This window comes from Colius striatus, chromosome 4 (genome assembly GCF_028858725.1).
Source record: "Colius striatus isolate bColStr4 chromosome 4, bColStr4.1.hap1, whole genome shotgun sequence".
Taxonomy (NCBI): domain Eukaryota; kingdom Metazoa; phylum Chordata; class Aves; order Coliiformes; family Coliidae; genus Colius; species Colius striatus.
This window is the reverse complement of record NC_084762.1, coordinates 12,552,688-12,624,776: the sequence shown is the minus strand read 5'-3', so window position 1 is coordinate 12,624,776 and position 72,089 is coordinate 12,552,688. Positions and strand designations below refer to the sequence as shown.

General features: G+C 34.7%; 1 protein-coding gene across 1 annotated transcript; it reads left to right on the top strand.

Moving 5' to 3' along the window:
• The first annotated feature begins 30,038 nt into the window (after positions 1-30,038).
• Positions 30,039-64,392, top strand: CDH10 (cadherin 10). Its single transcript, XM_010201041.2, has 6 exons — positions 30,039-30,149; positions 47,545-47,839; positions 54,035-54,154; positions 55,874-56,041; positions 61,162-61,349; positions 64,135-64,392. The coding sequence occupies exons 1-6, from the start codon at positions 30,039-30,041 to the stop codon at positions 64,390-64,392; spliced, it is 1,140 nt and encodes a 379-aa protein (XP_010199343.2).
• The last annotated feature ends 7,697 nt before the right edge of the window (positions 64,393-72,089 follow it).

Genomic DNA, 72,089 nt, shown 5'->3' with positions numbered 1-72,089 from the left:
AGCTATGCAGAACTACCAGCCTGTCCTCATGACTTTCTGCTAAACTCCAGAACAAAACTAGGTAATCACACTAACTGACCCTTGGGTCATATAGTATTAAATTTCAGTTAAATATATAGTTTAAAACAAGAAACCACCAGCACATATAAACATCAAAATATATAAAATCGGTGCCACAAAACAAGGGTTTTTTCAGTGGAGATCAAAAGCTAAATCAGTATTCAAATCAGCAATCTTTAATCAAAACAATCTCACATTAAATAGTAAGTAACAGTGTAGACCTCAATAAATGACTTACTGTGATATACTCAGTCATTTTGCAGTCATATGAAAAAAAAACCCCTTCATTTCTAAGATTAGAGAAGCAAGACATTTCATGATGACATGAAAGATAGTTTAAGATCTGCTTAGGCATATTACATCCAATTTCCTTAAATATGCTACCGCTTCCCACTTCCCAAGGCCAGGTTTTAAATACTATTTTTGTCTCTCATTTCTCTTTGGGATAGTTTATACGGCCTTTTGGCAGAAATCTGTAGTGTCCATAAAAGAGTAGGACATAGAACACTGTCATGAGTACCATTTTCAAGGAAGTGTGACACTTTTTCTAAATTTCATTTTAAATTTAGATGTGCTTTTTCCCTTGAGTAAGAGTATGGTGCTTTTGGTCAAGATATCACTGAAGCTGACATCTTGATTAAAATGGGTGAACAAAGCCTCACACGTATTAGATACCTTTCATTCTCTCCATAAGTTAATACTTGGGAACATTTTACTGACAGCTTATGATTAAGAACCTAAAAGCATATGTTTTATGTGTTACTAGATCGACATTCTTCTGTTAATTACATCTGATGTATAGATACAGATGAATTTTGCTTTGTAACATTATTATTACCTAAAACCTACACTTTTTTCCTTGCTTGTAAAGGTCCTTCATATTTTTCAAGTGGTTTCAAATGAAGTAATAACCTGATACATTAAATTAATCTGAGAAAATCTTTCTTAAGGTGGAGGAGACTGCAGAGGGATCTCATTATTATTTACAAATATATAAATGATGGAAGTCAGGAGGTTAGGGCATCACTTTTCTTTCTGTTGTATCTAGTGACAGGACAAAGGGTGATAGAAAGAAGCTGGAACACAAAAAGTTCCACTTAAACATAAGGAAAAACTATTTTACTGTTTGGGTGACAGAGCCCTGGCACAGGCTGCCCGGGGAGGGTGTGGAGTCTCCTCCTCTGGAGGTCTTCAAAACCCATCTGAACACGTTCCTGTGAGATTTGATCTAGATGGACCTGCTTCTGCAGGGAGATTGGACTAGATGGTCTCTATAAAGGTCCCTTCCAGCCCCTACCATTCTGTGATTCAATGATTATCTAGACTTTAATCATTCTGGAAATGAATCTCTTTTCTAAACTTTAAGCATGTGTTGAATATATGTACAGAAAATGAAAAGAAATTCATACATATTTTCTTTCTGTTCTTGGCTACCAAGGTATCTGAAACCACCTTGAAACACATGTGGTCTTTCTGAAAATAACCTAATTGTCTTAGTTTCCTCCAGCTGTTCATTTAAGGTCACGATCATGAGAATCAGATAACAAAAAATTAAGACAAAGTGTATTGTGTTAATAATCCCATTAAAGTTTTGATGAGCATAAGCAAGAGAATTTAAGAACCTGTAGTGTGAATAAGAAAAGTCACTAGGCTCTAGTAGCTATTCTATATTAAATACTTAAAAGTTTGTGACAAAGGAGAAATAAAGTATTGAAGTTCTGAAATGCAAAGATTTTTTTTTTTTAAGAGTAATAATGTAATTCCAATTCTTTATATCCAGGGGTATAAATTAAACTTGTTGTGCTACTGTTTTAGAACAGAAGTTACAAGGAGCCATGTGCTATGCTAGTATGCTAGTTGGGGTACACTTCTAGCTCTAGCATATTCAGATTCTTCTGTTCACAAAAAAAAGGGCACACAAGTAATTTTATGATAACTCTGCACTAAACTGGACTAGCACTGGAGTACTTTAGAAGCCATTTGACTATTATAGTGGATTAAATCTGGACTTATTGGCACAATAGCGTTAAAAACTGAGGTTTTGTAATAGCATGATGACTGCAAAAATAATTTCAAAAGCATTAAATCCAATTCCATTTAAGTAAACAGACTTTGTATCAATGATTCTATAGTGTAATCAAGCACTGATTTCTCAAGGGTAGTTCATTGGTGCTTTGGAAAATATAAGCTGAATTGAAATAATGTACAGAAAAAAAATGTGAAGGTAGTTTAATATGTTTCTGTGCACTCAGAAATACTGGTAATGAAGATGAGGATAATACTGATTCAAATATAATTCTTATAATAACCTAACATTTTCCAGGACCCTTTCTTACTGAAGGAAACAATTATAGAAACTTTAAGAAACTTGCTGTTGAATTTGTAGTTTTATGTTTTGAGATGCTTTGTTTCTTCCTGCCTCATGGCTGTGAACACTGGTTTTAGTAGCTGTTTTGATGCAGTGTTTTTCATTAGACAAATGAAATGTACTGTGTGAAATAATTGCCAGTGAATAATTATGATTTGAAATCTTTTGTCCCTCACAAGACTTTGGGATTTCAGTTTGATTTTATGCAATTAGTGCACTCTGACCTATTCCTATCATGAATACTATTTGTGAAGGGTGAATTTTTGCTGTGGGAATAGGAAAACATTCCTTTCACAGTATGATATGCTGTAAGTTAGAAGTACAGGTTCTTCTATATTCTCTCATTATGCACCACACAACATTCTTTTAAGAGCTCACTAAATTTGAGCTCAAGGGCTTTTTGTTACAATCAGGACAGAAAACTGAATGAAGTAAATAATTCTTAATAGATAAGTTGTTGGACTTCAATAAATTTTCCTTTAGGAGACGCTATAAATAGTTCATGGTTTTAGAGGTTGTTATTTTTTCTTATCTGTTTATTTTCTATTAATATATTTGCTTATATTCTTATTTCCCTATCCTGAAAAAAAAATGTATAGTTCTAAATGTTCACTACTTGTTCTTTGCAACTTGTAGGAAACTTAAGCTTTAACAACACTTTTTTTTCTTCCATATTAAGTAACTCTACTCAGTTTGCATTTCAGCAGTTTGTCAAAGTAATACAGAATGATGTTCCTAACTTGCTAACCAAATCGAAAGTCAAATATAGATGACATTTCTTGTGAATTCCCTGAAAAGTTTGTTCATTTTTTTAACTCTGATGGGGAACCTTAGGAATACAGCTATTTCCAATCTTTTACTGCCATCTTGTGGCAAGAAGATAATTAGGTAAAACCAGGCGGTTCTAGTCCACAGTTTTTTATACCTACCAGCAGAATATCTTGCTTTAGTGATAGATATGCATTTGCAAATTTTATAGTGACTGTAAAATAGCAAAACAAGTCTTTCATAGCACAAAGTTGTCCTTGATTGTTACATTTTAGATTTGGGTTTTTTTCTCTGTCTTTTCAAGTGCTTTACTATAAATATTGATTTGAGAAATCTCACAAAAATGACTATATTATCCAATAAAAATAGATTTTTAGTCTGTGATGCATTAGATCTCAGAAGAATACTTAACTGTATAACTGGTTTAAGGCAATTGTCAATAGATTTTCATTATATTAGTGCATTAGATCTTGGTAAAATACTTCCATACTTAACTTAGTTCAAGGCAATATTCACTTTAGCATGCTGAAATATTGAACAGAAAGCTAAGGTCTGTGTGAACATCCTTGTTTTTCATTTAATTTTCCTGGCTTTGACTTGGAAATATTTGCATCAACCTGCATCTTAAAAAAGTAATAATGGCACAGAAACACTTTTTATTGTCCTGATAGTTTCACTAGGATTCAGCGTGGTTCTGACTCTGTACTAATGATTGCTATTTTAATAGCCCTTTTTTTAAAAATAATACTTGTAGATATCTACAGACATTACAGATCAATTTTTTACTCAGTTTCGTAAGCAGTTTTCTATATGATAGTCCATATTTTCTTAATTATTTATCTCTGACTTCCAGACATTCTGAAAGTTTCTAGATACAAAATTGTATCTCCTTGTCAATAGCTGGAAAGAAAACCAAGATGTCAGTCCTGCTTTTACTTAAGGTAGTAGTTCTCATTCTTTTAAAAGTAAGGATTATTTAATTCCTTTTTTTTTTTTTCCAAAGTATGTTTATCATAGTCTCACTCCAATAACATTGGAGTCATTGAAGATATTGCCTATATTGTGGTTGTTACAATACTCTTTTATTCAGACAAAGAGTATGAAAGCATAGAAAGGTTAAGATAGCTGGCACTATAGGACTAGAAAAATAGACTGAAATTTTGAGTTTCAGTCCAGTACTACAGCCACAGAAGACAAAAGGACAGTACTTTTAATAGCATATTCTCCTAGCTGAAGGAGGAAATGCTATCAATCAAAATGAGTTTTGAATCAGAACACTGATTAAAGTCTCAACTTTGAAATGGAAGTTGTATTCTAGTTGGGTATTCTTGCAATGTCAGGTGCTTCCATCACCTTCTGTACACGTAGCTGGTACTGCCTCACTGTGTATTAAATGCTTTGTAAATTTAGACAGAAAATAAAAAATATTGCAAAGGATATTAATACCAAATATGTTTTCTAGCAACTATATACTATATATTAAATTATTAGTCACTAGAATGTGATTTTAATAAGCAATTACTAGATGAGGTACAGTTACGTGCTGCACCAGCTCATGACTGTGTTAATTCTGTCAACATCTGAAGCGTTCCTTTTGAATGATTACAGATTGTGTGATTGCTCTGATTAGGGTTAGCTGGGTTAGCTAGAGATAAAACTCTTGTTGGCTATAGGCAAGAATGGAGAGAAGAATCATAACATTACTGCAGATACAGAATTTCAACAATTTTGTACATATATTGCATGATGTGTTTGTTAGATTTTTTTTTTCCTTCTGATCCCAGTAAAATTCTCTTGACAATAAATACACTTGAATGCTTTTCTGTACCTTTGGGTGCCTCTTCTAATATGCTTTGCCGAGAAGATTAAAGTGGTAAGAGAATTAACTAAAGTGGTGTGAATTCCCTTTATAAAGGTAGACAAACTTAAACACATCATAGTCTTTTTCATAGAAAAGTGTGAAGCTTAAGTCATAACACTAAATAATATTTGTATAAATGAAGTTATTATACCTATATTATTTTACAATAATAATTACATTGAAATCCAAAATGGAATTTTTATCTTTTGCAATTCACATAAAATCAGTTTCTACATCATTCTGTGATTTGCTTTCTAGGCTTAATAGAGAAATTGTCTCTAGCTACAATTTCTAGACATGGTCAAGTTTACATCTTTATATTTCTTACATCAAAAAATATAGTCAGTATTTAGTCATTAAACAGTATTTTATCTTACTTCAAAGTAAGCTGTGAATGGTCTATAAAAATTAAATCTTAAAAAGCTTTCTAGAAAATTATTTACTAAAATAGTATCTTCTAAAGTCTTATTCTGGATGAATGCACGCTTGTGTGTGCATGGTACTGTAATTTTCATGTGGTTACGTTTATTGCAAACTAAATACAGAGCATTTTAAAGTATCTTCATGAGGGAAAAGTAGAATTCTCTTATATAGTAACATGGAAGGTTTATTAATTAGGTTTATGGGGTTTCTTTTAAATGTATTTACTTATAGAAGCTGCAGGTTAGGCAAGCAGTATGCTTCAGCTGAAACTTGGAATGAGGCAGGCAACAAACCAAGGACAGATATGGAAAGACAATGCAGAATGCCATGAGTTACCAAGGGACAGTATCCAAACAGAAATGGTTGTGTCCATGCAGTTCAAAAAGCAAAAATGTAACTGTGATAAGTCAATAGATGTAATGGAGGAAGAGACAAAGAGTTTCTTGAGTGATTGATATGTGTATCTGAAGCACTACAGGAAAATAAGTTAATGCTTATTTGAACAGAAAAGCTTTGAAATTTGGAGAGAAAGTGCTGTAAAGGATGTATCTTTTAATTCACATGAGAAGGCAATGCCTTCATAAAATAATGAAGTCATTTGCAAAAGCAACATGATATTCAGTGATAGAAGAAATAATGGCTCGGCCAAGGATCTGAGCAGAAATAACATTGTCTTGAGATTAAGAGAACTTTCAGACAGTATTATGTGGATAAAAGTGATGTAAAATGAATTTAAGAATTAAAAAGACAATGCAGATAGCTAGGAAAGTGTTTTGTAAATATGAAACCATGTAAAGTATCATTGTGTCCATTGAAGTTACAGAAGGAAGAGGAGACACGATCAATTTATTGTTCCTATTTGTGGAGCTTCTGGAAATGAAAATAAAAGTTAACAATTTTGTGATTATAGTCAGGAACGACTGGAAATCTATATAGTACCATTTCAGAATGTTTATTTGAAAGAAGTAGAATTGCTAGAACTGCTTCACCTCAAGTTGTCATATCCTTTGTACGCCATCTCTGCAAATTATACCTATTGAATAGTAGATTTTCCTCCTTCAATCCCAGTGTGCTTAATTTAGTTAGAATTTTAGGTAGGTAAGTAAATATATTATTTATGCTGGAAACTGTTAGATCCTGCATATAAAGGAGAGACTGAAAAGTGTCTGTCACAGAACTTGTCTAGATGATCAAAAGGAAAAAAAATGTTTTTTAAAACTGTTTCTGGAGTTAATCTGTCAGATGAGATGGATTGCTGATCTGTGGAACTTGTATATATGGTGTGTTCTCTTGACTGTCAAAATTATTTATGTCTAGTGTGACTACCAGCTAGTCTAAGCAACATGCACCAAGGCTGTGGCTGTGAAGGAGAAAATTCATCCTGCTGTACAACTGCAGTAATATATAACTGACATGTTTCAAGGCCTAAATGCCCAGGGAAATTCTAAACAAGGTATAAAGGTCGCAAAAGCACAGGATCCCAACAAACTGTGGGTGTTGTCTTTACATAGAAGACATAGGTGTACTATCTTTTCAGATGCCTGCAGGAAGAGTGTGAATGAGTTTGTTGCTATAAATTTGTTGTTTGGAGACTACAGTATTGAGGGCAAACCAGGAAATGTTAAATTCCAGAGAAGTGCTAAAATAAAAGTAGTGACATTGATGTTTCAGGTTATGTACTTTTTGACACTAAGTTAAAAGATCTTTCCTTTACCAAATGAAGTTGGTTGTTTTCTCATGAAGATGGAGTCTAGGTATACATCATCTGTAAATGAAGCACTTTTTTCCTTTCCTATCTTTTACATTGCAGAAATAATTTAAACTTTATTGTACAAATATACAAATAAGACATAAATCATAATTATATTTTATTGGGCTGAGGTGGTAAACTCTATGTGCTTCAGAAACAAAATATTTTCCTGCAGTGGGTTTATATTGATCTCCTTTGAAGCAGTGCAAAAATGTGAAACACTGCCACTGAGACAGCTGTCCCTTTTGAGTATTTTGTCTTTTGTTATCGGACACTCTTTTAAAAAAATTCATAGTTAAAAATTAGAGCAAAAAGTACTACCTTAAATTTGAAGACATTGTTTGACAATAATTTAGGAATAGCCTCACAATGTCTGCTGCAAGAGAGAAAACCTCTAAGAAACTAAAATCTTGTGTCTCTAGAAATGCCTCAATCAATTTCTCCTCAGCCAAAGGAAAAACAGTATCTCCAGATATTGCAGTAGTCTTATGGTAGGCTTAGACCAGGCTGCAGATCTTTTCAACCTTCTCAGACTTTGTGACAACTGACTTCAATGAAAAGAATCGTAACAATGATCAGCTCACCTGCTTTCTCTTAGTTGGTCCACGTTGCTAACCACAAGAACTTTACAGTTGCTGCACTTCGAAAAGATCATACAAGAGTCTTTCTTGTTCCAAATTTGAAAAAAACAAAACCAAAAGTCTTGAAGGATAGTCAATGAGAGTTACTTTAAATTGCCTCTTTCAGTGCATTTTGGTACTTTCTTTGAAAGACATTTTGGTTAACAGCATCAGTCAGGTGCTCTTGTCAATTAAGCCATGCTTGAAATGCATGCGCTTGTTCACGTGTAAGAGCCATGTATTTGAAGAACCAGAAGATGCAGGGCTGCACTGCAGAAGTTCCTCATTGCCAGTGGATTTTTTATCCCTTCTTCCTAAATAGTTGGAAAGAGTTTGCCTGCAGGGACAATTAAAAGCCACCTCCTAGTATGCATTGCAATCTTAGAGGATGTATTAAACTGCAGAAGTTTTAGGGCCATGGTATATTGTTAAACTAAAATACTTTTTTGCATGGAAGAACCCAGCATTTTGCAAATGGCTTAAGTTTCCATTTACCATTGACAAGATTGCATTGTATATATAAATTTCAGAAGATTTAAATTGTTTTTAATGCTGTGCAAGCACATACAGACTCACCTTCTTTGGCCAACTTAGTCCTTAATCAAAGCTGTGTCTTGTTCTGAGACTTTAATTTCCTAACAGACAATAAGAATAAAATGGCTCTGTATTTCTGAGATTAACTGGGTGTTAGTCATCAACCTTATCTATCTTTGTTTCAGTTTGTGCTTAGCAGTACTATATTCAGGCATTTTATTGGTTTCCACCTAGATTTTAATAAAAGGGTAATTTTCATCTCTCATGTTATTGTTAGAAGGCAGTGGTGGGTTTTTTTTTTCATAACCTTTTAACGATGTCCAATAAGTATTTGTCAGGTAGTTGATTTAATTGATTTAAAGACCAAGATGAGCATTCTGCTTTAGTAATGAAATGAAAAGGACAGTTGAAATGGATGAATTATATATAGAATACAGTAATCAGAGCTTGTTCTGGATGAGAAGTGCAAGAAGAACTTAATTGCACTTTTGCTTCAGGTAGCATTAGGCAGAAATTTTCACATCCAAAGCAACATATATCTCATAAGTTATAACATACTTTCTCACAAAAAAAGACTACAGTGTTGTAAGTCAAACACTGCCAAATATTTTACAGTTACTAAGTCTTCAGTGTAAGACTATGACATAAAATTATGAGGGAAATCAAATGACAACTTTTGTTTCTGTGCTTTTTTTTATACACAAGTTTTGTTCCTAAATGTTTGTTGTGTTATCCTTTGTGTTTCTGTTCATAAACTTTCCAAAATGATAAACAATGTTTTCGTAATGTTTCTTACATCTTAATAGTGCCCAACTGTTACTCAGAACTTAATCACTTGTTTTCTTTCTGTGCTGTGCAGGCACTGGTATGTCAGTATTCCTTTTATGTGTCATGTTCATTGCTTAGGACACATTTACGTTCTTTGCTTCTCACTTCACTTTTTCCTGTCAACTGAGGCTGTTTGACTTTCATCTATATGATGTAATGTAGCAATATAAATGTTGAATACTTCAAAATCCCAGTTCTTGTGAACAAAACTGGGGAGCCTGAAGTCCTCTGAGAGAAACTTTATTATGTAGATGAAACATAGATTTATTGATATTTGTTTTTTTAATGATGAATTCTGACTTTGCATGTAAAATTTCTGTTCCAGTGGGTGGCTAAGTACTGTGTCATATCCTTCAAGTACACTTCTCCTGGTCTGTATCACTGGCACACATAAAAATTAGTTAAATTTTGATAGACCTAATTGAGTAGCACTACCCCGAAGAAGCATGCTATGTAAGAGACAGTGTGGCACACTAGCCAGGAGAAACAATGAAAATATCCCCAGACATAAATAGTTATGTGATAAGTACCTTTACTGAAAAAAATAGACTTATCTCTAGGTATCAGTACACTCCTCCAGGTACTTGTTGGATACCCTGTGATACTTTGCATATCTTTACAAATAGGAGATTTTTACTTGGGTTTCTTCAGCCAGCATGGATTTTATGGTATGATTTGAAGCTTTTAAGAATAATCAATCCTATCAACAGCATTCATGTTGTACAGTTCTAGTTCCTGGATAACTTTTGGTATATAAGGGATATTATTTATGAAGATTAATTAATGGTAAAGACAAATCAGGTGTTACTATATATCCTTGAATAGCTATTAATAGTTATGTGAAGTACTGACTGGTTTAGAGTTACAACAGTGTTTGTGTTTAGGCACTGACCTCTTATCTAATTGTGCATAGTCTGGTTGTTTGCAGAACAGCAAAGGATTCAGTATCACGGAGGATCTTTAGGCATTCTTTTTATCCATATAATACATTATAATAAACAAATAACAAAAAATGGAACAAACTATATCCTCTCTACTTAGTCTTAAGTCTGATTAATTCCTAGAAATTTTCTGAGTTACACAGACAGCTGGGTAACATACAAAGATTATTTAGTGAAACACATTGATGTTTGTTTTAAATCCAAACTGAACTGACTGGATCAGTCTGAATACACTGAATCAGTATTCAATCTAGACAAGGAGTACTGCTTTTGCTACTACATACCAACTCAAAGTCTTCCTGGTTACTTGGGACCATCAAATTATACAGTTATGAGTGTATAGATATTGAGAAGGACATTCAATCTCAATTTCATCTTGGAAGTTTGTCCTACTAATTGGACTGCCCTAGATATAATCAATGGGACCTTTTCTTTGCAAAGACACCCGATGGGAATTGATTATCCTCTTTAAAAACCTTCCATCTGCCTTGAAGTACAGTGCCACGATAAATGCTTGTGGAATTATTGAGAAAAAAAAAGTGTTTAAGGGGAAGAGAAAAACCAGGAGGTCTGAGCTACTTAGTGGGAGATAAAATATGTAATCTAGGCTACACATAATGTGTACAGGGATATACCATTCTCTAAAGATGTGCAACTTGACCTATTTAAGTAGGTGTGAAAAGCAAACAAAAACATATTATCGTAGTATGTTGGATCTTCCATCATTAAGACCTGTGTAAACTGTCTAGCTGCTCAAAATTTCTTCCTCTCTGGGAAGTATTTGTATGGAACTCCTTGCATGGAAATGTTGTGACCTGTTAGAGACTGTCGTAGATATAAACTGGGTAGATATAAACTACTTTATAAACTAAGATGAGACTGGAAAAGGCTAGGTGGTGGGGAACAGCTTACAAAAGTTGTGAAATAACTTGCCCTAAATCACAGAAACATAGAATGGTAGGGTTGGAAGGGACTTTTAGAGATCATCTAGTCCAACCCCTCTGCGAAAGCAGGTCAACCTAGATCAGGTCGCATAGGAACATATCCAGGGTTCTCATTGCTTGAAGATTTAGTAATAGAAATTCTCTCACACGCAACCCTGCTCATTGCCTATGTATCATATTAGTATATTTACATTAAAAAACCTTGAAAATATATGCGGGAAAAGGAAAATAACTTCCTAGAACCTCTAAAAGAAGATAGTTTACCCATTTAACAAAATATTTTTATTCATTTATTGTAGATTTTTATTTCTTTAAATGTTTATTTGTTGCCTCTGCTTCGTCCCACCACAATCTCTCTGGCAAAATAAAGTTTTGTATTTGATGATAAATGACACATCATATTACAGATAAGTGTGATTTGAAGTGGCTGAAATATCTAAAAGAATCAAACATTATATTGGAGACAGGTCATCCTTAATAGCAATGTGATTGCAGTTTTCATACTATTTTTCATCTTTCAGACAGCATTTCTTCTGCATACTTGGAATCATTCAGTCTTCCCTTCTTTTAAGACACAGCAGGTGTATAAGCATTATCCATTATGTGTTCATGCCCTGTTTCCAGTGTTGTTAAAAGGTACTTTTGAAAATCCAGCAGACTACAGTGACAACTCTAAAAAAGTAATTGTAGGGTCAGCTACTAGTAAAAAAAATATTGAGTGGGCATTTAGTTTTTCAAATTATGTTTAATCCCTAGAGGACTGTGGAAGCCAACCTGCAAATGCTTCTTTTTTAAATGTTAAACCTAAGTTCACAGACCTTCTTATTATTATTTTTGTTTCCCAAAATAAGGTCAAAAATTGGGTTCTCTTACTTTTTTCAGTTATTGTGTGGAAGTGAAAGTATATAATATATGATAACCTTTTACTATTTATTTCCAGTGTAAATAAAATAAAGTTCAGAGTTGGTCTTCTGGGTATAACACTCACAGGATTAAGGATGTATAGAGGTAGAAAGGGAAGTTAATCTCCAAGACACTCTTAAGAGATGAATTATACTATGTAAATGTGTGCTAGTTCTGTCAGTAGATGTAATTATAATTACAGTTACAAAAAGATTCATTCACTGAGCTGGGTTTTGTGGGGCTTTTTTTTTCCATCTACAAGTAATTTCAACCATTACTTCTTGTTGTGTTCAGTATATAACGTTATCTACTATCTCTTTTACAGAAGTGTTACATATTTGAAAGTTTAACATGTTCTCCCCTTTCAACATGCTTTTCTGTTTATAAGCTAGTGGCATCCATTTATTCTCTTGCTCTAAAATCATCATAACAATTCCCCTTTTACCCTGACATTTCCACACCTCTCTTAAGGTTTGCTGTTCAAGAAGGAATGTATGGATTTAGCTGACCCTTTCTCATTGTTGCCTGAGTAAAAAGGATATGCTTTGTTTTCCATCAAGTTAGTAACTCTTCTTATATATCAGGGGTTTTTTTAGATCCAAATAATACTAAATAATATTCAGTGATCTGTTTGCCTCAGTAGCATTAAGGTGGTTGACATTTACTGATTTTTTTTCCCCCGTCTGTCCATGAAGCATGATAATTATTCAATCATAGAAAGAATTTAGAGTGGAATTGGAGTGGAAAAACATTTTCAAATAAGGGAATGACTAATTTTGTGACTGCTTCAATGAACTCATGCTCTATAATAGTAGTAAATTAATTTTTACTAGTACTTTAAAAATCTGTGATTTACAGTGAACTGTATGTGGTCCTTGAGCATGCCTGAGTCCCATGCTGAGATGGTTTTATTTTATCACATTTGAATGTTCTGATACTTGACTACTGGATTCCTGGGTTTTGTGAAAGAGTCCCATAACTTAACATAAATGGATTGCCCTGCTCATAGCCATACTCCTTGTCCAGTGTCATTCCATCACCTTTGGTAGTAGTTCTCAACACTTCCCACCCAGGAATTGTTCATGGATTTTTCCAAAGTCTCATGACTCTTGGTTGCAAATCCAGCTTACTACACAGATAGCGTAGCTAGCATTGCAAAGGTTGACCATTCTTATCTATATTCTTCAGTTAATCGTCATTCTGACTTTTTTCTGGTTATAATTGAGATTGCAACATCTTACTGACAATATTGTACCTGCCCTAAATTTAGTTTTATAAGCAATGCTGCTGAGAAAAGATACTGCATTCTACAGCCTTATTCTATTTTTCCATTCATTTTTGCATTGGTTATTGAACCAATGTTTTTAATCTTACTCCTGTTGCTAATGCTCTTACAGAGCTATTTCATACTAGATGTCTCTGACCTCTCCTTTTTGCCTCAACTTTGTCCATTTTACCTCTGACTGCTATTCCTTTAGATTCATATTTTGCAAGACAATATATTTTATATTTTTGACATGCTTTCTTTCCTGTATTTTGAACAAAATGGCAGTGACTTAAAGCAATGTTTGTGCTGCGTTTGCTATCCCACTTTTGCACTATCTTTTGATTGTGCCATATAGTTTCTTTGAAATTCCTCTGGTGTCTTTCCTGCATGTAATATTATCACAAACTTCCAGCCCTATGGGATGCTTAACTACCACTCTATTAAGTCTATTATATTATTTTCAACTTCTAAACCAAAAGATTTTAAGGTTTTACTATGTTTATTCATTGTGTTTTTTGTATTAATGTACAAATACTAAAGACTTTTGATAAATTACTAATTCGATGCCTTCATTCTTTCTGACTTCCTGTAATCTGTTCTTTTTATCCTACGTGCCACAAGAATGGTTTGCAAGTGTTTCCACTTTATATAAATTACATATCTATGTTAGCACACCAATATTTCATCTTTCTTTAAAATTCTCTTTAGTAAGCTGATAAATTAATCTTCCTTCCTTGTTTTGCTGGAGACTTTTTGTAAGGACATACAGTGAAAAGATAAGGAAGCTTACTGTAAGAGTGGTGAGACTCTGACACAAGTTCTCCAGAAAGGTTGGAGCTGCCCCATCCCTGGAAGTGTCCAAGGCCAGGCTGGATGGGACTTTGAGGAGCCTAGTCTAGTGGAAGGTGTACCTGCCCATGGCAAGGGATCAGGAACTAGCTTACCTTTAAGGTTCCTTCCAATCCAAAGCATTCTATGGTCTAATAGCTCAATGAAAAATATACCAAAAGCAGTCTAGATGACACTATCAGTCATGAATTTCTTTCCAGAATCATATTCTGTAGGACTGGTGCAACCTTCCAAAGGGGAAGATTCTCTAAAAGAAAATTAATAAAAGGAGCTTGCTAATAAAGACTAAGTGGCTGGTCACTGATGTTGATACTGTGAAGAAAACTTACATACCTTGGCATGGATGAGCATTTATAACAGACCTTCAAACATTTGTGTAAAAAAGAGCTTTTGGGGGATAAAGTTAGCAAATTAACTGAGGCACAGAGGTTTTGAAAAGGCTTCTGTCCAGTTGGAAATGGGAAGGGATGCACATGCAGCACCCGTCAGGAGTGAGGATAGAAATGAGAGCAGCAATGCTTCTGCTGCTGCTGTGATCTAGTTGCCCTGTGACGTGACCCCTTGCTGACCTCATTGTGTATCAGGTAATTTTTGGCATCTTACCTCACAAGCTGACAGGCTCAAAACTTCCAACAGCATGAAAGTTACTTTACATCATGTTCAGTGTATGACCATTTTTTTTAAACACCTGTCTTAATTGTGGGGGTTTTGGTTTGGATTTTGGTTGTGTTTTTTTTTTCCCCCCATTGTCATACAACTGTTTTTCTTAGAGTTGCACTAAGTAATGTTATGAAGTCATTGCAAAATGGAAGATTTTTTCATAGACACGAGAAAAAATTACACTTGAGTTTTTTGATGTTCACTCACATAACAGTTATTAGAGATGGCATATCTATTTTACTTTATAATAGTGTTTAAAGGAAAAAGATGAAATCATTGCTTGACATTTTTTCTAAGTTTTGCTAATGTGTGTATATTTTGTAACACCGTAGTTCTGCACCTCTCATCATTTAGGAAAACCCTGTAGTTTCTTTAAATATGGTAATATACACTTTAAATATATATCACACTTTGAGTGACACTGGTGAACATCTTCTGCAAGTACACTTCAGTCACTAAAGTAGCTGGCTCTTTGTTGCTGAAACTAAGAACAGGTCCTTGACCTTGTTGTAGGGACATAAATATAATACTTTTGTTGACACTGGATTCTTATGCTAGCCTGCCTTTCTCAATTGTTTGGAAGAGGACTAAAAGAAACATTTGAGTTAGAATAAAAATGATAGGAAAAGAAGGGATAGCTTTCAATATACCTTTTGGAATTTAATGCATGGATTTAAGACCTCAAGTAACCTTCCTCCTGTGTTTGTCTAAAGTCCTAACCTTCTTGTAATTGCTTGCTTTACTGTTAAAGATGTAAACAAGAACAGGGAGATTTAAGTGTTCAGCATTTCTTCCTTCCATGCTGACACTACTTTTGGGTCCATGCATTTTTCTTGGCAGCTGCAACAAATACTGTTTGTAGCAGTATGACAGAGATTCAGTATGAAGTAAGCCTTCTAGAAGTGAGAAGCTGGATGAAGTAAAAATATCAAGGCAAACTGGATAAAATAGTAATTCTTTAGCTCCTAGTTAAGTCATGATATGCTTTGGGCAGAAAGGGTTTTGCTTCCCCACCAGTGATTTTGATCACAGATGGTCAACATTTCTTATGTTCACTTTCCAGAAAATCTTTTTGCAGAAGAAATCTGGTTATATTGTATCTGCATGTGTACTCTTGTATCTGCATCTTTGGGAACTTATTCCCTAGCCAATTTTTAGATGATAGTATTAGTAGAATACATAAGACTCAGATTTTCCTGATGACTTTGCTACCCAAGAGTAGTAAGGAGATTCCGTTAAAAACAGTTTGATGACCTTCTCTAGTGTTTCTCCAAGGAAGATTTGAAGGAATCTCTTGGTAAAAATGTGTATGGCACCTGGTTCTTGGTATTCCAAAAGATTACCTTTGTTTAAGATAGCTTTCTATGAGGAAAAAAGAGCAGATGGATATTGTGAGTTAACTCTATTGGGCAGCCAAGCACCACATAGCTGCTCCCTCATTCCCTTTGCAGTGGGATGAGAAACAGAAAGGGAAGAATAAAAGGGAGAAAACTCATAAAGGCAGCTTAATACAGAAAGCAAAAGTTGTGCTACAGGCAAAACAAAATAAGGAATTAATTCACTACTTTACATCAGTAGACAGGTGTTTATTCATTTCAAGGAAAGCGGGGCTTTATCACATGTTAACATTTACTTGGGAAGACAAATGCCATAATTCTCAATGTTCCCCCTTCCTCCTGCTTCTTTCTCAAGCTTTTATTGTTGGAATATACCTCTGTTCTGTTAGTGTAGGCTGTCCTGTCTGTGTTCTTTCCCAGTTTTTTGAGCACCCTCAGCCTACTCACTGGTGAGGGAGCAGGAGAAATAGAAAAAGCTATTATTTTGTATAAGCACACTTCATCAATAGCTAAAACATCCTTGCCTTATCAACACTGTTTTTGTCATATATGCAAAACACAGCACCATACAAGATGCAGTGATGAAAATTAACTCTATCTCAACCAAAAGGAGTACAGTGGCAAAACTGAGGCATTCTAGTTTCTTATTGTTAGGCATAAAGTAGGATTGAGTGGTGAAATTTCTTAGCTTCTTGACATAACTGAGTTAATAATCAAGAATATTACTTGTTTTACAGAAGTATTTTATCTCTGTCCATGATATTAGTTTATAATATCAAGAAATTCAATGCAAAATATCTTAGTTATCTACAACATATATAGATATATATTTCACATATACAGATATATATTTCACATATGCAGATTTGAAGGGGTTTGCATTTAAACATGGGAGATCAATTTCTGTTTGTCCTAAGAATAACACCTTTGTTCAAGGCAGTTTTCTCAGGAAACTGATTGGTATTTACATCATTAAATTTTCAGTTAGGAGGATAGGATGGGATGGAAGTCTGTTTATCACTGAGTATATTTTGAATACATTGTTGACTCTTAGAGAACGTTGAATTAGATAACTATTTTTCTGTAGTCTCCTTGTGGTTACCTATTTTTGATCCTTAAAACAGAGATTTTTCTTCACTTGCTGTACTAGACCTCTTCTAAATTTACAGAAGAATATTCTGTAGAGAAAATTGTGAGACAAACTTCTGAGATAAAAATATTGCATAAGATAGCATCACTCATTCATTAATTATGTTGAAATGTTGCGTATAATGCAGCATAATGTAGGAATAAGCCCACTTGTCATGGGTTTTTGTGGAGTTGATTCTGGTAACAAGAAAAGGCCTGCAATGGTGGCTCCTGTAAGAAATTGCTCAAAGATTTCCCCAGCTCTAAGATCCACTTCTGGAGCTGAGATAATTAATCTCTGTAATCACTTCATAAAAAGAAACTGGAAAAGGAGGTGTGAAAAGGAATGGAGGGAGAGAGAAGTGAACCCCAAGGTCAGTGAGGGAAGAGAGGAGGTGTGCCAGAGCAAAGACTCTCTCTACATCCCATGGTGAGATGGCAGCTGTGTCCCTGCAACCCATGGAGAGTAACAATGGAGCTGAGGTTTGCTGGCAGCTCGTGGAGGAGCCCATGGCGCATGAGGTGGCTGTGCCTGGAGGGGCTGTGCCTCTGTGGGAGATGGCACTGGAGGGGAATGTGACTGGAGTCCTGCTGCCACAGAGGAGACCCACAAGGAGGAGTTTGTGAGGAGCTGCAGCCCTTGGGAAGGGCTCACACCAGAGAGGTTCCTTAAGAACTGTGTCCTTTGGGAGAGACCCTGAGTTGAAATAGGGAAAGAATGTGAGGAGTGGTCTTCCTCTGAGAAGAAGATGCAGCAGAGATGATCTGTGAGAGACTGACTGCATCTCCCATTCCCTGACTGCTGTGTCGCTTAGGAGGGAGAAAGTAGAGGTATCAGGAGCAGATAGTAGCAGATAAAGCTGTTCTTATTTTCTTTCCTAAGTCAAGTAGTCATGTCTTTTGCCCAGAACCATAACTGACAGTGAACCCTCCTTGCTATACAGCAATCCACAAGGCCTCCCTTGGCTATCTTTTCTCATCTTCCTGGGGTTTCCACCATTCTACAGAAGGTGGGAGTGTGTGGGGAGGGGTGAGCAAGAAGCTGCATGCTACTTAGTTGCTGGCTGGGCTTGAAGAACAACACACTGTAAAAACACTTCTGTAAAAATTTCTGTAGAAAAATTGCTGGGTAGTCTGTAAACATCAAAGATCAATACATCATTACACACTGATTATTTGGTTTCAGTTTGAAAAAATACTTGTTTTCTAAAAAAACCTTTAATTTTTTAGCGGTTCATAAACAGTCTCTAATTCTAAGAGGAAACAAAACCCCCAGACTAGATAATATTTGACAGACAAAGAATTCCAATAATTTAAACTTCTTATCTTTCTCTTGTACAGTTATTACTAGTCATATTAAATACAAATCAACAGTTTTCACACTGAAGTATATTTCGCCTCTTGACGTCCTGGTATGACAAAATGATAAAATTTTGGTTTTCATCTATAATAGAAATTAATTCATCTTAGATTCTATTTAAATATATATATATAATTGGAAAATTTTATAAATACTGCCTGTATAATAAAATTTATTTACTTTTGTAAAATGACAGAATTCACAATAGGTCAGGTGTGAATGTGATCCTATTACCAGGATCTGTCAGAAGAGTTATTATTTTTTCTATTTGTGGAAATAGATAATTTTAATTAAAAGTATTTGTTATTTAAGAAAAGAAGGAATTAGATAAACCTATAACATATGAATCCATTTTCACTTAACCATGACAGTTACCTTGCTATTGTAATATGGTATCTTTCAGTCATCTAGTAGCCTGTTTTAGTTGTTTGCTGCTTAACTAAATGTTATAACACATACAATGTTTGCATTTTGGTTTGTGGCTATTGTGGGTACAGTTGGAGAATTATCTAAGCAAACTAGTAAGATTTATTGTCACTTTGGAGATGACATGAACAAATAAAGACTCCACCTAGAGGCCCTTATGGCTTTGCATTTGCAGATTAGAGTGAAGAGAGCTGATAGGTAAAAGATAATCTGACTGAGTGTATCACAAGGGTTATGGAGGGATGGTCATTATTGGTTGAATAGTTAATATTGGTTGCTACTTTACAAATGTCCAACTGTCATGTAAAAGGAATGTCCTGAATGTTTTTAGTTTTCTTTTTGTTTCCCTTCAGAATAGATCTTTTTTTTCTATCTTCAAATAATATTCCCAGTACTGCATTGTTTGAGGAATAAGCATTGCTGTATCTGAAAAGTTTATACATACACAAGTACATAGAAACAAAATAAACAACTGCATCCAGAGACAGATAACTTAAAATTTTACCAGTGATTCAACCACCTGTTGAAAACAGATGAAAGAAGTGAATGTGTGAATTTTATTCAGGTTTTTCTTTGTGTGGTTTCTGGAGATGCCAATTGGTGTTGCAAGCAGAAAGCAGGGACAGGGAGAGATTGCCAGAAAGCAGATTAGCAACAACTATAATATAACATTCCGCCTGGCTTTGAGGTTGTTTTTCCTTCCTCTGAGACCTTCTTGAATGGCATGACTACTGGGCAGCTCTCACTCTCTCATGGCTTTTTTTCAATGTTTTTTTCATCTATGAATGGTCTACAGTGTTGAATAATTTCAGTGAGAAGGGCTGTGAAAGATCCTAAGACTAAGTGATCTGAACAATCTTCTGCAGAGGAATGGCCTCAACTAACATCTCTGCTCGATTAGCTGCCATCTGTACGGAATTTGTGAATGATTATGGAGTTAATGAAGTTACATTTTGGAGACAAAATGTAGTACAGGAAATAAAACCCAAAAAACTCTCTACCTCTTAAACAAATCCTCTTTTCTTGAATTAATTTTTAAAGGTTGAATTTTGCACTGTCTAGCCTAGCCATGGCACCTAATAAGCTTAGTGATATGATATAAAACAGAGGGAAACTAAAATAAAATTTATTATCAAAACTCTAAGTGAATTTTTTTTTTTCCATTTTCATGAACTCTTGGTCATGCCAATAAATTCCAAATTTAAATTCAAAACATCACATCCAGTTGACTTTTCTTAAGAATCTGTCTGTTAGCTTTCCTTCTTCAGTCAGCCTGTGCACACCACCAGAAAATGTCTCAGATGAAGGCCAAAGTCTGGGAAATTTCCCAGAAATTCTCGCTTTCTTTCTTTTACAGTTCTTTTAAGAACAATTTTATCTATAAATATGTGGTATTATTGAAGGCTTTCTTAAGTCTAGTCACAGTGTCCTTTCACTTATACTGAAAGATCTTTACTTCCCAAAATGAAACAAATGTATGTGCACACATACTCATATGGGGTAATGGTTCCAGGTGTAAAGAGTCAGAGCTAATTTCTTGCTTGCTACTTGTTTGCTGCTCTTGCAAATGTCATTACTCTGGAGTATCTCCATGCTGAACAGACCATGGATGTTGCTACTTTATTACTTGCTGCTAAGAGGACGAGGTTTTTCCTGTAGATCTTGTTAACCATTTTTTATACATTATATGATTCATTCTCATATTATTGATCAGTCCTTGACACTTATGTTCTAATACGTCACCATCTTTTCATAAGTAGTGTTACAAACTTTTCTGACAGCCAGCATCAAGTTTTAAATGCATTTTAGCTATGTTTGAAAGTGGCATATAGAGACTTTTTGTTCTGTACGTCCTCTCACATAATAGCATGGGTATCTTTTGTAAAGCACTGTGAGCCTTCCTACAGACTAAGGAGATTCTGCTTGCTGTTATGTTTTCTAGTTGCTCATCAGTCCACACTCAATTATGTCGATGCATTATTATTTGACTTATAGAGCTATAACAATTTCAGTATATTTATAGCTCTTCAGAGCATGGGTTTATCCCACAGGTAGGAGCTTACTATTTTTTTTCTTGTCTACTATCTCCACTTGCAGATACATAACGAGTAGCTGAATGATTTCATTTGACTGATAGTAAGTACATTACTATTCATAAACTTTATGACCTCATCAAAGAGGCTTGAAATGAGGTACATGAGTGCAGAATACAGAATAGAAACCTCTCAGAAGACAATAGATGAAAGACCACACGGTATTGTGCCTTGAGACTTCAAAAGATGCAATTTACCTTCTTGCCTGTCTCATACTTGCTTTGCAATCTCAGGTGATCTCTTTGTCTTTGCCAGAGTTTTTTATTCACCTAGCCCAGAATAACAGAATAGTGTTTTTTGTTGTGTTCTGCAGAGTAATAGATAGAAAAGAGTATATTCCTTCCCTGCATATTGAGTGAAAGAGTAATGAATGCTGTAAAGACTACTAGTATTGTTATGACTGTAATGATCGAGGGACTTACACATGAGATATCTTCTTTTTTTTTTTCTAAATTAAAAATATTTGGCTATCATCTCTTGCTTTATTTGGAAAGTAAAATACATTGTTTCAAGCCCAAAGGCCCTTTTTATACCTGAAATAGAAAAAAAGTGGACTTAAAGACTAAACAAAAGCTGAGGAAAATTTATGAAATTATAATTAGGTAGCTATGAATTACATGGATGCCATAAAAAACGAGGAAAAAAATGTATAACTGGTACAACTTAAATAGCATGTTATAAGAAGGATGCTGAAGAGCAAAAAAAGGAGATACTCAGCTCTCAAAGGAAAGAGACAGGTAGTGGACATACAGAAGTTAGAAGGGAAAGAAAAGATTATAAAGTTCAATAAAACCAGAAACTCATTTAGATCCATTGTTTTTGGCTTCCAGATAAGTTTTGAAGTTCTGTCACGGGTTTATTTTTGAAAGGTGTTTTTACTTGAAAATTGTGAGTGAAACACCAGAGATGGAATGACTGATTCAAAAAAATGTATCTCCTCTAGCAGCTGGGTTCAGCTCTTCACCAATTGCCTGTGCAAGTTCATTCCAATGTAGAGTGGTTGCTGTTTTCCCTCCATGTATTTATCAGAAAAGTGTACAACATAATGTGTGAAATGTCTTACTTTATGGTAAAAAAACATAGGTAGAATTCAGTGATTTATTTTTCCAGAGAAGTGTGTTTATTGGGAAGAGTTCCTTTCACTTTACTCAGGTGGATATTACAAGTGTTCTTCATCACATTTTTTTGTTGTTTTGATTTTTTTTTTCTGAAATAATAATTTTTAAGTATTTGTATTGTCAAGCAGTGTCCTATCTAGATGTTATCTGTACAGGAAAAGTAGGCTTTTTTTATTAGCTTTACCAAAAAGAAGTCAGTAACTGCTTTCAAACTATCTCTGTAATAGTCTTGTATTATTACCATTTTCTTAGATGTGATGGTCACCATCAAAAACATAACTGGTAAACCAGCAAACCAACATGTACATCTCTATAAAGCCAGCAGCTATGAAGACATGTCAAAAAAAAGTTGTACAATACAAAAATGTTCTTAAATATCACCAGATTTGCTCAGAAAATATTTCTGAAATCCACAGGTTTATCTGATTTTTCCTGCTGCATTTGCTAGTCCAATAGAACCTTGCATTGGCCTAATCTCACCTTGAAGACTGAGACAGTAGCAGAGAATGTATGAAACATAGAACTATACAGATATTTCAAGAGACAATCAGGCCAGTCTTGGAGACTAAGGTTGGATTATGCATAATTTCATTTATCTGATCAATGTCTATTTCTGTATTCTTATACATCAGTGCCAGTGTATGTATAAAGGATGTTTTACCAGGTATGAAGAGCTCTCTCAGTGTCAGTATAATTACAATGTAATTACTGTTGGAGTTTCACAATACACAGAAGCATTAAGAGAAAATTTCTTTACCTCCCAAGTTGCTAACTGACCTATGTCCGTCAGCAGTTTATCAAGCCATGCATGATGCCTTACTTTAAGGCTGATGTGCTACTTAAGAGCAGATCTCGCTTAAAAACTAGTAAAGACATGTTAGTGAGATATGTAAAAAAGGCAAATTTTTATGATGGGAATTACAGGTCTTTATAGTTAAAAAGTAACTTAACTAGTGTAAAACTAATTTTGAAAAGATGTGAGTTGCAACCTCTATGTACTGTTTCAAAGCAAGCATTGTTTGGGAAAAAGTAGGATGTGATCTTCTAATTAGCTTGTATCATCATGCCTATATCTTATAACTGATTTAACAGTTATATGCATAGGCAGTATGAAATATTATGCTGTCTAAGTTGAATACTTGATGTACAGTACTTCATCTTGTTGTAATACACTGTGGATAATACAATATTAGGCACAAAAAGCTACAAATTATTATACACTATAGAGATATGTGATATAGTCTTAAAAGGTTTTTCATTATGGTTTAACGTTTAAAACAACTTACAGACAAGTTATAAAGGAGGCTCCATAATTCTGACTCACTAATGGCAAAGAAGTTATTAACATTTTATCCAACCATAGCAAACCAGTATAATGATATTATCACTCCCTACACATTTTTTTAAATATAATTTCAGGTCCTCCTGGCCTAATAAACTGTGTAAAGGGATCCATAAAGAGGCTTTTACTCTGCTACATAAACTGAGACCAGTACAAAGAGCCACAGCTGGACTTTCTGATATGCTAAAATAAAGAAATAGAACACAAGGTGAAACTCCAAGTGCTTTAGGAAATATTTACAGTAAAATAATTCAAGCACATTTTAAATATACCTTTTTCTCATTCAAGATGTTCTTTTAATGCCAAGTATAACACACATGGGATTTGTGAATAATAAAGTGCATTTTTTGGTATTTACACTTTTATTCTAAGTGTGAGAGATACAATCACATGCTTTAACAAAGTTTCTTAAAATGTGAGGGTCTCTTACATTTTAACTGTGAGCTTCCATAAGAAATGGTTAATTTTTCTTTCTTCCTTTCTACTGAAAAAGAATGTAATTCTTCTGCTGTCATCTAATTAGCAGGAATGGGACTATCCATGCTGCAGGCATAGGCACTAACACAAGTTTGAGGAGCCACTGTGTAGACATCAATGAACACTTTATTAAATTACACAGTTTTCTAAGCAGGCACGGTCTCTCAATGCCCCAATTCTTTATGCTTTAGTGAACTGCCTCTGCTCTCTGAAGCTGTAAGGTTTCAGGCTGATCCGAAGATATAAACTCCTGATGAGATTATGATGAGTTTTTAGATATTTAGCACGCTTCTGTGCTTATTCTGTTTCTCTAATAAGGCTTAGAGTTTATTGGCAGGTGAAAGTGTTGGATACCAAAGACTAGGAGATTTAAAACTCCACCTACCCTGAAGGAAAACAATGTCTTTTTTGTAACTATTCAGCATTATTCATTATAATTCACCCTGTTCAGAAAAACCCTTCAGTAGAGGGAGAAAGAATATTAAGTCCCCAGGTCTAGATATTCAATGATCTCTCAGTTTTGGCTCTTGGCAACATCCAGACAGAATTTTCTAATCTTTTCATTTCCAGAAAAATCATGGTCTGTCAAAGATGGAATGTAATGAATAAGAAAAAAAAATAGGGTGTTAACAAAATCTCCTTAGCATATGTTCCTGGGTCTAAATTACAATGTTGCAGTGATGAAAATAGATTTATTTCTTCTGATAAATTCCTGTTTTTCTGTTCTTCAGAGAACAAAACAAGAATCTGAAACTTCCTGTTTACTGCTTCCCGTCAGAATGGATCATTGTCCTCCTGTCCACATTATTCTCTTTTCCTCTTGCTCTAGCACACATGCTAAATATCAGAAGAGGGTTTTGGTTTGCTTTTTTTTTAATTGCTAGAGGTAGTATTTTGAGATTGTTTTGTTGGGAGAAGTTTATAATTAAATAAAGAAAGAAAAAAAAAGGAAAAAGAATACAATCAAATTTTAAAAGCTATAACTAGTTTCTGGGTTTTTTGTTAGTTTGGGGTTTTTTCTTAATAGATCAAGTAAACAATTGACTTTTTTTACAAATGAAAACAGTCTGCTTATAATGGAATGTGAATGTTTCAGAAGGGAGAGTGGTCATGGGCTAAACATAAAAGGGATAATCCTTATAGGAAGCAGTATATGGGATGAATTCAGGGTGGGGTAGGAAAGAACTGAATTCACTCTCTATCTGGAAGAATATTAGACAATCAATGGGATAAATGTAGCTCCTATATCTTATGGAGGGATACTCGAGGACTGGCACAGGCCTTATCTAAACTGGAAGCAACTATCTGGCTAGGACTGTATCATTTCATGTGGAAAAGCAGGCTATGCTGGCTGGCTAACAAGACAATTCTAATTTCTTTCAACCCACAACATTAAATCTACATCTGCTCTGGAGATTGAATCAGGTAAGTGGAAAAGTATAGGGCTGAGTTGAAATGAATAATACATGTTTACATATAGAAGAGTAAGGTGGTCACTGGTAATAGTAATACCAGATGCAGGAAGACAGGATGAGGACAAAGAATGCCATGGAAGAAGATGAGATAGAGTTCTACAGGGTAGAGCTTGAAAAGATTTTGAGAAGCCCTCTGGTTACACCAGCTGCCAGCAGCCCATTTCTCAGACTGTTCTTCCAAACTTTCAGTCACATTTTAGCTGCCAACTTCTCCTGCAAATATATAGAAGTTTTTTCTTAAGAATAATGTTCCTGTTTGCATATCACCTCCCCCTCCACTCCTTTTTTAACAGATGCGAGATTAAAGAAATCCATCATATTGAGGTTCTTTGGAACTATTGTACTCCTGTTCCTCAAATATTTTCTCAACAACTGTGCCTAAGTATTTTACTCCTATGTTGTGCAGCCCATTGTGATCTTTCAAGCTTCATTTTCAAACAGTCAAAATTGTTAGATGAGATAACTTATTAGTATCTTATGCCTTTGCTGTTCTACTTACCTTTTCAAGGTCTATCTATATCTTAAGACTGAGTTTCAGTTGTCTTAAGATCTTTACAGGGAGAAGGACAGTGTTGTCTGAAGCAGGGGAACTAGAATGAGGTGTTAATATTCCCCAGTTTGCTCTCTACCAGCAGTTCTCTATTTTTTGAATATTACTTTTATTCCACTACAAGTGGAAACAGAGAGAATCTTTTCACTTTGAAATCAGTATAGCGTATGACAATTTTTAAAATAAATTAATAATTAGATTTTGTACTATATTTATGTACTTAAAAATGAGACCTAAGGTATACTTCTAAGTAATATGTGTTGCCTAAAATATTACTCAACTCTTGCAGTTAAAGTTACGATGAGTCAGCATTTCCTTCTCCTTTGTTTCCTCTGCTTGTTTTTCAGCCTTTGTCCCTAGGAGCTATGAAAAGAACACTTGAGTGAAGTAGTTTTGATGACTGGGAAATCTGATTAGTATTACTAATTAAAATGCATAATACTTGAAATGTTAGTCGTTGGATTTTTTTTCAGTTAAGCACCAAACTATGCATACTCAATTCAAATTCCTAAGTGCACCAAGGGTTGCAGGACTACATAAAGAGGATTGAGTTCTAAAGTTCAAAGGTATAGCTAACTACTTTGCAAATTCATGCTATAATTAAATAACTCTAAAGTGTGGTCACTGCGGTATGTAAGTGTTCCACTGGAGGTTATGAAATAAGCAGCTTATTGACAATTTACCAATTATCTCCTTAGTTCAGAACTAGGTAATTAAATTACAAAAGTCTTTCAGCAACTTTATTGGGATATAATAGATAAAGTAAGGAACATAAAAAGGAATTACGAGATTAGAACCCATTAAGAATTGATCATTTGAAAGAGCTAATTTGTTTGCTTCAAGTACTCTTTAAAACCTTTTTATAAAATATTGCCTTCTTTTTCCCTTGAGGGGTAATTTACACCTATAAGTTAAACTTATAGGGGAAAATATTTTTGTTGTGTTTTGAAACAGAGGTGTTTGTTTACAGTTTTTGCATTATCATACAGATCTCTAATACATCAGAACCTTTTTTTCTGGTTTTGATGAAAAGACAGTAAATAATTTAAACCAACTAAATTAGCAGTTCTGAAGGCTCATTGAAAATGCAGCTTTTTCTGCACTTAGCTGCCTTCCTGCATCCATTCTTAAGACCTATTTAAATAGTTCCTATTAGCTCCATACTTAGGCAGAGTTTTGAACTTTACTTATGACATCATAAGCCAGGAGCCAGCTTACTAATTAAATAGAGAGGCACATTACCAAGTTGCCTGCTTGAAGGAGGAAAATGAAATAGTAGAAATTGTGTCTCATGGCCAATGGCTGTAGCCACTTTGAAAGAGAGTCTGCAGCCTGTGGTGGTAGCTCTATACTGATGGCTAGAGGAGGACCAAAGATTTGCAGAAATGAGGCAGAAAAGTAGAGAAGTTTCTCACTATGGCTGCATATAAGAAAAGCTCTATTAGTGTCACTTCAGCAGAGCAAGAGCAAAACAAGACCAAAATACACTCCAGTGTCTTCCATTGTAATAAAATTAAACAATGTTCTGCTCTTGAAATTCCAATATGGTTTGACCTCATTTGTCATGAAGCATCTTCAATTCCAAAAATATATTTCTTTTGTACAAACATAGCAAAAAAGGACTGAAAGACAAGATCAGAGATGTAAGTAGTGACTTCCAACTGAAACAGAAGCAGCAAAAACAGTAATGGCATTGCATAATTATCTTTCTTTATACAAGCTTTTTGCAGTGTTATACACAACTCAATGCATATTTGTCCAGGCTTAAATATAGAACAAAAATCATAAATGTCAGCTATCCCAAGTAAACTTTTTGCTATTCAAGTTTGTTCTTCACAAGACAGAGAGATTTACTAAAATTTCTTGAATAATATTAGAAAAAAGATCCTAGAGAAACTTTTGGTCTATATTACAGTTTTAACTTTAAATTTCATTCCATTGACTTTCAAAAGCAGCTCTATGGTATTGCAAAAAGACAGATAAAAAGAGGAAATAATTTCCTAAAGAAATAACATTCAGCTGTAAAAGATTAGCCTCTTGGAGCAACCAGCAAATGGAAGTCTGAGAAGTGTATCGGTTAAAGGTATTCATGGCCTATCTTATACGCCTGTTAAATCTCATGTTATAAAGTATGGTTTAGTATTTATTAGGGGAGGTTTTATGACTGAGCAAGCAAAATAGAATATTTTTTAAATTTTGCAAAAATCACTTTTGAAATCATATAAACACAAAGTTGCACTAATATGTGGGGTTTTTTCTAACTTCTGAGAGGTACAGAAGTTCTTAAGCTGTGGAAAGTGACAACTACATATTTGTTCTTAAATTGTTACCTACCAATGGTGAAATAGTTAATAGCTTCAGTATTTAATTCAGTAACTTTTAAATGTAAATGTTAGTGCTTTAAGTAGATTATTATTGAACTCATCACATTTAAACCTGGAAGCTGAGCTCCAGCAGGAGTCTCAAAGGAAGGAAAAGACCTTGCTGGTACATACATCCATTAAGCAGCCATGCTTTCGAAGTCCATGTGCATTAGCTACTTTTGTAACTCTAACAAATTTCATCTTTCATTCTGCTGACCTAATTTAACAAGAAGGAAATTCAATAACAACCCCTAATATTGAAGCATTATCTCCCAAGAGGAATTTAACAACACTTCTGCATCAAATAATAATGTGTGAATAATGGAATATATATACTGACGGCCACAGGAAAGTGAAAAGTGAAAGTGAAAAGAAGACCCTCCTCCTCCCAAAAATATTTGTTTTTCAGAAAACCCAGTAGCTTTCCATTTCTTAAGGAAACTAATACTATCCTGAAGAGTCAAGAAAAAAAAATCACCAAATGTTCTCACTAGCAAAAAGTTTTAATTTTAAAATGTTGGGATGGAAGTAAAATGAACAGAACCTAAGTCTGTCTTGCTAAAATAAGATGTCATGGTTTTGTCAGAAAAACTAAAAGAAAGAGAAAAGTGGAGACAAGTTAGGAGATGTTTGCCTTCTCTCTGTGTTGTCATTTCCCAGAATGAGATTTATTTCAGTATTTTTCAAAATCAGTTATTCTGGATACTTGCAAAACAGGCCCTCATTTTTTAAATACCTTTTACATTTTAAGGACAAGTTTTCATCACTCTGTATTGCAAAAATCATCTCACGAACTTCTTCTATTTAAAAGTTTGCTTCTTGTCATGTTATATTTCTTCCAACGCACATGATGTTCTCTCTTACCATTTAAAATACCCTAGAGAGCTGGTGTTTTACCATTTCCTCATTTCTAAAACTACTTTGTGTTAGCTTTTCAGTTCTCTTGATAGTAAGATTAATAAAACACGGGAATTCTTGTAAATCAAATCGGGTGGAAAACATTTGAAGCCAAGGCAGTAGTGTTTAATGTGTAAGTTTCAGCAATATTAATCCCCCAGTCTATATAAAGAACACTTAGGAGTTACTAAATGGAAAGGTTTTAATGGGGAAAGAGTTGATCATCTCAGGGCACTCTTAGAAAGTGTTTTGACAGCAGCTACCTAACATATAGTGTTCTCCCTGACTGGAAAACCTTTATATTCCTACCAGGTTACTTTCTTCTTCAAAATGGGGTTTTTTTAATCTGCAGTTACAGTAGCAGGGATGTTGGATGCTAGGGAATGAATGCATTTTAACTTATATTGTGTCTTCTCTGTTTACTTTCAGGATTTGGTTACTATGTATAGTTCAGAGATGAGTTGTTGGAAACTGCTTGATTGCATCATCAACTAGAGACACAGAAAGCGAGTCAAGAAAAACAAAACTGAAGACTCCATTGCTGACCAGCTTGAAGAGCATCAGCAGTGGAGAACTATGACAATACAGCAAGTCCTATTACTTCTACTGCTCTGGATGTGGCTGCAACATCCCTGTCATACAGAAATGTTGTTCAGAAGGACTCCTGATCTCAGACCCAAAAGCTTTGGAGGACGTATGTCGGGGAACGATGGAAAAGCAATTCACCGCCAGAAGAGAGGCTGGATGTGGAACCAGTTTTTTCTTTTAGAAGAATACACAGGATCTGATTATCAGTATGTAGGCAAGGTAGGTATCTCATTAAGATTTCTATACAATTGTCAAACTTACTTTTGTACAGAGCCCTAGTTTCTGTCTTTTATTCTGATACATAAGAAGCTGATTTCCCAGCACTGTGTATATATATTTTTGTCCTGCTACAGCCACTAATGTTGTTAGTTACCGTTATTCAGAAATATTTGAGTTAAACAAATTAAGACACCTTTGATAATTGTTTTTTCACTTTAGCATATTGTTCCTACAGGCAGCCCACTGTCTCTCTTCTGTATCAAAACGTAGTATTTTATAATTAATGATATAATTATTTTCCAATTCTTTCTCTTTGAATGTTTCATGTTTCATACAAGATAATGCATTCTTTTTCTGTACTTATGTTTGAAGAATCCAACTTATTTGGAAGAACAAACATTCTTCCTCTTTATCTCCCTCTGAATTTCAATGAAGGGCAGTGAGTAAAATTTATTAACAACCCTATGATAGAAATGAGGTGGTTAGGAAGTGAACAATAGGAGTCTGTAGAACTGCACATATGACTGCATAGCATACTAGATGCATACATAAAGGACACTGGAATTGTCCTTGAAATTATTTTCAATTGATACTTACGTTTTGCTATGCAATTTATCGAAAAATATGTAACATAGAATCTCACAATACTCAAAATGGTTATTTGCTTGAAAGTGGAAGTTAATGTCAGCAGTAATGGGTACAAGTCAGCACTGGTGGTGCTGATAAACACAGAAATTTCCTTTTCTATAGTCCACATTTTCCTTTCATACATAGTTTTGAACTTGTGAAATGCTACAGAGAAATACTGACTTAGTGACAATCACAGAACCACAAAATAGCTGAAATTGGAAGGCATCCCTGGAGATCATCTAGCCCAACCACCCTGCTCAAAGCAAGGTCAGCTAGAGCTTGCTCAGGAGTATGTCCAGCCAGATTTTAAATATCTCCAGAGGTGGAAACTCCACATCTCACTGGGCAACCTGTTCTAGTGTTTGACCACATATCCTATATTTAAAGGGAATTTTCTGTGTTTTAGTTTCTCTGTTGCTTCTCGTCCTGCCATTGGGCATCACTGAAAAGAGATGTCTCTCTTACTTCTTCCCATCAAGTTTTTATGTGTGTTAATAAGGTCCCTGCTGCACCTCCTCTTCTCCAAGCTGAACAATCTCAGCCTCTCTTGATAAGAAAAAAAATGCTCCAGTCTGTTATTCAAATTAGTGGCTTTTTGCTGGACTCTCCAGTAGCTCCATATCTCTCTTTTACTGGGGAGCCCAGGACTGGACATGGCACTTCAGATGTGTCTTACTAAGGAAGAGTAGAGAGGAAGGATTATCCCTCTTGTTGATATATTTCCTAATGGAGCCCAGGATGCTGTTGACCTTCTTTGTTGCAAGAACACATTATTGGTTAATAGTCAGCTTGCTGTCTGTCCACAAATACCTCAAGATCCCTCTGCAAACTTGTTTTCGAGCCAATTGGTCTCCAGAATATACTGATATATGGCATTATTATATTACAAAACATTTCTTGAAAGGTTTGAGAATTTGATTGGTGGGGAGGCAGAAGAAAAGAAATGTTTGTTAAAATTAACGAAATTTAAATACTAAGTAAAAATATAAGAGTGTAAGCTTTTGAATGAGTACACTTCATCTTTTAGTTCCACTTTTTTCTTGTTGCTCCATCTAATTTTTGCACAAGCATTTGAATGATATGGCCATTTAAAAAGCATATTGTAAATAGTCCTTATATCTATTCCGCACACTTACCAAATGTAAAGTCATGCCTCAAGTGTTCCAAGGTATCTAGGCTGCTTCCTCGGTCCAGAACAGACTGATCATCTTATGAAAATTAACATATGAAAATAAGAATTTTCATGGTCTCAAAACTCTGTGCTATTGTATTTGGAAGTGTATTCCTCTCAGAAATCCCAAGACATAAAGAGATTTGTAGGGCACCCTGAATTTCAGATTATTTAGGCTCCTTCAGAAGCCTGCTGATTAGATTGATTGCATTGTTTTTTAATATTTATGATCCCAAATAATAAATGAAAGTGAATGTCATTACTTAAGAATTTCCTTCCAGCCGTGATGAATGACGGAAGACTCTTTAGAGGGAAAAGAGCTAGCTTTTCTATATTTTTATATACATATATATATATATATATTAGCATTTTTATTATAAAAATAGGGAGATGATGATAAACACAGAACTACTTTGGCTGAGAGAAAATAAGTGTTTTGAAAGAGAAAGTGATAAGTAAAATGGCAAATAAAGAGCAAAGGACTGAGAAACTTCAGGAGCAGTTAAGACTGCACTTTAACATTTTTGCTCTGTCTAGAAAGGTTGTTAATTTGAGTAAGCAAATTTAAAATTAACTTGAATATATAAAATTTTCCTACAGTAATTCTTTTCCAAGTTTGGGAAAAAAGATGTAGAAGAAAATGAAGAGCATCATGGCATTGTATTTGTACAGGGGGAGTTTTACACAAAAAGGAAACTAAAGGATATAGGGATTAAATATGGACCTAAACATTGATTGCTATGGTAATTAATATTTTATCAGTCTGATAGTCCAAATTCTCAAATCATCAGAGAAAAAAAATTGTCACATAAACTTTATAATAGCTATCTCTTTTCCCTGGTGTTGCACTTGAGAAAGGTGAGGCCATCTGGGTTCAATAGTCAAAATGTTTTTGAACATTTCCTTTCGTCTGATTTCATCAAAGCCAGAATTATTTCGATAGTTGGTTGACATAAAATGCAACTTACCTCTTAATTTCTCTGCAATATGTTTGGAGATTGTGTTTGGAAATTAGGTGAGACAGTAAGAGCATGGGTTAGAACTCAGTGATTCATGGTCAGTTACCATGAATGTTTACCACGGAGAGATTTCCGTCAAAAATAAGACCTAATTGTGATTTTTAAAATTGACAATAATAGTTGGCTGAAACACATGCCAGTGAAAGAATCATTAGGAATTCCAAAGCTGGGTCTACCAGATTTATCTGGATTTCTGATTTACATCTGCCTGCTTTCTGAGCTCATGATTGATATATTTCTTCTTGTTTTTTATCTTGCACCTATGTACCTGTCAAAGGAGATTGAAAACTGTTGAGTATCACATTACTCTTGAAACCAATGTCTGCAATTCAATTTATACATTCATTTATTCACCGTTTAAGTCAGCTTGAGAATGTTCTAAGAGGATATTATAATGAAAATGAGGAATAGAATAAATGAGGAATAATGAATAGAATAGCATTCAATAACAAGTGAAGACTTCATTGTCTGGTTCAGTCATGCTTGTGAAATGGTGGCAAAGTACATATTGGTCATTGGGGGTATTCACTGTTTACTTCAGGTCAGTGTTGATTATTATTATCAGTAAGGAGGAAAGTCATCATTCCTTCATGTAATACATAGCATCCTGAAGGTAGAACTCCAGTTAATTTTGTATATGTAGAGCCTTAAATAATAACTACAACTATTTTACTGTTCAGGTGAGGGAGCCCTGGCACAGGCTGCCTAGGGAGATTGTGGAGTCCTGCCTGGACATATTCCTCTGTGACTTGATCTAGGTGAACCTGCTTCTTCAGGGGGGTTGGACTAGATGATCTCTAAAGGTCTCTTCCAACCCCTACCATGCTATGATTTTAGAAAAACTTGAAGGCATAAAAAAGCCATGTTAGAAACCAAACCTGTATATGTATTACACAATTTCTCTTCAAGCTATCATTGCAAAATATACTAGAAGACACTAATTCCCAGGAAAAAAATACTTTTCTCAATTTCAGAGAAACAATGCAGGGTTGTTAAATGTCATTTCAGGAAAACCATTTTATTCATATTTGGGGTTATAATTATGGTGAATACTTCCCTTAGCCTTTGTCTCTGCATAAAATCTATGTATGCTCCATTATTCTTTCTCAACATAGGGAAAGATGAATCATAATTTTTATCTCTCTTTTGCTAATACATCATTTCAAGCCCCATATATTATTTTGCACATAAAGTGATGTGATTGCTAAGTATTATGGATTTTCAAACATATTCTGAGAAACTTCAATTTAATTCTAGTATATTCAGAAAATGTGGTTTTTTTAAATGTAAAAATTATTCTCTGATAGTTGTCATCTAAGAGAATCATTACTGTATACAACGTTATTTTTACTCATAATAATTCAAAACCAAATTTATATATAAATTTTTCATCTATATTAAAATTTTATGTTCTTTCCTTACTGTTTTGCCATATCTTTCTATTTGTTTCATTCTCGTAGATATCTTTCATACTTTGCTTTTCCGAGATAGTGACTTTTTCCAGTAATTTTCATCACAGTAGTTTTATTGCATAAAAGCTCAAATGACATGATTTTTTCAGGACTTTGAGAGACTGAAGTTTGTAGTTACCCTGCAGTGGTGTTTAGTATCTCAACTGGTAATTTATCATATATTTGCACTTACATTTAGATGTAGTTTTGTGTGTGCCATATTAGAACTGTTACCAGAAAGGATTATTCTGGCAGTATTCCTAATTGCATGCTTATAAGCTGATACATTATCTTTGATGGTGTAAAGATGATGTCAACCTCACTTAATTCCCCTCAGTTTGAGAACCCCAACACAGACAGGATTCTGAGGAAAGCGCTTGGAGTCTTTGTAGCACACCCATATGTGGAGTAGTTTCAAGAACAAGTTACTGGTTTGTTGCCTTTCTTTTCCTTCCTATTGACAGTGTAGATGGTATACCCCAGAATTCATACCTGAAGGAGAGTCTCAGGTTTTCTGTAAACTGAATAAATGAGTTATGATCTGCTGTATCTACCACTCAACTGACAAGGACAGCTTGTCCTTTAAATTTCCACTTGAGACTTTCTTTTGATTTGTAACTCTGTTGTATGCAAACCCCAAGTTTTTCCCAGCTATATATCTTCAGAAATCTTATCTTATTGAAGGAACAGCAATGTGATGAAATTGACACTTGATGGACAGCAACATTTAGAAATTTGTTTTTCACAGGAAGACATTGCACATAGGCTGTGAAGAGGGTTATTTAAGGCACCAATTTATGTCAAGGATATGAAAGCCTGCTTTTGAGGGTACATGTGTGAGTTCATAGATATTTCAGCACAGGTCATGAATGTCAGAATAAAATATGTTTCAATTTTTTTCTTTTTGAAGGATTGGTTCTTTTCTACCTCTTCTTGTAGTCTGTAATACAGGAGCTATGATGGCTTCGCAAAACATATCGGTACAACCACTACTTTTCTGTAACATCAGAGGCATTAAAAGCTTCCTGTAAGATTATCCTGGAGATTTATTGATTCTCAGTGAGTGATGAGATGAAACCGTTTCTCAAACTCTCTTAGAAGCCAGCTTAGTAGGGTTTTTATTACTATAACTGGTTAGATTCATCATTTATTTTAAACTGAAATGTGTAGAGGATTGTGTTTGTATTTTGTATTTGAAAAAAGACTATTCCTTTGGAAACCTCAAATGTATGCTTGGAGTCTCTGACTTCTTTTCTCAACAGCAGCAGAGATACTGTTGGCAATAAGCTGACCTGTCTGTACAGTAAGTTTTTATTCATATAAATAGCAATTTTTTTGTTAGCTACTGTATTGGATATGTACCTACAAAACATTGGGTTTTGCTGGATGACACAGGACAGGATTAATGGTTGTTGAGGGATGCAAAGGCTTTGTAGTACCCACTAGTCTTTTATTTAAGACCAAAGAAGACATAGTTGCACACCTGAATCTAAAGCCAGTTATATTTGTTCAAAAGCTGTAGATTCCCAGCCCTAGATAGATGTCTGTGAATGTGAGTTTCTCAAAAGTGCTCACTAGTAGCATGGGAAGAGGAGTTAAGTCATTTGGGTAGTGATACTGAGGGCATACTCAGCCTAACTGCTTAAGGAGACGATCCGCAGTGTCTGAATTACCAGATGGTAATTTTGCTCCAATGTGCCAGACACTGTAAATGAAAGACCTAAGTGAACACTCCCAGATGTCTCTTTAGAGTAGTAAACCTTGGACAAGGTGAGGAAGTTTCACCCACAGTGAAACTCCAGTGCTTTGCAGTCAAATAGACTGGAGTGGATTACTGTCGCTTTAGACATTTTTTTAGGAGTGCATGTTGCATTCAGCAGAGCTGTGGGTAGATCTTGCCCTTCTCTGTGGGATCATTGTCAGTATTTTTTCTGCTAAGGAGAAATGCTGGATATATTGAATGTCTCTACTTAAAATCTACTACTTTTGGATTGTGTTTTTTCTCTAAACCGGTAAAGTCAATAGGACTGTTTATCCAACCAGAAACACCAAGCACTGCAAGAGACACATTTCATAAAATCATTGTGGCTTCATCAAATGGTGGTAGCTCAAACTGTCAAGTGAGGTATTAGAAGAGATACAGCACACATGAGAGAGAGAGGGAGGAAGATAACATGGATGCACTAAGATAATCTACGCTATGGCATCCTTCCAGCAGTTGTAAAATCACGAATAAAATTCATTTTGCTGCCTTCATGGACAAGAATTTTATTTCTCTTGGGTGGTTTCCAAACTCAAAATTTGTACCTGATTATGTTTAGGATGAGCTCTCCAGTTCTTTTCAGTTCAATATCTCTTTCAATTTAAAAATTGTATCAGCTTGTCATAAAAAAAAAGATATTTCAAAAAGGAAAGAGCTGATAAAACTGAAAAAAATTATATTCAGAACCATAAGTCAGAAAAAGCAGTGTCCACTTCATCACAGTACATTCATTCACTAGAGGAATTAAAAGCATAATAGAAAGCAGAGCTTTAGAAATGTTTGACCTACAGCTTGTTTGAAATAATAAAGGTATAAATAGCCAACAGTTTCAATAGCATTCAAAGCCTGATGCTTTAGGGACTTTTTTCCACCCCTCTCAATTATATTTTTTTTAATTATTATTAAATCAGAGAGAGATGACCTCTTAAATATCCTATATACACAGATGGAAAGTAAAATCTGGGGGCAATACTGAGGGAAAATTAGTGACTTGCAACAAAACACCCACAAGGGAGAGAGTTCTAAGAAGTTAAAAGTTGATGTTTACCCTTATAAATTGTCTTCCTGCGGGAGGATTTTCCTTATATTTTATGGGTGGTTTTGTCTTTGCAAATAATTAAAAATAAGCTGAACAAAAAAGGCTGTAATGGCAAGGTCTTTCAAATCTTTCAGTGCTTTCCATTTTAAGGGAGTAAGTAGCTGTTTAGTCAATGTATCTGAAGTCCCTGGCAGACAGAGTAGGATTTATTTGAACGAGTAAACAAATATTGTCTAACTCATCAGTGTAGGATCCTCAAATGGATTTTTTTCTGTTTCCTGAGTCTTTTTATAGCTATTTACCTGAGATTGTTAAAGGAGGACTGGAAAACTGAGGGAAAATTATATTCTTTAATTTGATAATATTTTGATCTATAGCAACTTTGAATGTGCAATCATAGAGGATTTCATATACTCTGCAAACCTGAGAATTGAAACTATCTTGTTTTCATTTCAAAGATCCAATTCACAGACCACTCTGGTGTCTAAAATGCAGGTACAATGTATCTTAGATGTCTGAACACACATAACTTAGGCATTAGTGAACAATTAAGTGTCTTGGAGAGCTAAAATGCATGTCCCAACTGACTGTATACAAGCATCTAAATGGAAAATATGAGCTGAAAGAAGGAACATTATGTTCTGAGATATTCATGATATTGTACTCTTAAACATTATGTAAATGTAAAGATTGCTGCCTGCACTGTAAGGCAACTAATTGGGCGCACAAAATTCCATATCATCACAGAATGGTAAGGGTTGGAATGGGCCTCCAGAGATCATCTAGTCCAAACCCCTTCTAAACCCTTCAACCTGCTGACCATCCTCTTCTTGATGCACTCCATAATACCACTGGCTTTCTTGGCCACAAGGGTGCGTTGCTGTCTCATGTTTAATTTGCTGTCCACCAGCACTCCCAGGTCTCTCTGCAGCGCTCCTTCCCAGCAGGTCACTCCCAGCCTGTACTGGTGCTTAGGGTTGCTCCTCCCCAGCTGCACGACTCTCCATTTGCCTTCCTTTCCTTTGAACCTCGTGAGATTCCTCTCTGCCCGACCCTCAAACCAGTCAAGATCTCATTGATCAAGAATTTCTGTGGGGAAAAAATTCTGGATATTTCCAAGAATATGTAAAAATTGAAGAAAACCTTAACGCTCAATCACAATTAGTTTGTCTGCTTTGTTCCCCTTTTCCTTGTTTTAGAAGATCCTTGCTCTTTAATACTTGCTTGTACTGGTACCCTGTGCTTTTCTTCTTTGGTCCAGCTCTGCCATTTGGATTTAGCATTGTTCATACAATGCAGAATCATAGTTGAATTAACTTTTCTTGGGTCATTTTAGTTTAGGCAAAAAAGTAGGGTCTCTCTCTGCTGTTGAACATTTATTCCTTCAAAGCTGCTTTTTCTTTCAACTTGCCTGCATATATATCTCAAAGCAGTCATGGGAAGACATGAACATACTAAGTTTCCTCTTGATGTAAAGTTCAGATTAATCCTACTGTCCTTCATTGCCAATGTTTTGGTGATTCTCAATTTATTTTTGTTACCCAAAGACTGGTTTTCCTTTCTTAATAATTGTCAAACAAATTACATTTATTACAGCAACAAGGTTGGAAATAGAATGAGGACTTGACGATTTGAAATATTTTAGGGTGAAATTGTGGTGGTAAAAAAACTCAGAACAACCCCAAATCAAAAAGCTTGCTCTGTAAAAGAACTTGGAAGGCTGCCGTTCTGAGCATTTTGTAAAGTAGCTGCATGATACATTAGAGATGATACTTTGTCTCTTCCTTATCTCAGAATAGGTAAGAAGCAACCTCTCTCTCCTACTATTTAGTTTAGAAACTGGTCTATCTTATGAAAATGATTTTCCATATTTTCTTCCTAAAAAGTTCCAGTATTTTTTATAATTATATATGATTTAGAAATACTTGTGTTACAATATAGTGATTAGTAAATTACACTTGATATGCAGAAACATGAAGTAGTAAGAAAGATTTTTCTTTTTATATGAAGAACCGTCTTCCAATAGGAACTTTTGCATGTTCTTTTTTGACGAATGACATTTGATGTAAAATACTCAGAAAATAAGATTTTTGTCTCCATATTTATGATTGCTAATTCTACTACAAATGGGATCCTTAAGAAGCAGAAATATTTATAAAATATTGGTTTTGAGTGAATATAATAATTAATAACTATCACTACTTAGCTATTGTTATCTAACTTGGTACTAAATGGTGAAAGTGATACCGATATTTTAAATTTTGACTGTGAAAAAAATGACTAATGCAATTGAGTAAGAAGTGAAGTAAACAGAGAGGGGGAAAAAAAAGGAATTCTATAGAAAATTTATGTTTTAAAGAATAAGAATTTAAAGAAATGTCACAAAACAATCCATTTTGAGGAAGGAAATAGAAAAGAGAGATAGAGTAATGAAGCGCTCCAGGATAGATGACTAAAATTCAGGAAAACTTTTAATGAAGTGGAGGTACTTGTGAAATGCTAAATTAATGTGATCAATAGAGTATCTGAGCTTCAGGACAGGCTAAATAAGGATAGCCAATTAGCAGATAAATACATCTGTGAAGGGAAAGAGCCAGGAAAGATATGGGACTTATGTAAATTGATATTAATTTTCTACCTGCAAAATTTTTCAAACCTCTCCTTTTGTATTTTAAAAATATCTGTCATTCATAAGAACCACTGTGCAGGAATATAGCCACAATTTTGCACAGTGATGCTACCAAGCATGCCAGCTCCAAAGAGGATTCCTCAGAGGACTTAAACACATTTAGCAATCAGCTGGATGTCTTAGGTCATTCAAAAGGGATAATGAGTCTTCTGTGTAAATAATACAGTTGGAAGATAAGGAAACCAATTGCTTAATTATCTCTCTAGGTAGGTCAAGTTACGTGACAGACCATTGTCTATGTGTCAGGAGCAGCATGTTGTCTAGTAAAAGCTAAGTAAAATATCTGTAACAGCTAGAGGACTACTAAGTGATGTAACACTGAAAAGAACTACACAGGGTTAATTAGTCCTTATAATTTAATAATAGAGATTTCAAGTAATACTGATTTATTTACTTGGAAGATATAATGACGTTATAAAAAACAAAGGAATTGGGAAGCTTTCTAGGAACACAAACTAAGCAAACTAAAGTGAACTGAAAACTGGTCTAGAGGGTGCTGATCAGTGGTGCAAAGTCTAATTGGAGGCCAGTAGCTACTGGTATATCCCAGGGATCTGTGCGAGGTACGGTTCTGTTTAACATTCTGGATGATCAGGCTAAAGGATGTACCCTCAGCCTTTTTGGTTCTGACAGCAAATTAGGAGTGGCTGATAGGTCATGCTGCCATTCAGAGGGATCTCAACAGGCTGAAGAAATGGGCTGACAGAAACCTCAAGGAGTTCAACAAGGTGAAGTGCAGTCTTGCACCTGGGGAGGAACAACTCCACATACTGGTATGTTGGGGATTAACTAACTGGAAAGCAGCTTGTCAGAAAAAGACCTGGTGGTTCTACTTGACAACAGGCTGAACATGAACCAACAATATGTATAGAGACTACTTGTGGAAGTATAGGCTTGTGCAACGTCCAGCTGAGTAGGAGTACCAAAAAGTGTTTCTTCTTTTCATCTTCTTTTTTAGTAGGAACCTCTTAGCAGACAGGTTAGAATTTGGTTTGGGTTTTTCCTTTTAACATAAGATTTCCCTTCTGCTTATTCATATCCAATCATCTACAGGAGATATTAGGCCAAGATGTCAGAAAGTAAAGGCACTTAAGTTTCACTGACAGTTGATTTTCTATCCTCACCTGATATATGGACTATATTGCATTAATATGAGAGGAGAACATGCAGTTTGGCTCATGCAAGAACTCTTTTGCATATGAAATTCAATTACTCTCGAGTTCATGTTATCTTGATGCTTGTGTGTCTTCTGGAGTTGAAGTCGCAACAGTCTAATGAAGCCAAAACTTTCTTATTCTACCTCTCTGAACATATCTAAAGACGTTGGCTTAAGGAGAGAGATTGGTTATTGGCATGTTGATTCAGTGCTGCTTATATGTTGTGGTATAAAATAAAAATACTTCTCAGGTGAAAATCCTAGAAGATTTTGTCAGTGACAGGACCATCTACTTTACACAGATAGTGAACCCTTCCTTTAGAATCAGCTACAATAACTGGGAAAAGATGCAAATCTAAGGATGAAAAAATGCCTTTGTCATATGATTAGTTTAGGGACACTGAGAATCTTGCAGATTATATCACTTAGCATGAAGACTGTAGGGAGCTGGGAAAACAGTATTTCTAATCCTATCATAGGCATTGCTTCATGTGTAAAGGAATCCTAAAAATATTAATTTTAATGTCTCTTACTATTTTAAAACATTGGTAGGAATAAACAAAAATCTGGACCAGCAAGGAGCTACTGTAACCTTTCTTAATAGAATGATTTTTATCTTTCCTTTGAATAATGAATCAAGTTAAACTAATATAATCTCAAAATGCACTGCAAACTGGAGTTTTTATTTCTGTTTGTTGCTTCTTCTCAACAAGCAAAAGAATATCAGAGCATTCCTCACCTTGCATGATGTGTCATGCTTCTATTTCAATTTTCTCTGCCTTTATCTTTTCCAGTCTTACAAAATTTCCCTTTTGAAATGTGCCTTTTTACTTTCCACCTATCTCCTTTTTATAATAACATACAACAGCACAGGACTGGCAAACCAACAATATAACTGAGAAAATTAAAATGTGTGACATGTTTCATTAAAACTTTGCACAAATTCTTGCTTCACTGAAGAGAGTTGCTTTAAATGTTACCTTAAGGATAAATTTAAATAAAGGAGTCTTTGGTGAGTAAAAACTGTCTCAAAGACATGACAGTTAAATCTGACAGCTAACAGAATACTGCACAGGACATGAGCTAGTCTGAAAATCTTTAAGAATATGTGCAGCTAATGTTAAACAAATGCATCACTTCATAGTTCAGTTCATGATGCTCAAACTAAATACATCTGTTTTGGGAATTTGGTATCAATTCTCCTCTGTTGATTTCAGGTCAAATATGCCCACTGTTGTGATTGTGTCAGAGAGACTATTGCCATTGAAGGTACTAGTAATATGTGTCCTCTAGAAAACTTAGTGTGAAATTGTAAATGCTCTCACAGATGCATTTTGTCATCAGATGGCATTAGTTAGAAAAGAGCTAGTAGGTTACAATTTGCCCTGATTTTTTTTCTCTGAATAAGGAGAAATTATTTGAATAATATCTAAAAATATCAATTTAAAAAAATATTGAGATCTCATCGTTACTGTAATATTTGGATTCTATTGAAGTATTGACAAATATGTTGAAGGAGAAAGTAGAGAAAACATTTTTCTAGATTGTACAGATAAAAATTACTATTATAAAGTAGGAGAGTAAACACATATTTAAATGTGAAATATTGGAATAGTCTGTCATTTCGTAAAGATCAAGTTCTTCAAAACCCTCGTCAGCCTGGAAACACTTCTAGGGATGGGGCACTCACAAGCTCTTTAGGCAACCTGTTCTAGAGGCTCACCACCCTAACAGTAAAGAATTTCTTCCTCATATCTAACTGGAATCTTCCCTCTTCTGGTTTGGAGCCATTTACCCCTAATGGTATCACTGTGTGCTCTTGTAAAAAGTTCATCTCCCACTTTCTTTTACGACCCTTTAAATACTGGAAGGCTATTATAAGGTGTCCCCATTTTTTTTAGACTAATACTAAGACACCTTTTGCTTTCTACACTATCTAAAATATCCTATACATCATAGCATATTAAATTAGGATACAAAACCCCCCAAACTTAAACTATATTAATGTCTACAGTAATGATTCAAACTAAAGGCTGGTTTGTTAATACAATCATGTTCTGGTCTCTAGTTATCTGAATACCAATCACTAAAAATTCACAGATGGACTTTTGAATCTGAAATTCAGATAGAAATAGGTGTGACAGATCTTGAAGTCTTTATCTAGCATTGTCATAAATAATTTCAAATTCCAGAAGTAGTTTGTATGTTAAAACGAGTCTGACTAAACTAATCTGCTCTCTATTTTTCCCAATAGCATATTCTGGCTTTTTGGTGAAGATAGAATAAACACTTTGTGTGCTATTAGAAATGAGTCCACTACATTTATATTTAATTATGAGATTTCAGACTTGATTAGAATTCACAGGGTCAGTGGGGGCAATGGGAGAAAAGCCACACTCCTGCAATTGGCAGATTTTATTTGAATCATTGAAAGTCAATCAACATAGAATTCTCAAGTTGTAATTTTTAAGTAATTTTTAAAGTAGAAATATTATGTTGTGACTCTAAAGACTTCTGAAATATGTCTTGCAAAGATTTTTTTACAGATCCAAAAAGACAATGAGCTGAATTTGATTGTGGCATCTTCTCATTAACTCATTTGACTTATGGTTACATATACTAGAAGAACAAGGAAATAAATACTAATTAACTCTGATTTTATTGTAATTAAAGAAAAAAGAAATCCACGTTATAAAACCTAGTCTTCTCTTTGACTTGGATGGGTAACTCAGTTTCTTCTTTGAAGTATTCACATATTTTTTAAAATAGTCATGTAACACTCCATTTTTTTACCCTAAATATTGTCTTCTGTTTTGCAATACCTTCTTTTTTCATTTACATGAAATTCTTCTCAATTTAAAAGCTTGTTCAACCACTTTAGATAACCAAATATGTAAAAATCATCTTTCACAGTAATTGTAATTACTGTATGATCAAATGGGGCTATTTAAAATAAACCCAACAGATATTCTGATTTTCTATACAGTGAGAAAAATGATATGTAAAGTATGTATACCGCTGCCAGCTGAAAAGGGAAGTATTTCTGTGGAAGAACAGCAAGACATTCACTGAAACAAGAGTTTGCAAAATATCAGTGACAGATATGAAAACAAAACCACATCTTCACAGCTGATCATTTTGTGCAATAAAATTGCTAAATGAAACAGATGTCTCTCCGTTTCTCAGTTTGGCTGACATGAATCACAGATGCCCATTACCCAAAATAACTATAGGAAATACTTTATGCTAAAAGTAGAAGAGAAATATTTTGCAGAACTTTTTTAATACTAGAGTAAAATGAGAAAACTTGGCAATGCTAACTGACACACTGCTCATGCGTTTCAGGGATGAGTAAAGAGTAAGTGTTCAAGGCTGTCGATCACATAGGGTGGTCTTTAGCCATCTTGATTCTTTTAATAACATCTGGATTTAATTAAGAGCTAAGAAAATTAAATGAGAGGTATTATTTTTCCTTACTTAGGTGTAATACACATTTTCACCCCTTTAATGTCTGGAAGCCTTCTTCACTGTGCCTATAGCTTTGCTTCTTCCTGATGACCCAAGAAGACCTTGTGAAACATTATTCTAAACTTTAAGCTTTTCTGCAATAACTGTGGATTGTTATGTATATACATAAAATTTAAATTGTATTAATAATCCAAAATTAGATTATTCATTATTTTTAATGCACTGTTATAGCTTAAAGTGTTCTTCTAAACTAGGCAGATTGGTTTTCCTTATATATATGTTATTCTGAAGTACAACCATCAGCTCCCTAAAAGCCTTTATGCGAATGTCTCAAAATTTATGTTCAGCTTCTTTTTGAGTCTTTTGGATAATTTAAGTGGGGAAAAAAGCTACAAAATCTGAATTTGGAACATAAGAATTATGTTGTGAGTAGTGTGAAAAGAAAATTTTTCACTTGAGAATCAGCTTTGTAAGAATTTTTGATAGACACAGAGCTACAGGAGAAACAATGGAAAACCATCAATGTTGATAGTACCTTAAATATTCAACAAGTATGTTAAAGGATCTTTATATCCTGAATTGGATCTAAGTATAGTAGTTAAAAAACTTTAGATTTTGTAGTGTAAGCATTTTCTTTGTTTTCTGGTTTAGTTCTGTTCATGGTATGTGTGTTTCTAGTGTCAGGTAACATTCTCAGGTGTCAGAATGCAGTTATTGGGATTGCTAAAGCATTTCACATGTTTCTGGTGTGCTTTTTCTAAATATCACTCTCCAAAACAATTTCGATGCATGATTTGTGAGTTAAATTTAAGCAGATAGTATTCTTGGGAGCTGTTTGCATAGGATTATGCTATTCTGGATATAGAGAGAATTTACTAGAATGGATTTTTCTACACTCTATTAATTGGATTCTGAGTTAAAGAACAGGCACTGCAGCCTCAATATACTGTGATCAACTTTTCTAAGAATTTGCAATACCAAATCAGGCTTTGGAAAGAAAGAGTATGGGAAAATTTCAATGTACCCATTTAAAGATTGTTCTTCTCAAAAATATTTCTTGCTCAATGGGCCTTTATTTTATGTTTCTGACACACATGTCTAAGAGCAGCTTCCTATGATTGCTCTTCATCATTCTGCTGTGGAAAATATTGCGTCTAGTGGTCATGGACTGCCAGTGAGCTCTTGTGACCAAAACATTTTTGAACTTAAGGTGATAACCTAGGAAGACCTGGAGAAAAAAATTTCAAAGGTTTTTGAGGACTAGCTGCACTAAATGATGTTATAAAATCGGCCACAGCCTGTAAGATACTGTCCAGTCCATTAAAAAGAATGTTACTTAGGTGAAAACTCACAACTTTAATGGGCCATCAAGAGAAAAGCATGAGGGATTACAGTTCATAGTAAAAAGTCATTCCTCAAAAGAGGACTGAAGATAGTTTGAAACCTTCAGTTTGAATGCAATATGAGAAACAGAAGGAAAAGAGAGGATTTATTTGCAAAAGATTTCTCTTATCTACTTTCTGATTCCTCATGTCTACTGGAGCTTCCTATTTCTTTATTTATTACAGAATAAAATAAAGTGGTAAGAAAATGTGTATTTTGTAAACATACACATCTGTAATGTAACCAAAGTTTGTAATTCTTTGATAATTTTTTACAGTGGTTCTACAAGTTTATTTCTGAATGGAAAGAAAATAGGAAAAAAAAACCCCTTTATATAAAAAATCAAAGTTCAGAACGCTTATAGTTTTCTAAATTTCTACCATAAAGGTTTTGATACAATTTTCCACCTGAGATCCTTCTGTTCTATGTGTGGGAAAATTTCAGTGTTTGAAAACGTTTAATGGAAGAAAAGTTTACTGTTTGACTTCAGCTTATCTCAATGTCTTCAGTCAGCACAAGGTGAAGATTTTGTCTGTGGTTTTAGCACAAAAAGCAAGGAAAACCACACTCCAAACACCAATAGTTGACTATTCTACCTCTGATACTGACTTAAAAATGAGAGCACCATAGACAAGACACGCCAAGAGAAATATATATACTAAGCCATGTATGTAATGGTTTTTTATGATCTGAAATGTGAGTTTAATTTAAAAAAAAACCCTTCTCATAGCTAAATACAATCTTCCTGCATTTCTAAATGATGTTGTTAATGCAAGTCAAGAAACTATTTTTAAAAGAAAAAAAAAATCTGAATGACAGATTCTTTCAATTAGTTATTAAATCATCAACATTGGAAGGAATTTTCCAACAAGGTGATGAAAAAAATTATGGTAAATATATCCAAAAGATCAAATGAGCCAACTGCATTACTGTACTGAACAAAGGAGCATAAATGAAGACATATCTTTTGTTATGGATGTACTAAAGTCAGTCATTACAGGTCATCAACAGATGAAGTTAACTTTATATTACTTACATAATGAGTATTAAATCAGCACTGTGTTCTTCATAAATTTCTTTCCTTTAGACTGCTTATATTAATTTATAGAGTGAAAATTATAACAACCTAACATGAAATATTATCCAGTTTAGAAGAAATAAATATAATATGAGATTTTTGTTTAAAAAAAATAGTATGAAATGTAACCAGTTCTATTTTCCTTAATTGTCATGTATTCTGCCATGTTCTTTATCTGCTTAGTGAATTTACAACTAGCACAGCAGGTTGTGAATTTTTAATAAGCTCTCCTCAAGAAAGGAAAAGGTCAGTATTAACATAAAATTCTTCTTTAAGAATTGTGGTGCAAAGGTTTCTAAGCAAAGAACAGGTGTGCTGCAAAACTAAAATCTGCCACAACAGTCAAGTTAAAAGATTCTTGGAGCTAAGTTAGGAAACAAATGTCTCCATGACTGGCAGTCAGTGGTGACTGAAAGTTTGTTTTGTTGGTGTTAAACATGGGTGTTGCATGCAGAATGATACAACAGGCAGTTGTTACTTCGAGTGGATTTTTTTTTTTTTTAAGTCATTACATCTAAGTAAAATGCTCTTCTATTTCCTCCTTTTCAGCTTCATTCTGACCAGGACAAGGGAGATGGATCCCTCAAGTACATTTTGTCAGGAGATGGGGCTGGTACTCTTTTTATAATTGATGAGAAAACAGGTGACATTCATGCTACTCGGAGAATTGACAGAGAAGAGAAAGCCTTTTACACCCTGCGTGCTCAAGCTATTAACAGAAGAACTCTAAGACCAGTGGAACCTGAGTCTGAGTTTGTCATCAAAATCCATGACATCAATGACAATGAACCAACGTTTCCAGAAGAAATTTACACTGCTAGTGTTCCTGAAATGTCAGTAGTGGGTGAGTGCTTTATACTGAGGCATAAATGCCTATTCTGTGTTATTTGACACTATTTTAGCGATTCTAAAATATTCAAGATGTCAGGTTCTGGTGTATCTCTATGTCTGCATAGATCATACAGATTTTGAAAGTGCAAATTTTGCTGCACAGCCACAAAACACAAACATGATAAGAAAAAGAGATAAGAGTATAAGAAAAATATTTTTTAAACTGCACAGATGGGTAAAAATCCCAAAGAAACTTGGATACATTTAGCGTGTTGACACTTTATCTTGAACAAGTAGTTGTACTGAAATGAATAGACTTCATTCTCTCAAAAACAGACCATAACTTAGAGAATTGTAACATGGTTACAATCTATCATGTTCCTAGGTTTTATAAATGTGGTCATTCATCTGTTAGACTACTGACTACCTGATAGGTAGAATTTGCTTTTAGCTTTATGGATTTTAGATCTACAGCTGATCCCTAGAGGCATATATTCCTTTGTGGTCCATGAGTGGATGACGTGATTTTATGAGAATATTCCTCTAAGTTGATTCATTTCTTCATAAAACTAATTTAATTTTCCAATTTAAACCTATATACACTGTAATCTCAAAACTAAAGGCTTGAATGGACAAGGGGAGAAATATTCTAAAAGAATGAGCTGCATAAAACTTTCAAGGTAAACAAAATTACTTAGAAACTCACATAAAAAAAAACATAGAAAAATGTCAACTTTTTTTTTAAGTGTCTAAATAAATTGAACAGAATTTAGGATATTGTCTCAGGCATAGGTAGCAGAAATGGAAATTGCAAACCCTAATTACTATGGCTTTTCCCTGGGCAAGTAAATAAGAGTCATATTGTTCTGTAATATGTACAGTGCTATCAGGACTGTAATATTTTCATTGTCTGGTCCAGAATAGTCAAGAGAGTATGGCATTGGACTACATTGAAAGTCTGAGAGAGAGAGAGAGATTACTGGAACCACATGCTGCCTCTCCTGGGACAGTCCTGTCAGGCAGATCGGACACATTATGTGTGGGATTCCCTATTCTCTCTCCATCTTACTGAAAATCAGTTTTGATTTCTTCCCTAGGCTGTGGTTTTAACCAGATGGATACTTGAGAATGTTGCTATTTCCATTATCAAATACAGTGTCTTGACAAATGCCCGTAAAGTCCTTGGTTTTTTGTTCATCTCTCTTCTGCTGCTCATTAATCATAGCAAAGCCAGAGATAAATTGACCAACTTCAGGACCTTGCAATTGGGTCAATGTGCTAGAAGATATCTTGTTCTCCTGATATCTTTGTACCAATTACCAGATATTTTATCTTCTTTCACTTTTTTCCTTTCCTTAATGTCAAAGTTTATGACTCAGAACATTCTTGCAGTTTTGATAATAATCTTCAGTTCTGTTTATCATATGCTTCACCTGTCTATTTCTTTCTACTTATTTGAGTGTTTGTTTTCCAAAGTACAGATGAGTCTTTTCTTCTATACAGCTTTCCCTGTGGATTTTGCCTATTGGTGTCTTTTGACAATCTTTCAGAACTTTCTGTTATTCAGACCTATTTTTTTTTTAAATCATCATATCTTTTCTTTTATTTGTTGATGTCTCTTTGATCATCTGTTGTCATCTAATCATTCCTTATCCTTATTCCATCCTGTATCTTAAGCTCTGTTTCTACTATTTATCATGCTGGTCTTTTCTACTTCTGAATCTGAGTTATTAAAATACACTTCATAAGACGTAAGGTCCCTCTGGGTTTACATACAAACTACAGGTTTGATATCCCACAGTTAGCCTATCATCTCTATTCATGGCTACCTTTTTGTCTTTCTCTTCAGATGGCCTTTAGAGCTATTATCACTTGGCTTTCTCTCTAGGCATTTTGCACACTCCATCATTAGTTCTGTTCCACCAATTCTCCATGCTTAGTCCTCTCTGCCACAGCATTCATCTTATTACACTTCACTCTTGTTTCCTATTGACAAATACTTTTTCTCTTTTTTTTAATAATCCTCTTTCCAAACCCTTTTGCATCTTTTGACTTAAATTTTTATAATGTCAAGGACAGAATTTGAAAATTCATATTATTATATTACATTTTTAGGTTTTCCAAACTTTGATTTCACTTTGGACAAAAATCCTTCCATAAGGAGGGAGAATAAAAAAAAGGAAAAAAAAAAAACAAACAAAAAACCAAACAATATCAAACATTGTTTTTCTTTAAAAGGGACATCTTACATGAATTGGAAATATCTGCTGATTTACTTGTTTCCATCTTACTGTTTCCAGGTTACACTAGTACCATGTAGCCAAGACCTTTATGACATTGTCTCTGAATATGCAGCCCTTTCCACTTCTTCTCTGTTACACTGCTTCATTAAATAGTTTATTTCAGGGGTGAACACGTGTCATTATTTCCTCTCTTTTCTGTTAGAAAGAGCAGAACATTTCTTATTAGTTCGACCTGTTATTTGTATGGCTAATTTAGAAGAGAGCTTACTTGCTGTAGTTAAATATCAAATGACTCAATTGTGAGTCAAAGTTTCAAAATCATCCCTAGCGTGGATATTCTATGGGTTCTTTTTCCTAGTTGATTATGTTCAGTGATTCTTATCTAATATGTCTACATCAGCAATGCATTGCCAGGTCTAAGTCATTAATACTTACATAGTGTTTGAAGACGCCTGCAAGGAACACATTAAAAAGGGGCAAATACATTAATTACTATTATAGTACCAGACTATGGGGTCTCATTCAAACATTATAATTAAAATTATGTTAAAATATGCCTTCTGTGAGCTACAATAATCTGACAAATTACTGTTTATTTCTGGGCATAGCTCACCAGTCCATAATTCTAGTTTATTTTATCATAAAATTTGCAATTGTACAAGGAGAAAAACACAGAATTAATGTATGTTATTAACAGCATAGCTGATGCCATATTCTCCAGGATATTATCACTGTCTCCTCTATGCCCCCCTGTAGAGTTCAGATTAGGCTTTAAATCCTGAAGGCTAAAGACCCTTACCAACTTCATCAGAAGCAATCTGGGTCTTTATAAAAGACACAGTGAGGCCCAGAACAAGTAACACTGATTAAGTCACACCCATACTGTAGATTTGAAAACCCAGCATGACTGATCCTCTTCAGTGCCTTGGGATTTCCAGTTCAGGTTTCAGACAGAGTAAACAATGTATTTGTAGTATTGAGCATCACTGATCTTCAGTGACTTCCATGAACTGAAGCAAAGCAAACCAGGCTGATGGTTTGACAATTGATGTGCACGACACAACCAATTTACTGATATACTCCCCTTATTTGCTTTTTTCTAAAATGAAATTAAAATCTCATACAATTGACCTATTAACACCAACTGCTATGTACTATTTTTCACGTTTCCTTAATATATTCAAACAAGAAAGAGTTCGGTTACACGTAACAGAGCCAAAATATCTCCTTTCATGGGTTTGCAATGTAGACTTTTCTGGTTAACACATTGTGCTGTTATGACAAGAGGCCTTGATGATGACTGTTCTCTGCTTGTATAGATACAAAATGGAGAATTTGTAAACTTTCATAGAATCACAGAATGGTAGGGGTTGGAAGGGACCTTTAGAAATCATCTAGTCCAACCCCTCTGCAGAAGCAGGTTCACCTAGATCAGGATGCAGAGGAACAAGTCCAGGCGGGTCTTGAAGACCTCTAAGGAAGGAGACTCCACAACCCCTCTGGGCAGCCTGTTCCACTTCTCCATCACCCTCACAGTGAAATAGGGTTTTTTCTTATATTTAATGCAAAGTTGATTGGTGTACTTGGCAATTTGAGTTTTTTCTATTGCTTTTCTTTTTTTACTAGCAGAACTTAAGTTACCAACACAATCTGTTCTTATCTTTCCTTCACACACCTCTTTGCAATTTCAGAGCAAATACACTTTAGGAGAAAATATACATTCTACCACTGAAGTTTGCTACATACTAGGATGGTCCAAAAAATGCATTTCAGAATCAAGACAGTACTCCTCAGAATTTAAATCTATTCAACAAAAAGGCCTCTGCATTTTTAAAAAGAATAGTTTTATAGATGTATATCTGTAGATGGAGTTCAGTGTGGCTGAAGATAGAAGAGATTTGTGAATCAGAAACAAATGGAGTTTTTAGGACAGCTCTACTGCTCCTACTTTCTTATATTTTAAAGATCTGCAGATTTTCAGTTTCAGCCCTAGGCTAAATGATCACTAAAGCAATATAAGGACAGTGGAAGTATTCATAATTTTAATAATATTTTCCTATTATACTTATGCAGTAAGTTTTTCTCTTTAGTTTTAGTTTGTGTTTGAGGTTTTGTTCTGTTAAATCGGTGATGAATTCCATTTTAATATCAGTAATAATATGACCAGGAATTTGTCTATTATGCCTTCTTTAAGAGATATTTGTGAAACAAGTATTTCTGTTCTGAAACAGTTGAAAATGGAACATTTTTGAGAATTCTTCTCTGATTCAACAGTTAGGCAGGTGCTGATTCCATTGATATAGGTGCAATTGTTTGCATGTGCCCTGGCTTTGTGTGGAATCCTTTCTGGTAACAGGGAAGAGTCTGCAATGGTGTAAGAAGTTGCTCAAAACCTTTCCAGCTCTAAGTCAGACCCACCTTTGGGGCTAAGCCAACTGGGTGCCTCTGCAACCACCTTTTAAGAAGAAGTCAGAAGAGGAGGGTTGTTCTTTCTGGGAGGTGATGGAAGGAGTGGGAGGAGAGAGGTGACCATGCAGATCCAAAGGTCAGTGAGGGGAGAGAGGAGGAGGTATGCTGGAGCAAAGACCTCCCTGCATCCCATGGTGAGATGGCAGCTGTGGCCCTGCAACCCATGGAGGGTAACAATGGAGCTGAGATCTGCTGGCAGCTTGTGCAGGAGCCCACGGCAGAGGGAGTGGCTGTGGCTAGAGGGGCCATGACTCTGTGTGAAGTGGCGTTGGAGCAGAGAGTGCCTGGAGTTCTGCTGCTATAGAGGAGACCCACGCTGGAGGAGTTTGTGAGGAGCTGCAGCCCTTGGGAAGGACTCATGCTGGAGAGATTTTTTTTTTTTTTAAGAACTGTATTCTGTGGGAGGGATCCTGTGTTAGAGAAAGGAAACAATGTGAGGATTCCTTCTTCTCTGAGAATTAAACAGATTGACCACAACGTCCATTCTCTACTCCCTGAGTCACTGAGCAGGGAAGAGGTAGAGATATTGGGAACAGGCAGTTGAGCCCAGGAAAAGGGAGGGGTGCGGAAAGGAGATCTTAAAGTGATGGTTGTATTTTTCTCATCATACTGCTCTGTTTTACTTTTCTATCTGTTCTGTTTCTAGTAGACTAAACTGTTCTTGTTTCCTTCCCTGAGTTGAGCAGTCGAGTCTGTTTTGCCTGGAACTATAATTGGCAGTGAGCTCTTCCTGCCTTTGTCTTGATCCACAAGGCCCTTGGTTATCTTTTCTCTTTTCTTCTTGCTGGAGTCTCTGCCATCCTACAGGAGGAGGCAGTGTTGAGGGGGAGGCAGTGAGCAAGAGGCTGCATGCTGCTTTGCTGCTGTTGGGGTTTGAACCACGACAACATGATTAAATAATCAACTGTCAAAAGCAGATTTGTTGTCATCTTGTGAAATCCCAAACAAACTGAGGAAGCTTAGCATTTACTTCTGTTTGCCTCTTTATGTACATTAAAATAAATGTATAATGTAATCGAATTATGAGAGGGAATAAATAGCTGTGCCAAGTGTCTTGCACTTACAGGTGCTTCATTTCACAACATTTGGCAGTATCTGGTGGAAGGAAAGAATTAAGATAAAAGGAAAAATAGATTTAAAGTTTTCTGATCCTCAGAAGATCCTCAATAGATATTTGTTATAATAAAAACAAATAAGTTTTCTGAAAAGATGTTCTTAAGTATGGAATTATTGAGGCTCCATAAGGATAAGAATTCAGCTCAATCATAGCTATTATTTACCTTTGCTAATCATATTGTAATCATATGTATGTTTAGATTCAATTTATATAGAATTGGTTGGAATGTACATAAAGTTGACTATAAGATGATAACTATATTTCAAAAGACCAGCTGCCATCAGCTGAAATTTTCTTTGGGGTCTGCTCAAAACGAACTTGGTGTTCTTGGACCTCCACTTAGTACCATGTGAAACTAATTTCACTTTGGATGTTTCAGGTACTTCTGTGGTGCAAGTTACGGCTACTGATGCTGATGACCCTTCATATGGAAACAGTGCCAGAGTGATCTACAGCATACTTCAGGGACAGCCGTATTTCTCTGTGGAGCCAGAAACAGGTTAGGAAAAATGTCACTATTTGCATATACCATAAACTGAAGACCTTTTCTTTCATTTAAAAAAATCTTAGATTTGTATAGATTTTCATAATTTTTTAAAATTATTTTTCATAAAATCTAACTGAAATTAAATAATATTTCTTGCCTTTTTTCTCATAATTCTTATAATTTCTTATAATTCTTATAATAAAAATAAAAACTTAGATTTATTAGAGCTGACAATATGAAACGTAAGTAACTTTACAGTGATTCTATTGATAGCTTAAGGATCTATGTAACAACACTTCTGATAAAGGCAATAATAAAGATTTATGTCCTAGAAAACGTTGGTTTTTTCCTCAGTGATACTGCTTTGACTAATAAAAGATGTTCTTTCTACTTATAAAGCTTTTGCATGAATATCTTGAATCATTTTAGCATGAAATGTAAACTAGTATACTATGTTTCCATGGCAAGATTTTGGTAGCGGAGGGGCTACAAGAGTGGCCTCTGTGACAAGCTGCTAGAAGCTTACCTCATGTCTGATAGAGCCAATAGACAGTTTGAAGACAGACCCACCACTGGCCAAGACCAAACTCATCAGCAACAGTAGTAGCGCCTCTGGGATAGTATATTTAAGAAGGAGGAAAAAAGGCTGTGCAACAGAAACTGCAGCCAGGGAGGAGTGAGAATATAAGAGAACAACAGCCCTGCAGGCACCAAGGCCAGTGAAGAATGAGGTGCTGCAGGCACTGTAGCAGAGATTCCCCTGCAGCCCACTCTGCAACCTATGGTGAGGCACTGCCCCTGCAGCCATGAAAGCCCTGGAGGAGGAGAGCGCCACCTGCAGCCTGGGGAGGACCCCTCACTGGAGCAGGTGAATGCTCAAAGGAAGTTGTGACCTCACACGAAGCCCACGCTGGAGCAGGCTCCTGGAAGGACCTATGGACCCATGTAGAGAGAGAGGAGCTCATGACAGGTTGGGTTTTCTGGCAGGACTGTGACCCTGTGGGGGATCCACGCTGGAACAGTGAATGAAGAACAGTAGCCCATGGAAATAGCTCATGTTGGAGAAGTTTGTGGAGGACTGTCGCCCATGGCAGGGACTTAATGCTGGAGCAGACAAAAAATGTGATGATTCCTCTCCCCTGACAGAGACAATGTGTGATGAACTGACTGTAATCCCTATTTCCCATTCCCTATACCACACGATTCTGGAATGGAGTTAAGCCTGGGAAGAAGGGAGAGATGAGGGGAAGACGTTTTGTTTATTTGGCTTTATTTCTAATTATCCTACTCTGACTTGATTGGTAACAAAGTACTTTCTCCAAGCCAAGTTTGTTTTGTCCATGATAGTAATCAGTGGTCAATCTCTTCCTGTCCTTTTCTTGATCCGTGAGCCTTTCGTATATTTTCTCTCCTTTGTCAAGCTGAGGGGAGAGGGAGTGACAGAGTAGCTTTGGTGAGCACCTGGCATACAACCAGGATCAACCCACCACAACTGGAAATGAAGCCGTGATGTAAAACTATGGTTTGTTTAAGAAATAGTTAGCCATTTCTGAAGACTATAAATCTTATAAACAGATATTTGTACTTTAAAACACAAAATCATCATTTTAGAAAAAATTAGTAATGTATTTCACAGAACAATAGGAAAAAGATGCAGCAGATTGCTGCACATTAAAACCAAATGGTATTATTATTAACAATTTTTGTGTTTTCTTCTTTTCTTTATTTAAGGCATCATCAGGACTGCTTTGCCAAACATGAACAGAGAGAACAGAGAGCAGTACCAAGTAGTTATCCAGGCAAAGGATATGGGAGGCCAGATGGGTGGATTATCAGGGACCACCACTGTGAACATCACTTTGACTGATGTCAACGACAATCCACCTCGATTCCCTCAGAGTAAGCTGCATTTAATAGCTGCCTTGCACTGTAAAAGCTTCAAACTAAAGAGTTAAGCGGTCATAATCTGGTTTAATTTAGAATAAATCTAGATTATCGGGCACACATGAACAAAAGGCTTATGTACTGATTTATTCAGTATTATTAAAGCAGTATATTAAATGTTACAGCATTTGCTTATTAGGAAAATAGTTACATGGAAAAATATAAGTGCAGCAACCCTGGAATACTTTCCAGTGCTATGGGAGTGGGTGATAGGTGGACTCATAAGAGCATTAAAGCATTTTTCTTTCCTTCTCCCTTACCTATTGCTTAAATCCTACATACTCTCCCACTGGAAAATAAAACATGCAGTAATTCTCGATATGCAGAAATTTTGAATTGTAGTATCTGATTAAATATTTAATCATCAAGAACATGGAAAAGGAATTACTTGAAGAGAGTCAAGCAGATTTGTACTTTTCCAGTTACAGCATTACAATACCTAATAAAAAAAATCCCAAAGTAAATGGCATTTTACATTTTTTTACAGCTTAGTTTTATCAAAGCTTTTTACAATGCTTTTTAACTTCTGATAACACAGCTATCAAGAGTTTGTATCCTCAAAATAAATTCTTGTCCCTACATAATGTAGGAATATTAAACTATGTAATATCAAATTTGTTAAAGGTGAAGCATTTTAAATACATTTGAAGCCTTTTGCATATAGTGAAATTCTAATATTTGCAAGATGGTTTGGGCATACTTAATAGCCAAAGGATTTACAATATCCTCTCAATTTAGACTATCCTCACTACCCATTTTTTTCCTCTGTATAACTACTGAATCCAGTAATTACTGATGATTTTGAGCCTTCAGGCTCAAAATAACATAATCAGCTTCAAATGATTCTGAGTTTAACATGCTCTTTATGGTAAAATGCAGGACATAATTTTGTTCAATTTAATATTCTTGTTAATATATACATGTTTAACATGTTTATCTGTGTGATTTCAAAGCAATAGAAAAAGCATGAACAAATAAGTGCTTAGTTTGTGCATTTCCACACAGGCCCTATTCTGGACAGAGTTTATTCTTAATTAGTCACTTTATGTTATTTGTATTTCCACAGCTTTTTTTAAGTTTTTTTTCTTGTTTCCATTTGTATATAAAGGATTATGGTACTTACAATGTTATATAGGTGAGGAATGCTGCAGTACTCCTCTCTGGTCTGAGGAAAACTGTTCACAGAGGCATGGTGCTCAAAGCTTTAGGGGAAAGCTAATTTCAACACTTAAGACAGCATACAAGCATCAAATATTCATATTGATACTCTTTTTTTTTTTTTAACTCTTGTTTCTTAAACAGTGTGTTAAATTAACACTTAGAATGATGGAATCAACATTCCAGACCATTTTTCATGACTTAGCTGGCAGTCCACATCACATCTGAGTCAGATGAGGATCTGACATAGTACCCCTGAAATACCTCTCGATTTTTCTATCAATATCAGTGTAAATCAGATGTGACTTTTGCTTTTAAGAAAATTTTAGTTTCATTCTCATGGAGGGGGAAGGCAGGGGCTGTTTTGATTTTCTCTCTGATAATCCATTTTCCTAGATATAAATGTGTGTTTCACTAGAAATGAAGACTAAAACATTTCTAAAGCTGAATCATTTTACTTTGATCTATATAAGGAAATAGTAAAAAAAAAATCTTTTATTTCAAAATGCAAATAAACATTTTAATGATTCCAGATTTTAATAGAGTTCAATAAGACAACTGGAATTAATGCTAATTAAGCGAAATTATTCTTATTCTATTAATAAAAACAGATGTGTATTAAGTTCATGAGAGAATCATACTCAGATCAGATTTATGAATTACCAAGAAAAATATTATAAAGGTTTATTATGTTTTCACAGAACTCAGTATACTACAGCTACATGTTTCAATAAAATATTTCACAGCAGATTCAACTTCTCCTACAAGAAAGTCAGAACTGGGAAAAATTCCACACTTTCTCTCTTGTTACTTTTCAAGAGAACCCCACCCAAAACAAAAGAATTATTAATGCCTCTCTTGTTTAGATTTCATTTTTTTTTTTCATTTTCAGATCTCCTAAAAACCATGGAGGTAGTAGTTCTTCTGATGAAATGTGATAAAATTTAACATGTTGTGATAGTTCAGAGCAGAAAGGCCATCAAAGATCTCAGATATTAGATCTCTGTTTCAACTGTAATATTTCCAAATTTTCTCGGAAGTAAGAAGATGGTGTTGACCAATGATAAATGGAAATGTGGTTTCTGGATTTATGAGTCCAAGTCAGACTGAAACTCGGTGCATCTGAGTTATGGCAGCCCGTGTCTCCTGTGAGACTATTGCCTTTATTACTCTATAAAAATATTTACCTTTACATTATGTGCCTCTTCAAGAATAAATGAGAAGGGGAAACATGAATAACGTTGCTTTTTCATTTTTTTATGACTGACTGAAGTTTCTCCTGGGTCAAGTGAGTAGACTGATCTCCCAGCTGATTTCCACTCTCCTTAGGATACAGAAAAGCTTTTCCTTTCTTTAATCTTCCCAGTTTTACTTCTGACAGACAAATGAAATAACATCACTCACTGGAGTAAGTGCAAACAGTAAATTACGCTCCTTGAGGAAGAAGAAAAGTGAGAGAAAAAGAACTGACAGTAGAGTTTTGCAATAATAATTCTAATTTGATGTAGTTTCTGTTCTGATACAGGGTCTAAAGCTGCACTATATCCCATACCTGGTCAATGCATTAAATGTCTAAAGTGATGAAAAACCATGCAACAAAGTGTCTCATACTATGGTGAAAATTTCTATAGATTGATATGTTAGACATAAAATTATCTTTCAGATTCAAGGTTTCTAGCTATTTGCACTCTCTGTTTCCATTTTATTAACACTTTATTCTTTTCCATTTTATTAACAATTCAGGATATGATCTCTTACAACTTTTTAGACTAAGTTAATGAGTTGGTTACTGCACTGGAAGTCAAAGTAGCATCCGCAAAGCACAGCTTGGGGAAGTATTTTGAAATATTCCAGAAAAAATGTGGAAAATAGTTGACACATCCTAAACCTATTTATAGTGTTTAAATATTAACTCCTCTTTCACCATAGTCTCACATAGCACTGAATAAATACTAAATGGGAGCCGAGGCTATTTCTTCTTCTGTTTTTTTTTTTTACTATTAGGCGATTACAGAGATTATATACTAATGTAACAAAGTACACAGATTTAGGCATTAGAGTAAGGTAATGAAAATGTCAGAGCAAATGCAAAATAAATCATTTAATTGAAATGTCAAAATGAATCTGAGCAAAAATAAATTCATATAAATAGAAGGTAGAGTGTATACAGCCATGAAGTGTTCTTTCTGCTGCTGTACATCAGTGCCATATCAAAAGCTGCTTAAGTAAAATATGAAGAAATTAAATTTCAATATTTTTTTGTTCAACATTTAATTACAAACTATATGCGAATATACTCACTTTTTGAAGAACTTCTTTACATAAAGTTTTCTTTTTTTTACATAAAGTTTCTTTTTTTTACATAAAGTTTTCTTTGCAAACTTTTACATAACAGAAGAGGTAAAAATCCTAGTTCTGTAGAATGAGAGAAAGTCTCAAATGTCTCAATGAATAATAGGGGTCTTTTTTCAGTGAGTGTTCTCAAAACCAAAATTAGTTACTTTATCACTCTATAGCTGGCTTATAATACACTTTATTAAGAGAAACTGATAATCCTCATATGACTCACCTGTGCTTTCCTGAAGAAAAGACAGTGTTGCCAGCAGCCTTCCCATACTGCCTTGCCATTACTCTCTCCCCACAATTCTTCCCGGTCACATAGAACTAATAACTCCCTTTATGGGCTTTTCTTCACATTTTATTTGTAAAAAGGGATATATGTGCTGCCTTCTGGGTTTCCTGTTCAACTTTTTCCTGCTGCAATTTCTGGCCTTTACCACTTCTACTTTCGTGTTACTGTTAACTGAACTACCTTTCTAACTCAATTTATTTGCCTTAGGAAGTCTCTAAGCAAAATGGCAAATCTTGGAACACTTAATTAAGGTCAGAGAATAAAATATTTTTCAGTAGAGCTTTGATGACTTAACTTTCATCTTTGGAATAACAGCTGTATCTGCATACATTTTTAAATCTTCTTGTGAGAACTCTTCATAGTGCATTATGTGTCCCATGTGTCTTCCCTACCGTATGCTCTGACAGATGGGACCAGAGATCTCAACCCTTATTTACAGTTTTCACTCTAAGACTAGGCCACAGAATACTAAAATTATATTTAGATATTTATTTCAATTTATGGTAGTACATCTGAATGATGACAGTTTTATTCCTATGTTTTTTATCAGCTGTATGACACTACATACAGTCAGCTAAACTATACCATGTGCATTCAGAGATATAACTGAGCTAGAGAAAGCAGCACAAGTCCAAAACTGCAATGTACATGAGCCCCATTTAAGTATGAATTAACTCCTTTAACAGCTATAGGAACACCTTCTACTTATGGATTTTCAAAAACCTATCTCTGCATTAAGATGTAATTCAATTGTATTTACTATTGTATTTTAATATCCAATTTTGAAAGTTGAAATTGCTTGGAATTGGCCAATGAATTCAGGGAGTTCTGTTGTTTTTATTGCTCCCATGATAAAATAGATGTAAAACAAATCTCTAAAGATTTACCTTAGACATTAAGGGTAAAAAAGCAGAATGAAATCTGAAAAGAACACAGAGCAGTCTTTCTAGATGATGATTCAGGAATGACACAGAGAGGAAAAGTACAGACACAGGTGATTAGCTTTGAGATAAAAGAATAGAAGTAATTTTCAAACCTATTTTTCTATTATTCTACTTTTCCATGATTTTGTTTTCAGTCCTCTATGTGGAGTTTTCCCTCACATAGTTCTTTGCCTCACACGGTTCTTCGCCTCACACTTTGTCCATCCTCCCAGTATGAAATGGAAAGTTCTCTACAATAAAAGACACATGAAATTACATTAATAGCTATTGCACAACATGTGCTACTTAGTGTGTGCATAGACTTCTGGGGCTCCTGAGTTAACTCTTTTTCTCTTTGACAGGTACTATCCACCTCCGCATTCCTGAGTCCTCCCCAGTTGGGACAGCCATTGGCAGTGTCAAAGCCACAGATGCAGACACTGGAAAAAATGCAGAAGTAGAGTACAGAATCATAGATGGCGATGGGACAGACATGTTTGATATTGTGACACAGAAGGACACACAAGAAGGCATCATAACTGTGCGAAAGGTATCTATTTATAATGTTCACTAAACTGCTTTGGTGTCAATGTTATATGACAAATGTGCATTGGAAAAAAAAGTGATGGAATGGTATTATTTTCTTTTAAGATGAACTGGAAATCACAGATAGTAATAGTATCTGAGATGCAGCATAGGTTTAAATCATTGTTGCCAATGAAGTATGTAAAAAGTGGACAATTAGCTTTAATTATCTCTTGTGATTTCAAAGATGGAGTTCTTTATTATTCATGTAAACTATTTTCTTCAGTAATCAATATGCAGGTCACTCATTACTGAGAGATATAGCTTTTCGCAACCTAAGAGAATTTCATCAATTTAGGTGACCAGTGTATGCTTGAAAACAAAGACATTCATGGAAGTAGAGTCACAAGCTACACTGTTTTGTTCTTGTTTCCAGCTTGTCAGCTGAGGAGAATTCCAGCACATCACATGAGTATATATAATAATGATGGCGTCCCTGTTTACAAAGCTAGGTTTATATCTCCCGTCTGCCTTGCATGTCAGAGCACTTTCAGAAGTTTAAGATATAACCTAAGTGCTATTCTTCTGCTTCTCATCAATTTCCCTTCCAGAAATATCTCAGTCCTTTTCTTTGGCATTTAGAGATATGTTTTAAAGAGTTCAGGCTGCATATCTAACATAAAGCACTGTTTATATTAGTTTTTAAAACAAATCTCCTTAGCCATAGAATAACAAATTAAAGTCTTATATATTTCTGTATATGTTGATAAGGACAACTAAGAAAAAGATAAATTCTGCAAAGATCGATGAGTGTTCCTTTTTAATCTCTATGTTCAACCTTCATAGTCAGCATTATAGTTTATCTAGTAATGAATTAAAACACAAAGTTTGGGGTATGATATTTTTTCTTTCCCTATAAGTCTGCAAAGGCTTCTCTTGAGACTCTCTTTTTTTTTTTCTTCAGATTTTTCATAGGCTGCTATTGTATTAAATCAATGCAATCTAAACAAATAAAAACAGTTTAATAACTGGCTCAAGCACAAAAAATTAATAAGTTATAACACAGCATCTCCAAAAATGCTTCAATAAATGCTAATGAACAAGAGCTTCTCATTTTGTCATAAGTAATCTGGTACACTTGATAATTTTCAGGTTGCTTTCTTATGTTGATAAATAAGTAGCTTATTTGTATACCGCAGAGAACAACATTAAATAGGAAGGAAGAAGATATGTTCAGTTTGTTCATTTATGAAAATACTCTTTGAGTTTTTCACTGTTTCTCTTTTTTCAGTAGTGAATAACTACAAGTAGTTGGTGTTTCCTTACTGAGCCCTTAAGTTACTAAATCTGAGTTTAATACCTGGTGCAACAGGACTTTTCTTATAAAGAGTAATTCTATGAAAATTTTCAAAGACAAAATATTTGCTTTGTCCCTATTTCATACATTTGGGCAACAATTTTGTTGATGATATGGTGATATGTTGAAATATGATCCACACATTATGTATCCATGTTTTGCAGCATAGTCTCCAAACTGGATGTGAATGTATTAGTAGCAAGCTAACTACATCTGCATGGCACACGTTCTGGCAAATTAAGCCAGCTAATTAGAATAAAGCAGGACTAATATGGCTTCTTTACTTCTAGGCTTGAAGCCAGTATCCCTTAACAAAAGCATTCTGCACTTCTTAGACATACCAATAGTCTCAGATCTAGCTTAAATAGCACCACTGTGTTGCATTTCTGAATTATCTTATTAGATGTTTTCTATTCCAATTACTTTTTTAAAATAACTTTGGAGCAGTGGAAAAAAGACTAAAACATTTCTTCTGGTGGCTGCATCTTTCTACTCTTAAATGAGACATTTAAACTTCTAGTCTGTCATTGGCATCCTACATGAACATTTATTTGTATTTAAAAGCAGTTAGACAGAAAACACAATTCTTCAACCACCCATCTTGATGAATGAAAACCATCAGTTTGATATCTCAGTGAGATTTTGGGTGAGTTAATGAAGTCTTTGTGTCAGAAAGGTAAATTCTCAGCTTGCTTATTTCTTCACAATCGTTAATTAGCTAATACTTTTCATCCATGAAAGTTAGAAAAGTTTGAAGTAGAGGTTCTTTTCTACCTCACGTGGTTTCTAATTATAATCCTGAACTTTTCCTCCTTCCATTTTAAAAAGGAACTGCTGACAAAAATGTCAAATCTATTTCATAAAAAAAAATTGAATATCTCTGATGTTGGATTCATTAAATCAAATTAAAAGGAATAAGATTAAGCTCTTACTGTTTCTCTAGATATAGAGAACTTTAACACTCCCACCTTAAAAGAAGCTTAAAACTTTCCTGATATTTAAGAGCAGCTACATTTGTTTGACACTGAGGATACTCAGGCCATTTCAAGTATCCAAGATTTCTTGAGAAATATTATTTCTTCTGAAATATCAGCATTTCAGGTCCGTATTTCTGGTAATTTAAATGCTTGTATGATTGTTTCAAATCCATATTCTTGTGAATCAGAATAAAATCCAGTAAAGAATTAGTAACTTAGATATCTTTTTGTCATTGATGCTGTGATAACTCAAACAATATTTAAGAAGATAAATTTCCTTTAAAAACAATGGAAATTTCTTACTAGAGAAAGTAATAACTATGTTGTGGAAAACTTGAGCTGTATTGGGATTCCCCTCAATCCAGGGCAAGATCTGACAAGACTTGAGCCCTCTTCAGTTTCCATTGTGTATATAGGTCAACATCTGTCAATATGTAACATCATTTAATAAACTTTATCATCATTATCATTTTTAGCCTTTGGACTACGAGACAAGACGACTTTACACCTTGAAAGTAGAAGCTGAGAACACCCACGTGGATCCACGCTTCTATTATCTTGGACCTTTCAAAGATACAACTATTGTGAAAATCTCTGTAGAAGATGTAGATGAACCTCCCATCTTCAGTAGATCTTCTTACCTTTTTGAGGTGCATGAAGATATTGAATTGGGGACAATAATAGGAACAGTAATGGCACGGGACCCTGATTCAGCCTCAAGTCCAATAAGGTAATATTCTAATTGCTTTAAACACATTATTTGCTAAAGAAATGTGGAGAAATAGTAATATAACATGAATTTTCACATACATGTTGTGCAGAGGAAGAAGATGCTAGTGTTTTTCTTGTTATTTGTTGGTGTCTCAGACACAGAGAGAATTGCAAACGATGCTTTCCTTAAGGCTCCAAACATCTCAGGGAACAGGTATTCATATGCACAAAGGAGACTCAGAAAATGTTTTCTAGCACTTCAAATATCACAAAACTTATGAAATTCCACATTGTGAAACAGTGCCAAATTGGTGTATGGACCAGAAAGAGTACAGAGCTTTCTAATGCTTGCTCTGGTCAGTCCTGGAAAGTATGCAGTGCTGCTCTGTTGGTGCCTTCTGCTTTGTAAGCTTGCCAGAATGAAATTGCTTTTGTGTGTGCTTAAATACCCCAAGAAGTTAGATATTGAAGATTATTATCTTAATTTTTTTTCTATGTATACTACTTAATGCTACATATTACATCACATCTAGAACATGGTAGTAAAATATATTTTGGTGTGGTTTTTTTTCTATAATGCATAAGCTTTAACAAACAGGTTAGACAATACTGTCAACGTTGTACGTGTGTTGCCTGAAATATTGAACACAGTAAAAAAATTTCATCTGTCAAAAGACTCTTATATACTGGCTTTGAAGTCAAGTGGTAAAACTGGATTAGGAAAGGAAACCAAATCTAATTTTCTTCTATGGAAATTCTTATGTATGGAGAAGGAGGGAGATAACACCAAGCTCCTGAAGTTCAAGAATATATAAATAACCTAATGTTGTCTCTTTATCCATTCTAATTGCATGAGACAACTGACAATTTTAGTACTTAAGTTTTCTTAATCATAGCTGTAAAAAAGAAGAAACTTGGAGCTTTAGCTTATTTTGTTTCTGACACAACTTGACAGACTGAACTGTGAAGTAGATTTTTTTCTTATCTTAAATGGAACTTTTTGATTTCCAGCTTCTTCCCATTACTTCTTTTCCTGTCACTAGATACAATAGAAAAAAAGGGATGCCCCAGCCTCCTGACATCTAGGATTTAGAAATATTAATGAGATCTTCTTGCAGTCTCCTCTTCAGATTGAACCGCCCCAGTTCCCCACAGCCTTCCTCCTATGAAAGATGTTCCATTCCCCTGATCATCTTGGTGGCCCTGCGCTGGACTCTCTCCAGCAGTTCTCTGTCCCTCTTGAGCTGAGGAGCCCAGAACTGGACACAGGACTCCAGACGAGGCCTCACCAGGGCAGAGTAGAGGGGGAGTGGAACCTCCCTTAACCTGCTGGCCACACTCTTCTTGATGCATCCCAGGATGTCATTGGCCTTCTTGACCATGAGGGCACATTGCTGGTTCATGGTTAGTTTATTATCAATCAGGATTCCCAGGTCTCTCTGTATATAGCTGCTCTCCAGCAGTTTGACCCCCAGCCTGTACTGGTGCATGAGGTTGTTCCTTCCCAGATGCAGGACTCTGCTGGGACTCAACATGTCCTTTTTGAACCTCATGAGGTTCCTCTCTGCCCAACTGTCAAACCGGTCGAGATCCCACTGAATGGCAGTACAGCCTTCTGGGGAATCAGTCAGTCCTCCCAGTTGGGTGTTATCAGCCAACTTGCTGAGGGTACACTCTGTCCCCTCATCCAGGTCATTGATGAAGAACAAGACCGGCCCCAAAACCAGTCCCTGTGGAAACCCACTAGCCACAGGTCTCCAATTCAATTACACGACTCTCATCAGCGTAGGAACTTATAGACCATTTTATACAATTTTTTTATATCCTTTTGATGTTTCTTTCATTCTCCCATAAGAAACAGTTTAGAAGAGGCAGGTTGAGCAAATAAATAGCAAAGATATTTCTAAAAAATTGAAACAGATTATTGAACCTAGATTTAGTTCACTTTAAGTAAAACAATGACAATATATGTGACAATGCTCCTAATAATACAGTAATTTCTTTTAGTTTTCATTTTCTCTACTTGAAGAATAGAACTTTAAAATGATTTGCATAGCATAGGTCAAATTCATTTTGGTATTTGCTCTGTTCCTCAACTTTCACAGTAATCTTGTATATTAATTCAAACAATGATTACCTAGAATAAGTTTTTACAACATTTTGCTACATAAAATATCAATATTAAATACAAAATACTGTGTCTTTACCCCAAAAATGAATAGTTAACATTTAAGCTGAAATATTACAAAAAATTGTCATATTATGGAATTAGGGCAGTTTATTTGTATAATATTGTATAATATAAAAATACAACTACAAGTCGTAGATTTTAGTCAGGTTTTAAGGGTTTTTTTAATGTGTAGGTGTTTATTTTTAATTATTATTTTCTGTTTATTAAAATGCTAGGTAAACTTGCACTCCTATAAATTGAGTGCAAATACTTTCCTTTTGCAGTAATTTATACTTTTCTTCAGTAAATATGGAGGCATTTTCTGGAAACTTTTTTTTTTGGTAGCATTTCCAAGCCATTAGAAGTAAAATGATAGGGTAAAAGTGTGTGTTTATCTCATTAGTATTATCAAATAGTATAGAATTTTTAATGGAACAATGCAGACTATATCTCATTAGCTAGAGAAGTGATTATTGTTGAAAAATTGTTAGCTAGAGTGCTGTCAAAGTAAGTTCTTTTCCTCATTAAAACTCCTTCCATGCATGAAGGAAAAACAAATGCTTATCATATAAGACAAATAGTCCTAAATATCATTTCCCTGAAATACAACAGGTTTTTGTTTAGATCTAAATAGCAGTTGTTGTTGTTATTTCAGCTGTACGGAAAAAAAAAAAGTATTTTCAGCAAATCTTTACTGTACTTTCAGAAGTCTTTTTTGGCCGTTCTAATTTTCTTTTGTTTTGTTCTTGTATTCATTTTAGTGTCTTGTTTGTTTGGGTTTGATTTGTTTGTTTGATATATGTTATGTGTGGTGCAGTGAGCAAACAAAACTCACAAAAATGTTATAAACATTAGTTTTGTATTACAGGATGTTTCCATTTAGCTGAATTTAGTGAGGTACTGTAAGTGAAAACAGATATACCTGATGAACTGTTTAGATGAGCCATGATAGTTCACAGAAAGATGAACAATTGTTTCTATTGCACTGTACAAGTGTACTAGCAGGGGGTTTTTTTTGTTATTAATTTGGCCCTGTTCTGCCAGAAAGTTGGATAAATGATCCATACTTCATAAAATCCTATATTTAATTCCACATCAAAGTTTCAATATTAACTTTGAAGGCAGTGCTAAACATTAGGAAAAATGGAAGAAGAGTAATTTTCTGATTTTAGTTTGACATTCTGCCATATTGTTAGTAGAAGTTTTGCCTTCAGAAGTATAGCAACATAGAAAATACTTTAATAGCACAATATTCATGAAGGTGAAAGTTCTGCATTTGAACATATTGTTAAAGAAGTTTTTTTTTTTAACTTGATCTCTAGTAAATTAATAGATCCTGAAGTGTAGAAATTGAGCTTATAAAAACACTTTTGAAAAGCTCAAATTAGCTGTCAGTCTCAGTCTAAAGGAACAGTACATCAAAGACTTTTTTTTTTTTTCAGAATTCAAACAATTAACTATTATATTGAAATTCTAGCTTATTTTTTATGATTCTCATACATCTCTAAAAGCCCAGATGATCAACTATTACATTATTCTATTGTATTTATTACATTTTAGAGATTTGTGTTCCTCATTCTATGGAACTAACCTTGAGAATTTTCCTAACTGTTTACAGAGGCTAAATGTATGTCCTCCCAAAACTAACCTTTGTAATGTAACATGCAAAACCCAAGAGCTTTATTTTGACTTGTGAAATGTACACTTTCTTCCATTTTCTATCATTTTGACAATACTTTTTCTTTCTTTATTGTATTTAGATTTTCTCTGGATCGTCACACTGACCTTGACAGGATATTTAATATTCATTCTGGAAATGGGTCCATCTATACTTCCAAGCCACTTGATCGTGAGATATCACAATGGCACAATCTTAGCGTTATAGCAGCTGAGATCAGTAAGCCAATTTGGTCTCTTTTTCCTTTTAGTTTTCCTTAGCCTGCAAAGTTACAGCTGTGACTTCATGAGAGAAAAAAAATTTCCCTTCCTTCCCCCCCCTCCCCCCTTTCTGTTAGATATTCTGGGAAAGTAAATTGGGAGTAGCTAACAGCAGCTGTCTTATTGCTTTTTTCCTCACCTATTTCTACCACTGTTGAATGTCCAAGTTATTTCTGAAATGTTACCCAATTAAATAATAACACTGGAGTTATTCTATTTTCTTCCTTTTCTTTGAGGACAGTGACATGATTTTGCTGTTAAAGTAGCAGAGTTCAGGATGGTAATCTATGTTTTTGTCTCTATCGTTTTCTTCATTTCCTTAGAAATAACTTCATTATCTCTTCCTGTGGCATCTACACCTACAGCTCTTGGAATCAATACATCTTACAAGTTAGCTTCAATGTGATCCCTAAGCTGTAGCATTACTTTGGACTATTAAAAATAGCTCTGTAGACATTTTCATGTTAAAAGTACAAAGAGGGAGTAGAGCTAATCCTAAACATCATTTACTTTAATTACCCCCAAAAAATTTCTAAGGGAAAAAGGTCTTATCTTTAAAATCAGCTAGTGAATATGACTTGATCTCAAAGACAGTGTGGTTTTTAGGGTTAATTCTGTATCAGCCAGCAGGGAAACATGGCTGGCAAGAACTACACTGCAGAGAACTAAATGGAACATCATGTCCAGCCAATTAACCACTCAGCTTGCCTGTCCCCATTTCTGTAGTCTGGAGTAATAGGGCGGCTGTATTGAGCACATCTGATCACTCTAATTTTTTTTTAAGCCTTTTCTTTTCGATGATCCTGAGCTTACAATCTTTCACAATGCTGTCCGATGCAGTAAGAATACTTTCCCAAGTATTTATACAATGAAAAAACTTAGTATCCTTGTATGTTTATATCAGTGTTAAACTTATTTCCTTGTGAGATTTACATTTTGGACCTAATTTCAGTAGCTAGGACTCTCCAAAAAGGTATATGAATTTTAGAGAAAGAAGTGAAGAGAAAGACTTAGGTCTTTATATATTTAAAAATATTACCTGTGAAGCATGACACAGTTGGAAAGCAATGCTAAGAGCAGAACATATTTGGAAATTAGTAAAAAAATGCAAAAGGCTATGAAAAATATTGCCCTAAACCTGCCATTTTAAAAACTTCAGGATGTAAAAAAGTTCCATATCAGGCTCTTTAGCAAAGATGTTATTAATAAGAAGTGAACTTAATGCCAACTACTCCTAAATGTTTGCTGGCCTTTTTTTGAAGCAGCTTAAAAGGAAATAAACAAACAAAAAATCAGTAATTTTGATCATCTCTCTTGTCACTTATCCCATTTGTTAAAGTTCTAAAATCATACACTACTTAACTACCATCTAGCAGAATTCCAAGAAATGGCTGCGCTTTTTTACTCCAAACATCGTTTCAGATCAGTAAATGAGAACAGGGACTCTTGTATTCCTGAATTAACCTATAATAATGACAGGGCACTCTAAATAATAGTAGAGATTTGGCATTTGGAAAAAGTGAGGATATTATTCTTGATTTTTAAACCTAAGGTCTGAAAATCTACATTCCTATTTTTGTAAGGCAATTTAAACATAAAACTTGTGATTATAATCAATTCTTTACCAGGATTTGGGGAGGATACTTGAATTGGCTTTGTTGGAATTTCTCCCTACTTAAGGTACAAGAGAGGAAAGTAAGGCTTGAAAAATTTTCAGAATACATCTGCACAAAGTCAATAATGTCTTTTCTGTGTGAAATGAAACAGATCACAAATAATTGTAAAATTAAAAATTGAAAACTCACAGCAGAATAATGCACTTCAGCCCATCCAATAATGAAATTTGTCATGATAGTAGAGGCCACATTTTTTCATAGAGATTATGAATAGATTAGTATGATTTGCACCATCTAGTTTCATGGAAAAAAATCTTAATTGCTCACTAGATACCAATCCTTAATTTATTTTTTGCTCTAAGCAAAACATCTCATTTTTCAGAAGGCCTGATTCTTACCCAATAGCAGTTTGTCTGCTAAATTTTGACCAGTGTCATACTTCATCTTGCATGTCTATTGTTCATGAAATTTGGAAGAACACAAAAATCTTAAAAGAAAAATGAACTTGTTATTCTTCTTTCTTCTCTCATCAGGCAACCCCAAAGATACTGCTCGTGTTCCTGTCTACGTAAGAATTTTGGATGTTAATGATAATGCCCCACAGTTTGCTGTATTCTACGATACTTTTGTCTGTGAAAATGCAAGAGCTGGACAGGTATGTGTCTGATAATCACTTTCTACTAGTTTTGCTACAGCACTCAACTATAGGTTATTGTTGTCTGTTGCTTGGGAGAAATCATGGCTGAAAATAGGTTTTTGAAATGTTAAAAATGAAAGCAAAGTAGGTCTGCAGATGAGGCTTAAAGTGATGTATCAATAGATTACAACAGCATCAATGTGTGAATTTCCACTTTTCTTCACCTCATCATGTGGTACTGTTAAATCCTGACTAGATATGTCCAAGACATATGGTCGTAATTAGGTTGGCTGTTATCTTTACAAAGTACAGAGCTATGTGTAAGTATTAAAACTTTGACTTAAGTGACTCAAATAGTGAAATTTAGCTGTATTTCAATCCATGCTGATGGTGATTACAGACACATACATCTGTCATACCCCTTTTTTTTTTTTGTGATTGTCAGATTTATCTCTTATTATTGCATCAAAAGCTTTTGAAAGAAAATCCAAAACAGACCTTTTTTTTGAGCTGGTAACATAATATTTTGTTTTGTCTCTTAAGAAGCTACAGAATGTGTGCTTCTGTTTAAGTGAAATGACTGCACTACTTAATATGTAGTTCTTAATAGGCAGCTGTTTATTAGAACTCTTGAAAAAAAAATGTTTTTCTACTACAGCACAGCATGTCCCAGAGCACAATCAACCAATCATAAATCTTTTTAAAGGGTGGCAGTATTAACTTAGTGCAGTCATTTTAGTGTATTTGAATAGAACATGGGATAATTGCCTTGTCTTAACCATTTGAGTCCTACAGGTATGGTATTCAGGCTGTATTACATATTTCACATTCAGGTTGCCATTTCCTCTAAAGTAACATCATCTGGAAATTAGAACAGAGGATTTAAGGCTTAAATTTATAATGCATAAAATATATAAAAGAACTGAGCAAGAACTGGGCATTTGTCTTCTGCAAGAGTTATAGGATCATTCACACTGTTGGATAAATAGAAATGACTGTCTAAACATTTAGAATTTGACAGTTGCAGTGTCTTCTAAAATTGCTAAATATTTTAATCACTTTCAATACAAAATATGGACTAAGAACTGGAAAAGTAGAGCACTGAATTTTCCTATTTCAGTTTCACAAATAATACTGGGTTAAAAAAAAAAAAACAACAAACCACAGTGCTTTAATCCACAAATCTTACTTTGTTTAGGGTTTTAAAATCTGTTCAGTCCAGGTTGCTAACTACAGAGGGTACAAAAAATTCTTAATAGAAGAGTTATATTTTCAGGTAAACATATTTTGAGGAACTCTACATTTCTGTGCTATCTAGAATACTGAAGTCAATATAATTTAAAAGTAAGTTATTTCTGT

Bases quoted from the DNA above. Each gene is read 5' to 3' on its own strand.
- CDH10 (XM_010201041.2), top strand. From the start codon at position 30,039: ATGTCGGGGAACGATGGAAAAGCAATTCACCGCCAGAAGAGAGGCTGG. The intron at 30,150-47,544 runs GTAGGTATCTCA...CCTCCTTTTCAG, and splicing joins ATTATCAGTATGTAGGCAAG to CTTCATTCTGACCAGGACAA. The intron at 47,840-54,034 runs GTGAGTGCTTTA...TGGATGTTTCAG, and splicing joins TCCTGAAATGTCAGTAGTGG to GTACTTCTGTGGTGCAAGTT.